At 38.5% G+C, this 72,089-nt stretch overlaps 4 protein-coding genes across 9 annotated transcripts; all 4 read right to left on the minus strand.

Moving 5' to 3' along the window:
• Positions 1-6,539: 6,539 nt before the first annotated feature.
• Positions 6,540-17,696, minus strand: LOC110918484 (homeobox protein knotted-1-like 3). 4 transcript variants are annotated; one of them, XM_022162788.2, is made up of 7 exons: positions 17,541-17,682; positions 15,789-16,064; positions 14,274-14,394; positions 13,998-14,191; positions 13,765-13,896; positions 13,232-13,368; positions 6,540-6,996 (listed from the first exon to the last, which is right to left on the minus strand). In XM_022162788.2, exons 1-7 carry the CDS (start codon positions 17,676-17,678, stop codon positions 6,984-6,986), a joined length of 1,011 nt encoding a protein of 336 aa, XP_022018480.1. In that variant the 5' UTR covers positions 17,679-17,682; the 3' UTR covers positions 6,540-6,983. The 4 variants fall into 4 exon arrangements, with proteins under 4 accessions (XP_022018480.1, XP_022018479.1, XP_022018481.1 ...); XM_022162787.2 differs by lacking the exon at positions 6,540-6,996 and adding an exon at positions 12,700-13,083 and having other exon boundaries at positions 17,541-17,696; XM_022162789.2 differs by lacking the exon at positions 6,540-6,996 and adding an exon at positions 12,700-13,072 and having other exon boundaries at positions 17,541-17,686.
• LOC110918485 lies at positions 7,783-11,450 on the minus strand. 3 transcript variants are annotated; one of them, XM_035985823.1, is made up of 4 exons: positions 9,537-11,450; positions 9,298-9,456; positions 8,692-9,183; positions 7,783-8,620 (listed from the first exon to the last, which is right to left on the minus strand). In XM_035985823.1, exons 1-4 carry the CDS (start codon positions 10,267-10,269, stop codon positions 8,535-8,537), a joined length of 1,470 nt encoding a protein of 489 aa, XP_035841716.1. In that variant the 5' UTR covers positions 10,270-11,450; the 3' UTR covers positions 7,783-8,534. The 3 variants fall into 3 exon arrangements, with proteins under 3 accessions (XP_035841716.1, XP_035841715.1, XP_035841714.1); XM_035985822.1 differs by having other exon boundaries at positions 8,692-8,946; positions 9,013-9,456; XM_035985821.1 differs by having other exon boundaries at positions 8,692-9,456.
• A 6,136-nt stretch (positions 17,697-23,832) lies between the features above and the next one.
• Positions 23,833-32,503, minus strand: LOC110915725 (trafficking protein particle complex II-specific subunit 120 homolog). The gene is made up of 10 exons (XM_022160461.2): positions 32,014-32,503; positions 30,823-31,029; positions 30,539-30,721; positions 30,189-30,298; positions 29,084-29,143; positions 28,401-28,689; positions 28,000-28,292; positions 27,046-27,923; positions 24,944-25,771; positions 23,833-24,364 (listed from the first exon to the last, which is right to left on the minus strand). Exons 1-10 carry the CDS (start codon positions 32,422-32,424, stop codon positions 24,144-24,146), a joined length of 3,480 nt encoding a protein of 1,159 aa, XP_022016153.1. The 5' UTR covers positions 32,425-32,503; the 3' UTR covers positions 23,833-24,143.
• Positions 32,504-60,512: 28,009 nt separating this feature from the next.
• Positions 60,513-62,699, minus strand: LOC110918774 (60S ribosomal protein L9-1). Its single transcript, XM_022163058.2, has 3 exons — positions 62,241-62,699; positions 60,933-61,055; positions 60,513-60,810 (listed from the first exon to the last, which is right to left on the minus strand). The coding sequence occupies exons 1-3, from the start codon at positions 62,613-62,615 to the stop codon at positions 60,724-60,726; spliced, it is 585 nt and encodes a 194-aa protein (XP_022018750.1). The 5' UTR covers positions 62,616-62,699; the 3' UTR covers positions 60,513-60,723.
• Positions 62,700-72,089: the final 9,390 nt, after the last annotated feature.

A 72,089-nucleotide genomic window follows, 5' to 3' on the forward strand; every position in this document is an offset into this window, starting at 1 on the left:
TTTATGAGGTTTAATCCTTTGATTTTAAGTGTCTCAACCTTGTTTTTAAGCTTAACCAACCATGGGATAAGTTGTAAGCATTAGGACATAGGTATGAGATGTGTTGAACACAAGTTACATAGGTTTAAACAAGTTTTTGATGAACATAAAAACAAACAGAAAGTTTATGGACGATTTCGGGGCATTTCCAGGTCTGATTTCTCCAAGGAGAAGTCTAGGAATCGAACCCCATGATTATCCAAGTAAGTAAGAAAAAGAATCAAGTGATTTCGTTAAGAAATGAGTGAGTTATGCTCATTTTCGTGAAGGGGTGTCAATCTGCTCGAACCTTTGCTTTCAGCTACGGTTTGGAGGATGTTTTGAGAGTTTTTTAGTGTTGCAAAAGTGGTAGAGAGGCTGGTTATAAGTGGTATTTATAGGGGGAAGGATTAGGGTTTCAATGAGTTGGGCTTTGGAAGTGTTTAGAAGGGGTTACACCTTGAAACTAGCCCACAAAACCCAACTATATGGGGCTGAATTTTGCTGAATTGGGGCTGCCATATTTCTTTATTTTTTTATTTTTTTAAGACATTATAATGAGTAATTTTGTTAGTTAAGTTGTGTAATAATATGCAAAAATGTTTCCCCTAACTTGTAACAAGGTGAAATATGAAATAAAACATGATTTAACTAGGTAAAAAGTGTAATGTACAAGTATGTAACATGTTTGTAAGTGACAAGTATATGTCACATATTAGATGATTAACCGTTGTATAAATAAGCATATTATTAGGGGTTTTTAGGTATCAACAATTTAATGACAAGCATGGACATGCATCGTGAATAAGTATCGTATAAGTATGAATTACAAATAAGGATTCGATGTACAATGAATTCGAACGTATGAACATGTATGAATATGTAGATGGTGAATTTAAAGAAATACGAATTTTATTTATGATCCAAGTCTCGGATTTACAATGATTACAAGGAAAGAACGATTACAAGAATACAAAGTTTCCAAAAATAGTTTTACAAACGATGGTTTCTAAATATTGAAAGTATGAAAACGCGGGGCGTTACAGTCTCCCCTCCTTTAGGAAATTTCGTCCCGAAATTTATTCAAGAGGTAGACTTGAAGAGTTCTAGTAAAAATTTGAGACTTGAAAATTTTGAAATGTTTCGAAAGGCACAAAACTTTGGGAAAATAAGTTTGTAAAATGATTTGTCGGGATAAAATGGTTTTGAGGCATAAGCAGGGGTAAACGTGGATAGGTAAAAATGATTTGAAATGGCTAAAATTAGAAAATCGGTTCTAAAGGTAATAAGGTAAGTTAGGATTCGAATGCTTGAGTGAGCTTGATTGTGACCGAGGCTCGTATGACAGGAAGGAAATAGGAGCATGGGGCGAACAATTGACACCAAAAGAACGCAAGTATATGAGTGATATGGGTATTAGATAGATGAAAGTTGCATGTTAAAGATGAAGTCTCGTCATGGATAATCGGACGTAATGCGTTTGTGAGTTGTTTAAAGCTTGTATTAGGTCCAAGAGGTCTGTAAAACACTGAATTTCTCATGGCACGTTTTACGAAAGTTTGGTAATATGGTGAAAACACTTATATATAGGAAGTACCAGCGGCGTATCCACCGTGTTTTGACCATGTTACATCCGTTTCGTCTTCGGTGTCATGTCACGTTCCGTGCATTACCTTACGCAGTAGCACACTCTATGGTTCTCATACGCCTATCACTATAATCCCGTGTGCACCCGTGATTATTTTGATCGTCGCATGATCCGCATAGCTTGTACTAGTTGTGTATGAATCAGGGTATACAAAAAAATTAGAATGTGCACGTATAAGAGTATAGTATACAAGCAAGTCCATGCTTAAGTATGTATGGGACCCACGCAAGCGAATCCCTCGGGTTGCGCTCGCGTATAGGTACGAATGTATGAATCATGAGTAAGGATGAAAGTATGAGCATAAGTTTAAGTATGAATACGCATGTATGTATGAGCATAAACATAAAACGTGTAAGTAGTATGTGTACAAGTAGAAGCGTAAAACGTATAAGTAGTATGCGTATAAGTACAAGCATAAAACGTATGAACATAGGTGTAGGTATGAAAAATAAATATTACGTATATAGTGTTTGTTGGGACGCCACGGATCTAAGTGTATAAAACATTCAAAAGGTCGAGTATGTAAATACGAACAATATAAGTGAAATTGTCGCGATGAAATGGTAAAACGTGTATGATGATATGCATGTATAGTTGTTTAAACGAAATGTTGAGTTTATTGAATCAAATTTAGATTGAGCTTGGTTTGAAAGGTAGAATATAGTTTGTAAATGTAAAGGAACATAAAGTACTCATTGGTTATGCTTAACGTATTTTGTAATGATTGAAATGCTACTTTTGTTTAAAAAAAAGGAGTTCACGTATGTTGAAAATTGTCGGTCCCCATGGAGTCTTTTAGCCCACGTGTTTTGAAATTTGGGTGACGAGTTAAGCGTTGTAGAGAGGGTTTTTTTTTTTTTTTTTTTTGAAAATAACGGGTTTGTTTCATTTGCATCAAGACATGAAATTTTGAACTTTGAAGGTTCTTGTGAAAACGTCGACCCTAAGAAAAGAAATTTAGTAAAGGACTTAGTGATTATTTAAAAAAAATAAATTTAACAAATGATTTATTGATGTTGAAAAGAGTATTTGGTAAAACGATCATATAACATCCATGAGATCTTATAAGTAATTGAGAAAGGTTAGGTTGATTTCGATTAAGAATGGAAGTCTCTAGTATGATGATATAATGTGAGCGTATTTTAGTTAATAAATCGGATATGAAGTTCATGGGCAAGAGATTCATTAGACCGATTAATTGATAGGTAGCATTTCATAAGGTTTGGAAATTCGTGAAATAAAATGTTTTAAGACATGATTAAAAATCTCGTGTATATGATTTGAGTGAAAATGGATGGTAGAATAAGAAGTACGTTTGATAAACAATGTATTTTGAAATCGGTATAAGTAGGTATTTTGAATAATGATAAATGATTTAGGTATAAAACATGATCGGGTTTGCATAATAAAATATTTTGAAAGAGGAGTTTTGGTAACGGTCACCTAAGTAAGGGAATCACCCCTAACTCGTTGGTGAGGTCGTTTTAAGGGAAGAGGGGTGGAGGCAATCGTCAAGGTAGGGAAGTCACTCCAATCTCGATGATACATCTCTACTAGTTGTTACAAGGAATATGAATGTAAATTATATGAAAATCATGCATATATAAGTGTATCGAAAAGGTTCGATATGTTGTGCGTGTGAAAAGAGAAATCAAAGGTAAACTCGAGGTTGAAAGATTGCATCGTATAAAATGAACAATAGAAACACATGTTTGACCAAAGTTTGGAGTGTTCCAAAACGGAACTTTGACTAACCAAAGTGGTCGAAAAGTCTTTTGAATTTGAGGAGCATGCTTTGGCCTAATAGGTAAAATACTCTCGCCGACAAGTCGGTTAACGGTATTTACCCTTCCGGTTACTACATGTCCCAAATCAATCGAAATTTCGAGACTTGGCGGGATTTATGAAAAAAAATGCCAAGGAGTGGAACTAGTCGACAAGGTGCGGGTTTCACCCCTAACTTGACGATTCCGTATCCTAAGTGTGGTTGGTACTCGTCGGGTCAAAATTTAATTTCGACGTGTTGACGAGGGTTCACTAGAATTTGAAATTTAAGATTTACCATTAAGATGTGGATTTCACTCCTAGATTAATGGCGATATCTCGTGTAAAAAAAAGAATAGGTAGATTGAGAGTCGTTCACCAAATTGTGGGTTTCATGCCTATTTTAGTGAATTCGTCTCATTTGTACAATATGAGTGTTGTCGGATTTAGAATAATCGAGTAAAATGCATGAGGGAAGTGTATGTCGAAGGAGATACACAAACAAGTGTAAACACATAGGAAAGCATATCAAATATGGTACTTAAATAATGAAATGATAAAACAAGTATTAACACATAGAGAAATATGTCAAGTATAACACATAAAGAATCGAACAACGAAACAAGTGTTAACACATAATAAAACAAGCATTAATGCGTAAGAATAACATGTCAAATATTACACATGAGTAACATACATGTTTAAAAGAGCATAAATAAGTAACAAATAAAGTATCATGTAGTAGCCCAAGCAAAGCATACGAATAAGGCTCTAAAACTATAGACTAGGTGAAAGCATTCCTACTTTTCCTAATTCCCTATAGTTATGGCTCTGATACCAATCTGTCACACCCCAACCAACGGCGGAAACATCAGGATGAGACGAAGTGTGAAGATTGCTCGAGACATCATAACGCTAATAATTGTGACAAGTATTTAAATAATCATTTCATTTCATTTCTAAAGAATCAAGTACAAGGTTTTGAAACAAAGTACAACAACATGAATAATAAAATAATACAATACAAATACAATTCTTTCTAAGTGGGTATCTAAGCATCCTACTAGATTCCATGCATCGTCAACATCCACCTGTAACATGTTAAAATAAAGTTCAATGCAAAAGCAAAGGCGAGTATACAAGTTTGATACGTACATAGCAAAAGATAAGTTTTGAACAATTCCTCATAGCAAGCATGTGATTCAAGATAAGCCTTTAAATATGGTATGTGTCTAACATATCAAACCAAGGAAACGCAATATGCTCATGACATAACCGAGATAAAGGGGCGGGTCGTTAATCCTATAGCGCTACATATGTCACGGTTTGGCTCGTACGAAGTTAATGATAAATTCAACACATAAGATAAATCCAAGTTTAAAGCATCAAGCCATCACGTATACAAGCATGTTATAGGAATGTTCATGTGTTTAAGCAAAATGTTCATGTGTAAGTTTGTTGATAGATAAACATGTTACACCCCAAAAGTGGTAAAAGTAAAAAGGGGGAATACGAGTATACTCACAAAGTTTGCATATGCTTTCCAATTATCCAATTATTGACGAGTTGATGAGGTTGGAAGATTGAATGTGTAGTGTTAAAGTTCAAGTATGCTTAGAGTCGAGATTCGGCATTCAAAACAACATAAAAAGTAAGATATGTGAATAGCATGTGAAAATAATCATCTTCAACACTTAACACTTGTATGACACTTGGTAACCACAAGGGTTATGATAATGTTTTCATGAGTTGAACACCTATAAGAATCACAACAAGGTTTAGGTCTTAGGTGATGTTCTACTACTTTAACATATAAACATGAGTTCAACATCAAAGGTTCGAATGAGTGTATATATATATCTAGGTTAAGTACTACATATTATTTAGTCCAATAATTCAAGTAGGAGGTAGAAGATTAGAATCTTCATTAAGCACATCGTGTTATCATAGATGTCATGTATGGGGTAGGAAGGACATGCTTCCATTTAGGAACCCCTTGAATGTTCACCACTTCACTTGGTGTAACAACAACCAAGGAGGGTCACGAACTAGGATTTGCACAATAACATAAACAACCTAACTATAGAGAAATCATCAAATCACATGAGGATTGTATGTAGGACAACCCAAGTTGTTCCCTAATCACTCATTCATCAAGACCTAAGCTTGACATGATTTGTGGGATGAAACCCTAGACAAAACACCAAGTTTATGAGGTTTAATCCTCTGATTTTAAATGTCTCAACCTTGTTTTTAAGCTTAACCAACCATGGGATAAGTTGTAAGCATTAGGACATAGGTATGAGATGTGTTGAACACAAGTTACATAGGTTTAAACAAGTTTTTGATGAACATAAAAACAAACAGAAAGTTTATGGACGATTTCGGGGCATTTCCAGGTCTGATTTCTCCAAGGAGAAGTCTAGGAATCGAACCCCATGATTATCCAAGTAAGTAGGAAAAAGAATCAAGTGATTTCGTTAAGAAATGAGTGAGTTATGCTCATTTTCGTGAAGGGGTGTCAATCTGCTCGAACCTTTGCTTTCAGCTACGGTTTGGAGGATGTTTTGAGAGTTTTTTAGTGTTGCAAAAGTGGTAGAGAGGCTGGTTATAAGTGGTATTTATAGGGGGAAGGATTAGGGTTTCAATGAGTTGGGCTTTGGAAGTGTTTAGAAGGGGTTACACCTTGAAACTAGCCCACAAAACCCAACTATATGGGGCTGAATTTTGCTGAATTGGGGCTGCCATATTTCTTTATTTTTTTATTTTTTTAAGACATTATAATGAGTAATTTTGTTAATTAAGTTGTGTAATAATATGCAAAAATGTTTCCCCTAACTTGTAACAAGGTGAAATATGAAATAAAACATGATTTAACTAGGTAAAAAGTGTAATGTACAAGTATGTAACATGTTTGTAAGTGACAAGTATATGTCACATATTAGATGATTAACCGTTGTATAAATAAGCATATTATTAGGGGTTTTTAGGTATCAACAATTTAATGACAAGCATGGACATGCATCGTGAATAAGTATCGTATAAGTATGAATTACAAATAAGGATTCGATGTACAATGAATTCGAACGTATGAACATGTATGAATATGTAGATGGTGAATTTAAAGAAATACGAATTTTATTTATGATCCAAGTCTCGGATTTACAATGATTACAAGGAAAGAACGATTATAAGAATACAAAGTTTCCAAAAATAGTTTTACAAACGATGGTTTCTAAATATTGAAAGTATGAAAACGCGGGGCGTTACAGAAACGTTGTAGACCTCCAAGGCTCGTCACAACCAAGTGAACAGCCGGGTCAGAAACACAACCAAAGCCTACAAAACGCCAAAATATAACTTCGTGCCCACATAAACACGAAAATATCGACAGCAAGGTAACTACACATTGTAATGCTCCCAAGGCTGATCACAGCTGAGCTCACACAATAACCTGCAACTCGATCACTTCGTATGTCACCTATAAGCGCACACGTTCAAACGACAGAATAAAACGTTGTAGTAACACAACACCACCTGTCAGCGCCATAATTCATTCGTGACACCTAATCAAAGTAATTAAACATGCACATATTATGACGATAACAAAATTTGCATAAAAAACAAAATATGCATCTAACAAAGAAGATCAAGTGCGTATACCCACAAAAGGTAAACAAAAATAAAAATTGTCTAAAAACAATCAACATTACAGACCCATCCAAGGTCATACACGGCACACAGGTCGGAACCCCTCGATCAAGTTTGACTAGTGCCAGCACCTCCTGCTGCATCACCATCTTCTCCCAAAGCTTTCTTCAACAAGGCAACCCCATCCGCTTTGCGAGCCAACTTCTGCGCCGCCCGGACGACAGCAAAGTCAAGAGTTGAAAACGCCTTGCGCTTAGCAGCATAAGCACCATCACAATCTTCCTTATACAATTCAAAGTGATAATCTTTTTCCTTGTTGATAGCTGCAGCCTTGCCTTCAGCGTACCCAAACTTACGACCGCTATTATAACCCGCTTGGCCCAATTAAAACATGTACGTGGCAAGTTCAGGCGAATTTAGAATACGGTCAGCAAGCTGCATAAAACAAGGCAATCAAATAAAAAATCGCAAAAACAAAAGAACACGAAAGAGCAAAAGAAATTACCAGGGGTACACCACGAGAAAGCAACCATCTGGTGTCAGCAGATGTTTCCTCAGCAAGGAGTTCTGCTGCCTGGCTTTCAGCAGTCTTTTCAGCAAGAAGGCGCTGTGCAGCCTCACACTCAGCCACTTTCTGCTGGACGAGAACCTCCAACTTATCGATCCGATCAACATACTCTTTCTCTTTTTTCTCGGATGCAACTCGCGCCTGCTGAGCCTCTTCAGCAAGTTCTGCTTTTTCACCAGATAACCGCACGATCGCATCACGCTAAGATTGCATCGCAACATTCGTGCGCGCGCACGCGGTTTCCCAATCCTTCTGTTTCTGATCATTCAACAGTTTTTGCTCTTCAAGCTTCTTTTCCGCATCAGCAACCCTCCACTGCAGGCCCTTCTTCTCCGCATTAAATTTTTCCTTCTCTTCAGCAAACAACTTCTTCGACTCCTCAAACTCAAGAGTCTCTTCCCCCATTGACCGCCACTCGCAAAGAATTTCCTGAGAAGTAGCAAAGAAATTAACTCCGGCACGAACGTGATCGTCCAACAGGGCAAAACGATTGCGGTTCTTCTGAAACATCCTCTCAGCAGGAGGAAGGGACATAGCAAAAAACTCGTGGCAATTGTTGACATCATTCATCCTGGAGCCCTGGGTAAGGTTCCAGCACGGGGCATGAGCCCCAAGAATCAGCAGGGTCATGTTCAAGATGCGGGTTGCGCACCACGCTAGAAGTAGCCCCACCTCCACCAGAAGGACGTTTGGTATAAATGGTTTGTTGTGGAGTAGTCTCACTAGACTCCATCTCCACTTCAACACCCTTACCTTTATCAGCCCCACCATCACCTCCACCATCACCCCCACCATCACCTCCAGCATCAGCACCTCCTTCAACCACTCCCTCAGTAAACCCTTCCCCACCCCTTGTGCTCACATCAACATCATCACGAGGAGGGGTCAAACCAACTGTCCTCGATGGGGAGAAGCAGGTGGCGTAATTTGAGAAATATCCACCATACGAGGTTTCTTGCCAAACTTGGCCGCTGTCATGAAACAGAAATTAAAAACAACTCGAAGAAAACGAAAAGACAACAGGCAATTAAAGGCCAATTACCAGTAGGAGGGGCAGATGCAGCATATAGCTCTTCCAAAAGATTGCCATGTCCTCCACTAAAAACCCCAAGATCAATCTCAGACTCCGAGGGTGCTGGGGGGGCCTCCTTATGGAGTTTCGCCTTTTTAGCAGCAAAATGAGCAGCAGACTGTTCATCAAGCCTGCGCTTGTGATCCTCGAGGGCCTTTTTCCTCATATGTTCAGTCAGAGTAGCACTGTCGTCAGGATCCGACTCTCGACTCCTCTCACCAGCCCCTAGGCCAGACAACGTGTCAGAAACTACCACATAATCTAGACAAGGAAGAGTAGAGAGTTGCTTACGAGAAGAACCAGCAGCTTTACCCTCAGTCTTTCCCTCTCTCCTCCCAGACTTATCAGTTCTCGCCTTCTTCCTTGACTCCAACCGAGCAGACGAGTCAACAGCCACCTCTACATCATCATCATCACCGACAACCTCATGCACGGGTTCAGCAGCATTGCCTTGCGCGGTACCTGCACGCGCGCAACGAGAGGTTAGATCTTCAAAGTTTTGGTCAGAACTTCCACTTGAAAGGACAATAACCCCCTCTCGACCCGGGTCGACAGAGTCATTCCAAACATCTTCACCTAGAACCTCGCTAGCATATCTATTCAAGCTCTCATCCGTTGGATGCAAAAAACGACCCCGAATCTGGTCTAACCACGTCGGGTTCCCTTCCGCTTGGATAGCTTCAACCATGGCACCCGCCGCCTTAGGGTCCAGGACATTCAACAAGCTGTAACCAACTGCAAAAAGGCAAGAAGATAAGAAAACACAATAAACACAATAGAGAATAATTCAGCGGTAACTTATAAAAGAAACATACATTTGCCCTGATAACTGTAGACGGGCTGACCCAATGGATTCTTGGGCACCCACAACAAACTCATCCCAGCACCAACCAGGGCCATCTCATCCAGTTGAGAAATAGCAGTCGCCTTCTGGGTTATCCTCTTGAACCAGTCCTGGGCACCATAATCCTCCATAACATCTACCTTTGGAATCCCTTGACCCACCTGCCGATAAGGCATATCTATCGGGATTACACCACGGCGGATGTAGAAAAATTTCTGCTTCCAGTCATGAAGACTCTTCAAAGGCATGGAGCACACCGGAGCAACACCCGATCGTGCTTGAAACGAATAGAAACCGCTAGCATACGTCACACTATAAAACACATTGAACATCTGAAACGTAGGCTCAATACGATAAGCCCTACAGACATACTCAAAGTGAGTAATGCGTGGAAGCCCAATAGCATTCAGTTGTGAAATATGAAGCCCATAGCCCCTCAACACAGAAGCGGTGAACTTTGTAATAGGTAATCTGAAACTACCTTCCCGGAAAAACGCAGCATATAACGTAATATGGCCCGGAGGAGCGTCCAAGGCAGTAGAACCAACAGGAGGATACTGGGCTCCCCACTCGGGACGGAAACCCATACCCCCAACCAGATTATTGAACTCCTCCTCCTTCCAACTAATGACCGCCTGGTCAGGACCGGGAGGAGCCCTCCCCTTATATTTTCTTTTCCGTTGGGTGGGATTCGTGTTAGACATGATGCAAATACAAAGAAGACGGAAAGAAGAACTTAAAGAAAGTTATCGAAACAACGAAAACTGAAGGGAGAAAGATAGAAGGGAAGAACACTTGAAATTTGAAAAAGTGAAGATGAAAGGGGAACCGCCTCCTATTTATACCCATCGCATTTAATGCGATGGGTAGTGGACCGTCAGTATGCAGAAAAAGGAGCCAATCACGGAATGACACGTCAGAAGAGAGAGAAGACGTCGGCTCTTTTTTCGGGAAACATGGGGAACAGACCGGCTGACGTGACAGAAAGTAACTGGAAAAGCAATTGTTCACCTCCGATAAGACAGGGACGTCAGATAGTCACACCAAACACTTCCCCATGCCCACCAAACTTCCATCAGAAGGAAACAACAAAGGAGCCAAAACACATGCGCCGTGCGTCCACTTAGCTCAACTTTTTACAAAGTGCCAAGACCCACGCGCCGTACGTCCATTTGGCTCAACTTTTTACAAAGTACCAAGACACATGCGCCGTGCGTCCACTTGGCTCAACTTTTTACAAAGTGCCAAGACCCACGCGCCATACGTCCATTTGGCTCAACTTTTTACAAAGTGCCAAGACCCACGCGCCGTACGTCCATTTGGCTCAACTTTTTACAAAGTACCAAGACACATGCCTCGTGCGTCCACTTGGCTCAACTTTTTACAAAGTGCCAAGACCCACGTGCCGTACGTACATTTGGCTTAACTTTTTACAAAGTATCAAGACCCATGCGCCGTGCGTCCACTTGGCTCAACTTTTTACAAAGTGCCAAGACCCATGCGCCATGCATCCACTTGGCTCATTTTTATAGAGGGCCAAAAAACTTACGCATGGCGCGTCCGTTTGATTCAAATCTTTCTTCCAAATTACCAAACTCCACGCGCCGCAAAAACCCACTACTCTCATAAGTCCAGAATCCCTCTTAGACGATCAACTCAACTAGAAGGCACACTGGACTGGGGGGACTTGAAGAGGTATGGTCCCAATTCCCTGCCTACATGGCAGGGACCACACCACTTTTGAGCATACAAGGCGTCCACATCAGCGAAGCAATCCAGAAGCTTCTAGAAACTTCTGGAAGACTTGCAGCTGGCACCAAAGATGCTCTATCCGACATAAAGGACAACACGTGTCACCACTCACAGAACGCCACATAGGCCTGCGACAAATCAGGGAGCAGGGCTGACAACGCCAGTACGAGGTATCCAGCGTGGGCAAATGTAAGAGCGCCACGTGTACCACTACACCTGCCGCGACAGAGCAGACCAAGAGGATATTCCCCTTGGTCGGACAGCTGGCACAGCTGCTCCTCCCTTCTTCACCCTCCGGCTATAAATAGGACCCTTCATCATTCAGGTTCAGGATCTTTTACTTTCCATACTCACTCTATACACACACTGTTTATTTTCCTCTCAGAACAGTACTTATTCTCACGCCGGAGCCTGGTTAAGAGGGAAAACCTCCTTCTCCCCTCTTAACGAGACTAACGGTGTTTACTGTTTTGCAGATCTCAAGCCATTGTTACGAGCAAGAAAAGAGGTTGAACCCCACAGACGAAATAACCCCATCGATAAACCCTGTGTTAATCGGTGTTTCATCAGAACCCTATTAATCGCAACCGAAAAAAAGTAGCAAGATGCTACAAGATTACAAAACTGGAAAAAATAAACAAAAAACATACAAGTAAACATACAAGTACGATAACAAAAACACTATGTAAGCCGACATACAAAAGGCTTCAGTCTATCTCACCAAATTTCCTCCGGTTATTCCAGTCTGTTATGAAATCGTCAATTGTAGTATACAATAGTTTTTTAATGAAGTTTGTAATCAGTTGAACAGTGATCTAGACAACGATATGCTCAATCTTCTTATAAATATCTACAGGATTATCATTAGAATTGTATTCAGTGACGGATTCTTTCAAACACCCTTTGGGCATCTCATCAAACACTTTGGGAGTTTGGGGTAGACTTCATTTATGTGAATTGATTAGAGCTTTATGTCATTTCAAAGCATCACACTCAAGATGTAAAACAACGTACCTTAACTTGAGATTACTTCAAGGACACATATGTAGATATTGTTGTTGGTAATCAATATTGATATGATACCATTCCTTAGGAGCAACTGGTAATTCTCGAATAAGAAGAATTAGAGTAGAAGGTATTCATCAAATCATTCGTAACTGTATTCATCAAGACCCTCGCATAAGTAGCTCAATTACACAGTTAAGCTAACGTCTTTTGTTAAGGAAGTCCAAACTAACTAGCATTCTAGTCCCTATAGTTTGAGTGTTTACTAGACCAGTCCTTTAGGTTTTAGCTACTGATTAACACTGTAACATACCTGTAGCGATTCAGATAATGTATACAATACAAGCAACGCCTATCGATTTGTATCCACAACGAGATAAGGCTAAAATAAAACTAATATATATACTTGTTCAGATATACACCCACGTAACTGCTAATCCACCTATTGTGTTCATAATGTATCAAAAGGAAGTAGTATAACTAAACCGAAAAAATAAGTCTCAATGCACATAATGGTATCCTAAATATAGTATTGATGATATATATATATAAACACAATCCTTCCATCTTCATCTTGTTCTTGATTGTTGTTTCCCATATTGGTATAAACATGACCAGGTGAATTTTGTTGCATTTGTGTGTGGCATGTTCCTAGATTACATGCACAGATGTTCGGTATATTCTTGTGAGAGAAATCATTTGTGGAGATCACTAGGGAGGTTTACATTAAACGATCATCATCACGGTCACCTGCATTGTTTCTATTTGTGATTTAAGATTGGCGGGTATCTCTAGTATAAATCGGCATGAATAGAATATTGACCCGATGCAAATTATTAGTGAGTCAATTATGATTATAAGAATAACATTTGACCCTTAGACGAATGAGGCTGCATTGATATATATTACCTTTTGCGTTTGGTCTTTAAAGCCGTAGAAGAGGAAGGATTGCTGTGCCAGTTGCGCTTCCTCTGATTGATAAACCAATTGTTTATCTGCTTCAACTGTAGCCCTGTTTCCTCAACCAATCGCGCCTTGTCTTCTTCCTGCACATTCAAAAACTTAAGAGGTGGCAAGATGGGCCGCCGGGTAACTGGTCACTTTTACTACGGGCCAAATCAGGTTGTCCCACCAACAACATTTTTGTCCATTTATTAATTTCTTCTGTCCGCAGCTAATGCATTGATTAAGATTTTAATTAAAGAATACTTTGGAATAATAGTTTCAATATATGAGGAAAACGATTTAGGCAGCTAGACACATTAAAAATACAGAGCGATTTTAAAGCATTTGACCCATTTCCTGTTCAGCTAATTCCTTTTGTTTGACCCATTTGACATAATAAACATAAAGTTCACTGACATGTACAGACTCTTTCATGTCAAAACATGTGTTCATAATTTTAAACGAAATTCAAAAGAGTTGTAGGGAGCAAAAGTTACAGTAGGATATGGCCATTTGGCATGTGATTGCCACCAAGCTTTTAGAACAGAGGTGGTATCACCAGGCAGTTTCCCCGCTCTCCTCTTGCGTAAGATCTCCTCTCTTATGTCCACAATCTTCTCTTTGTAACCCTAATCACAAAACGATGCAAGCAAATGACAATACAACTTTTAAATATAATGATAAGTGGAATTGGAAAGATACCAAAAGGATTATAACTTAAAAGTGTCACCTGTTTGAGATCATGCTTTAGTTCTTGCCTTACGCGCTCCATCAACGATCTCTCGCTCTCGGTTGGAACAAGCGGGCCGAATCCCATGCTGTCTTGTCCATCCAAACTTCCATCAAACAAATTGACATCACTGTCTACTTGATCTTCATCGTCATCAGACATTGTTGCCCCAGTCCCTTCTCCAGGTGATACTCCTGTTCACAGTTAACTTTTAAGTTTCATCTGATTACATGAGCTTTGGTCAAAGGTTGACTAACGTTGTTTTGGATACATCACCTGTTAAGCTTTGTAAGGACTGCTCGATCTCCCAGCAGGCCATTACTGCTTCCATTGCATGAACTCGGACATGTTGTTGTAATTGTTCTTTAAAAGAACAAAGCAACAGAACATAATGTGTCTGCATTGTAGTAAGGAGTATATAGTATCATTTTTACAAGAACTTAATATAGTTTGCATCGATCATTGGACCATTAAAATGAGACAAAATTGTTTATCAGAGGACACGGTCCAGGATAGGTCATGATAAACGTAGGATTAAGGTTAAGGATTTTTAGGGGAGGGTACTAATTTGTCTTAGCTATGGATTAGAGACTTAGATGTCCAAACGCTCTAGGTGGACTTCGCATATGTTTTATGACTTCATGTCTATTTGTTGTGTGCATCATGTTGTGGTCGTATCTGTTTGTACTATGTTACTATTTCACCACTACCTTTGTTATTGGTAGCTTTCTTTTTCTATATATCTAGTTTTGTTTCTTTGTTTGCATTTTGTTTAACACCGAGGGTCTCTTTAGAAGCAGCCTCTTTATCCCCAGGGATGGAGATAAGGTTTGCCTACATCCCACGCTCCCCAGACCTTACGAATAACTATGCATATTGACATAGAAAGAAGAGAAAACGCGTGAAGTAGATCAAAGCTATCGTCCAAAAACATACCCCTGAGTCTTTTCCTAAACGATAGAACTTATTCTAAATTAACTATTACTCATTCACACATCAAGTCATTTAGATACTCGCATAGACACTAATGTTAAGTTTGTTACAAAACAAAAACAGGAGGTGGGGAGCTACTAAAAGATCATAGTGAGGTGAATTACTGGATTCGTCACCAATGAACTTCATGCCTTAATTCCTTAAACTAAAAGGCACACATGTGATCCCAAGTTTATTATCTATTATACTTATTATTATATGATTCATCATTCATTTTAAGTTTGTTTGTTAGTTACTATTCTTATCTTTACTTTGAATATTAAGATATTTACTAAGATTTTATCATTATCATATCCTTTTCATTTAAATCTCTCTATATAAAGAGATCCAGTTTCTAGTTACTCAACACACAATAATATTATTCACCAACAGGAATTCCTGCTTCTATACTAGATCTTCCTACAATGCAAGATCCTGTAGTAGACCGCATCTGCGTGCATAATGATCTCCATATCCTCGCACTCCTTTCATGTATCTAACGCTGCGTATTGCCGTATAACAATAATCGTAAAACATGTATCAAATTTAATATTTTACATGATATTGTTGTAACACTTCGGTCATGTGTTATTTCACTTCATAACAATATAATAGTTAGGGTTTATTGTACAATCAAAACGATATAATTCAGTTAGCTTTATTATTCTAATTATGTTCCTACTAAATAGCTGATCAACAATCGAGTATACAACAATACTGTATCATGTTTCTACAATCTACACAGCTAATCAACCACAGCAACGTACAGATTAAGACGCACAAAGTAAAACTCACAAAAGCACTAAAACAACAACGTACCATAAACTGATCGAGCTCCTTATCATCAGGATCAAAGTTACCGAGACCTGAATACTTGGCAACGATCTGCTGCGACTGCGCGAGCTGAGCATCGATTCTCGGCAGCTGATCGACCGGCGTTGCGATGCGCAAACAAGCAACGTGAGCTGCTAACAGCTGCTCGTACAGCGGATGCGACAGTACCTCGCCTTTTTGACTCGCGAATTGCCAATTCATAACCGCTCCGCCACCGTCGCCGGCGGCAGGTACGTCAGCGTGGCCGGTGTTGTTATCCACCTGTGAGTGTGAGGGTTTCATTATTGTTGTAACCGACGGAATTGGGGTAGGATGATGATGATGATGCACAAAATGTAAAATGAATTATAGATTGATTATTTACAAAAGGATGAAAGGAACTTTTTCTGTCCTTTCATTGGAAGGAAATAATATTATTTTATTTAAGTCAAACGTTCCTAAGCTAATATTTTGAGGCCCTATTTTTATTTTTATTCATGTAATTTGTAATTTCTTTAACTAGGAGAGTATTATCTCTTGTGAGGAGATAAATATTTTAATATGTTTTTTTTTAAATTAAACTAAAATTCACATAAAAATATATGTATAAATATACATTCGTTTGAGAATAAAAACTTGACTTTAGTGAAGTATAACGTTATTTTAGATGAAAACATTTTTACACAATACGTAAAAAAACATGCAATTTCCACACCTTTTTAAGGGTGAAATGTAAATTGTTATAGAATAACATAAATATTATTACTATGTGTAAAAAAGATACTATACAATTTGGTTCCAGATCGCCATCAACAATAAATTGATTACATAGAGAAGATATTTTTAACTTATACATATACATATGCAGGAGGAGGGAGAGAGAGAGGAGGAGTCATTTTATTAAGTGAAAAATTGTGTGTGGAGCATATACGTATCCAGAACGTGACGCGTAAATTTAAGGGTGAAAGTATGTGTGTCCAAAATCACAAGTGGTTTTTATACACAATTGCAGTGGTTTGAATTAAATTATTCGATTTGTTCATGCGTAACGCATGTGCAAATTAGACAAATCTTTCCGATGATAGACACAACGTTGTAGTGCTTTGAACACGCTAATCACTAGCTTCACTCATATGTTAGACATGTGCAACTTAAACAAATTGTTGCGATGTAATACACACCGTTATAGACTTATAGTTGGATTAAATGCACAATTTTATCAAAATACATTAATAAACTTAAAAAAAAAAAAAAAAAAAAAAAATAAAAAAAAAAAACACATAGCAATACTAAGATGAAAATTAACACATAATAAAAAGCTGGATTTCATGACCAACGTTTTCAAACTATTTTTATTGTAAAATTATTAGTATTTAAAAAAATTTGTTGAAACCAAGAAAATCAACAAATGAAGACTATTTTTCTTTTTTCATTGTAGCCATTTCAACCTCTTATTAGATATTTTCGTCACCCTAACATTTATTAACCATTGAAAAAATATGATGCTTATATTATCAAAAATTTCAAAGAAAGTATACTAACCCTCTAAGACTGGGTAAGGTTGGTATTACAGGTAGCATGGAAGAAAAAAAAAGCATGGAAGAAATAGACAAATAGTCTTTGCACGTTTTCACGGGCCGACACTATTTTAAGTATTAAATATCACAAAATAATAATAAAATATAATATACGAAGACTTTTATACAAGTTATTTTTGTTGAATAAAATACATGATATTGTACAAGTGAAATATCAAACCTGACCGGCGCCGGAGACCTTTCTGTTCAAATCAGGTGAAGATATCAGTTGGAATAGGGAGTTGTTGTCGGAGAAATGCGGTTGCGGTTGGTTAGGATGAAATGCCATTGCTATAGCCGGACGGTTACGCTGTAGCATTTGCTTTCCTACCAATCAAAAGAGATTGAATGGGAATAAAACAATGTGAAAGAAACTATATATATACATGCATATAAACATATATTCTTCTCTCAATTTATTAGAAATAAATGAGTATCACTAACGGAGAGTTTCATCGGTAAAAATCATTCCCGACAAGTAGTGAAAGTTTTTAGGTAACATGGGCCCAAGTAATATATTTACCGACGAATACAACACTAAAACCGGTTTAACTAGGAACACATGACAGAGATATGTGACTAACCTAGATACGCATGATATCGTGTAACTAAACATGGGATCAATCGTGTAAGCCGGTCATAACAAGCTTGCCGGTTGTAAATGAATTGGAATAAATTTTTAAATGTGGGTTAACTAATCAATGGGTCGCAGTGGCGAAGTTTGAGATTTCCAACCGGTGGGTCGAAAACGTATTGAAGAAACACCAAACTAATCTAGTGATTAGTCTGTGGTATGTGCCTCAACAAATAAGGTTAATCTTCTTAATCTTTTCCAACCTGTGGTGATGATCTTCCTGCAAAACACTAAACACCCCGTTAAGCTCGTTAAGAGGAGAGGAATAAAGGGGTTCTCCTCTTAACCACTCTCCGGCGTGAGAATAAGTATGCGTTTTGAGGAAATAAGTGTGTGATTAATAGTGAGAGAACAAGGAACAGAATGGTTCAACCTGTAGATGAAAGCTCCTATTTATATCCGGAGTAGTGTGGAAGGAGATGGGCTGATGGGCCTTGGGCCTGGAGTCGACAACAAGGAATATCCATCTTGTCCCCTCTGCAACAACTGTTAGTGCTTCTGGGTAATGATGGAGTTGGCGCACGTTGAATGGATCCACATGTCCTGACCGTTGTCCTTATTGTCTCTCTGTCATCAGCGGCTGAGTGGAGATCGTAGAGCAGATGTCGGCACGCTGATTGGTGCCACGTATGTGTCCTTGTGTACCTTCTTGTCTCATGTACGATTGTTAATCATGGAGCACGATCAAATACAGCTTGTTGGACGCTCATTGGTCCACAGCTCTGTCACTCGTACCTTTGGTACTTTTCCTAAGATGACCTGCACTTCTGTCTTCTGCGCGTCCCCTGAGGAAAACCCATGTAGCCGGCGCAGGGTCCAGGAAGTGAGGGCTTTTATCCAGGAAGCTAAGTGTGAAATCTGGTCGTGTCTTTGCTTAGACCTTGCGCGCGACCTAGGTTTCACCTGATTGATAGGCGCGAGGTTGAGAAAATTGCCAAATTAGCATAATAGGAGTATGGTCCCGCGCGTGACCTGCTTTGTCGGCGCAAGTTTTTGAGACCATACCCCCTTCAATCCCCCCCCCCCCAGTCCAGTGTTGCTTCCATGCGTGAGGCAAGTGGTTGGAGCTCTGGACTAGAAAAAAGAAGTTAAGCTTGGTCTTGCTTGGGTCTCTTTTAAGCATCTTCTAAGCCCTGAGAGCTGGCGCGCGTGCAATGTGTTACAATTACTACGGCGCAGCTGTCAGGTTTGTTGTTGAAGAGTTATGCTACCCTGCGCTGAAAAATATTATGGTGATTCTCTTTTATGACATAGAGGGTGGCGCGCGTGTGTAAGAAAGCCGGAGCACACGGCGCGACTCTCTTAGCTTGTTGCTGAAGTAACTTGAACTTGCACGGGAAATTTCTTGAAATTTGAAATTTGACAAGTTGGTGCAATTCGTCGCTGATGGTGACGGTTGAGTTGACTACTGACATAGTGACGATCATGTTGTCACTGTGTCAGCCGTGCCTTTTCGTCTTGTGTCAGGCGAGTGAGGTTCACGCGCGCGTGGTAACCGTCACTCCGTATGTCCTGCTTTACGTGTCAACTTCTAATTGGACATGCGCGCGGCGTGTCTAGCACGGTTACTTATCGCATTAAATGCGATGGGTATAAATAGTCGGAGATGAAGAGATAAACATCACTGTTTCTTTGAATTCTCTCCTTCTTTCTCTGATTATCTCTTGAAGATCTTCAAATCTTCAAGGTATTCTTCAAATCTTCAAAGTTCTCTCCAGAATTTCTTTGGATCTTCATCAAGTTCTTAAGGTCTTCAATTATTTCAACTCCTATATCACGATGTCAGCGGAGGATGTTACAGTGGTTGAAGAAATCGGTGGTCCATTGCCGGTGTTGAAATGGGACCAAGGATTGTTTGAGCAAGTTATCTGGGGTCAGCAGTTTCCGGCCGAATGGATGAAACTGACGCCAAGACGGAGTACATACCAAGGACGGATGAGGAAATGGTTTATCCATTATCCAAAAGCTCTGATTATTGATACAAGAGGTTGGACGTGCGTGATAGTGATAGTGACCGCTCGTCCGCCCGATTCCTCTAGTTGTGTATTTACATGTTTTAATTTTTATTTGTGTAATTGTGTGTTTTAATGTTTAATTATTTTTGTATTATTTTTAATTTTAGGAATGTATTAATTTATTGTGTGCTTAAATGTTTAATTATAATTTAAGTTTTAATTTTTATCATCTACTAATTTTAATTTTAATTGTGTGTTTAAAAACTTAATTTATTTTTAAATAAAAACAAAAAAGAAAATAAGGTTTTAGGGTAGTGGTGCCACCAAATTGAGTGTTTTAGGGTAGTGGATGAGGAAAGTGATGTGATACTAAATTGAAGGGTGTGAATATCTTAGGCTGAACGGGGCGTAAGCGGTAAAGCAAATCGGGGACTGTTTTCGCCGAGCGGTAATGCACCGCCATTCATGCGGTACCCATTTCGGTGAGGCGGTTTGGGTGGTCAGTCACCGAACAAGAGAGAGAGAGATGGTGGGCCCCATGGCTGTAACAACCAATCAATATTTTTTTTTTTTTAATAAAAAAACAACTCCCCTAAGAGGGGTGCACCCCGTACGTTTTTGGACAAGAGGGGAGTTATAGAGGGGAAATGACATGGCAATATATGATTGGGTTAAAAAAAAATTTCACTCACCTAATTAGAGGTGCACCCCTTCACCCTTAGGATGGTGATGTCAACCGTTGTAGAATCGTATATTATTAGCAATGGTGTCCATAAATAATGTGTTATGCACATAGACCAATAGTGTGCACGCCCTAAATAAACACACGGAGATTGGTTTCCATAGATCAATAGTGTGCACGCACTAAATAAACATGCGGGGATTGGTTTCCACTTTGTAGGAAAAGGGGAGTTTCAAGTTCAGCCCATCTCAATGACCAACTTGATGATGGAACATCAAGCCAAAAATTGTATTGTTATGGTCAAAGTCAGACATTCATGTTGTACCAAAATGTGATTTATGAGTCGAACATACCGTACGAGTTAAGTGAAACTTGTCTTCGTTTTCCACTATAAATGAGATAATTCGGACCAAAAGTAATTCCACGAAAATGTTCCAAAGTACACATACCAAATACTTTTATATATTCTTTCTTGCATCTTCTTTAGAAAAGATTCATTGAAATCTTACAAAAATATTGGCATCTCACGCTTATTAAAGCTTGATTTAAACTTACGATGGAACATAACCTAAGCGGTCACTTAGTTGTCATTGGCATCAAGGATGTTAGGTTAAATGGATGAATTGATGGATATAAGTAAGCTTACTAAACAATGTGTTCTAGCTTCGGGCCCGTTCTAAAAGGTTTTTGACCAGTGGGACCCTTTCGGAGCGTCTTAACGTTTAAGGTAGAGGTGGAGATTAGAGAAATCGAGTGTTTTTCAAACCTCCTTTTGAGTTGTAAACCGAATCGATTTGGTCAACTTTGGTGAAAATTGGTTTGAGGAGAAACCAATTTGGGTCATAAATCAGTTTGGATGAAAAAATATTCAAACCCTGTTCAAATCGGTTTGGGTCGGGTTGAAATCATTTTGGGTCATAAACCAGTATCCAAAACAGGTATTTAAGAAAATATATTTTTTGGTTCACAATGAAACTCGTTTGGCTCAAGCCGGTTCGGATTGAAACCGGTTTGGGTGACCAGAGGGGGAACTGGTATACAAACTGGCGGTTTGGGTCGGGTTAAAACCGAGTTGGCTCAAATCGGTTTGGTAGTGCACATTGGGTCGGGTTAATTTTCAAACCGGTTTTTTTGTGTCCATCTCTTGTTTAAGGTGACTGCATACTAGGAAGTGCATACTCTTCTCAACACCATATTGAGTGGGAGTTGGAGCCTAGATGAATTTAAGACATGATGAAACTAGTGAATCTCAAATGTGTGGGGGATAAAAGCTTGCTCCTTAATGGACAATTTCGTCGCAATACGCCCTTTTCAATGTTTTGCTTAGTTATGACATATGGTATTTTTATAATGTATTCTTGGACACATATTAAGTAGTTGATTCCTCATATAGTTATTTGAGTTAATATTAGTAATCTCTCAATTTATTTGAAGAGTAATCGATTAATTAAACAAGGATAAAATTAATATGCCAAAATAAAAATAAAATCTCAAAACCCAGAAGAGTAATCGATTAATTAAACAAGGATAAAATTAATATGGCAAAAAAAAAAATTAAAAAAAAAAACTCAAAACCCATTTGAGTAAATTATTTATGATAACTTGTGAAAATTATAATTATTTATTTATTTGATTCTGAGATGTATTCTAGTGTATTTTTTTTCCTTGTTCTTTGGCCACAAAAATAGGCTTTTGTTCCTAGGACCACACTTGCACTTATGATAGTTCACATCCTTGGACCACAATACCACTTGATAACTTTCTACATTTCCCATCAAAAGAAAACAAATTATTGGGATCCACCAAACAAAGAGTGAACAAGGCTCATTAGTCATGACTAACCAAGAATCCCAATTAGTGAGTGAATCATGCAAAAGACCCCACATAAGGGGTGGGTTGGGGGATGAGGTAGAGGTATGAACCATTGTATTTGATGAGGTGGTGTTGTCTTTTATTAATGAGAGATCATGTCATTGCTCGGTTACTTGAATGACTTTGATGTGCAATCATACAAGACAAACATGATTGTAATACATTTTTCTTGATTCCATGCTTCTTATACTTGTACAATCATATGTGCATACAATACATGTATAGTTGTGTGATCACTTTGGACAGAAGTGGGTCTTGTCTAGTGAAATGTGACAAAACATCTGCCTAAATTTGGGGAATGAAAAAAGATGAGGGGATATACACTGTATTCTTTGCCATTCTTATTTAGATCAGTCAAAATGGGATTGCTTATGGACATGAACACAAAAAAAAGGAATTAGGAGATCAACAATTGAACTTATGAGAGCTGGTATGTTTCGGTTTGGGCTAGTTATATGTGGTCGTTTAGCTGTTTGAAACGTAAGACCCTGTTCGGCCTAAGAGATTTATAATGAATTTTAGTAATAGATCGTGTCTTGCCTAACAGACTCTTAAGACTAGACAACGTTCGGTCTAATACGTGCACATAAAACTTGTCTAGAAACGCACTAGACTAAAAACAGGCTTTAAAGAAAATAAAGACCAAGGACAGGACCATAGAAGGTTGGTTGAGTCAAGTTTAAGTCCAGTTCTAGTTTGAGTCACGACCTAACCCCGTAACTTTGTTGAGAGAGGAATTGACAAGTTTGAGATAAGACTGTAACCAAGACTAAGAGTCCAAGATTCATATTTATTTTTAATATATGTATGAGTAACATAAAAGAAACTGAAATGCACACAAAACAAAAAGATATAAATTATGTTTTAGCTCGTCATTAAACCCAAAAAAAAAGCAAACAGGTCTCGAAGACGCTTATATGACAGTCAACAACATTGTCAAAAACAAATGGAAGATGAAATTGTCTTATTTTTACATCGAAGACGCTTATATGACAGTCAACAACGATTATGTTTAAATCGAATCCCAACCCTTGTGGCGCTTAGGAAAAGAAATGTGAAAGCTCAAGATTAAACTCTTTTCAAGTTAAAGAAATGTGAAAGCTCAAGATTAAACTCTTTTCAATATGTGTAATCTCTTAAGACCCAACATTTTGAACCTTGTAAATTTAACCTATCAGGCATAACTAAACAATTAAAATAATAATCTTACATAAAATCCAAATAAGAATAATCTTACATAAAATCCAAATTGAAGAATTTTGATGTGAATGGGCTGATTTAACCACCTAGACTTTATCCATCAACACTGAGCAACATACTGAACCAAAACTTACAAAAATCACCAACAATAGTAACTAGCAGTCTTTTTAGGCCCATAAATAGGGTATAAAATATCATACCAGACTAACAATGTAACTCTTAAAGTATCAGTAACAGTAAAAAGTCCTCACATACACACAGGGTTTTGATTGATACGATTACGAGTGATAAAAAAAGTTCAAAATGTTACAACACATTACAAACAAATGCACATACTCAGGTGAGATACTCGCATACACATATATATATGGATGCATACGTGTTTTTATATATAAAATATATGTGGGAGAGATGTCGACCCTTTGTATGCAACATGAAGACTTAGAGAGTACCATTTACGCGAACATGATAAGGCGGCCCTCGACAAAAGATTGGCTCATCAGGTGAAGAAGACGGTGCACGAGCCCTCATAATTTCGTTAGGATCATCTATAACTGCAGCAGCCAATAATGTGTACTCACCCGGGACTAAGAAATACAAACAAAACGAATGTTTGATCTCTTCAAGAGGAGGAACATCCACCTTCATGCCACTTAAAGCACCTAACACAATTCCAAAAAAGAAAAAAGATAAATCGTTTTTAACCAAGCTAATAACAGCGGTGTTCAAGGTCCCTTTTTTTTTACAGTTTTTAGGTCAACCTGTTGGTAAGATTTTGACCTTTGTAAACCAAAACAAAACCGTTGAAAATTTAAACCAAACTAAAACGTTATTTCGTTACTAAGGGTTTGGTTTCACGGTTTGGGCTTATTAGGTTTATAATTAATACAAATTTAACATAAAAGTCGATCAAAATAAAGAAGCGATATTGTTCCAACTTAGAAGATCGATTCCATGCACTATATTGTTAAGCAAAGCCCAATCATGTGTATTACAAATCTTTAAATAATTAAAACCACAAGTAAAATATAAAAAAGTTAAATAGCCCAAAATCATAGGTCATATTTGGTGTTTTCCGACCCATTTTGAGAATAAACCATAAACCAAATAGTATGTACAGTTTGAAAATTGCTTAAACCGACCAACCAAAAAAGTTCTATAAAACCGGCCGCAAAACCAAATCGATACTGATTTCATGGTTTCACACCGAACCATAAACACCTTGTAGTTAATAATCTTACCAGACCATAGTACAGCAGAATTGGTGCCTTCAATGCAGTTTTCACCGGCTACGTCTCTGCAAGTAATGCTAAGATTCATACTAATAGAATCCTTGGTGTTATTCCGGACCAAAACCTCCATGGGTGTCATGTCATGTGCCAGCACATCACCGCCATCCTTAGAATTTACTTCTTTAACAAGCCGGAAACTAAAGGTCAAAGGATCTGGCAGTAAAACATCCATGATTGATGTCTGAAGGGCTGCTTGTGTGGCATCCTTAATATGCAACTCCCCAGAACTGTTTCGCCCCGACACCCACCTAACTTTAATCTTTGAAATCAGCTTCCTTATATAAGCGTTGAGTTCCGCTTTCTTCTTCTTCTCCGAGGTTTTACCATCCCCGTTTGACAGTGAATTGCTTGCAAGAAAAGAACCGTCAAGAACGGGTAGTTTAAAGTGCTCCAGTGGTATTAGTACTCTCGCACTGTAATCTCTGTCTATTCTTGTTTTGGGGTAATCAAATTCTGAAGAAGTTTCGTCACTCTCGAGCTGGACGGAGACACCGACCTCAAACACAACGTCTGTTGGATTAGATAACTCAAGTTCAAGAAATCTTAGGCCCCAGCTTCCTCTATAGGGATCAATTTTCACCAACCTATCAGCAGAATCATTATCCGATGAATTATTTGAAATCTCTCCCACGTGAGCAGGAATTTCCATTGATAGCAAGCGAGCTTTAACAAAAGATAAGCCCTGTAAAACACACACGTTTAAGGGAGTCACAAGGCGCCGTCCAGGTGGCACAACGCTAACACTTTCTGTCAGCTCTCCTTGGTTCTCTGCAGGACCTGACACGACAAGTAGCAGGGGTAAATACTATAAATGTCAACTACTGATCGTTCCATCTTTAACAGCTTAACTAGATGCTAAAGAAATACAGGTCAACCTGGTTTAACATGAAAAACAGGACAAAAGTCATCTTTAGTTAGATCTGAAAGCATAAATCTTCTATACTGTTTTATTTAAGACATCGGATCACTTAGTAATCACATCTGTCACTCACTATTTATTTATTAAAAATAATAATTGAACAAAATTGTTCCTAATCAACCAAACCCGAACTGCAGGGCCGTCCTTGATAATTCATGTACCATGTTCGAGCTCGAAAAAACGTGCCCTGGCCTTAAGAAATTGGGTATTGGGCTCACTAAAGGTCTAAACCTAATGCCAATGGGCTAATAACTAATCTAAACCATAAAAATAGTTTTGTAAGTGGGCCTATGTTGGTGTTGTATGGGTATATCTTATTATTTATTTATTTTTACATATATCAAAGTTTTTTGAAAAATAACGTGCCCTTCAAAATATCGGGCCCTGGCCGGTGGTCCTCCCGCCCCACCTTCAGGACCAGCCATGCCAAACTGTTTTGGCTTGTACCGGTTTGATTGACCTACTATCTAACCCGAATAGGTATAGTAGGAATCTAATGCAGACAAATTAAATTTCAAATGCTCTGACAAAAGTAGATAAATTTTAGCTATTCTATCCTTTATTTAACTTGTTACAATTTCAATGGATTTACTACTCCCTTTTTTAAGGTTGGATCACCGAAATCATGTAACTCAGCCACTATACAAGTTAACAACAAAAGTATAATCCCACTCAAGTTAACTAACAGTATATATACTAAAAGGTCAAAATAATTAAAATAAACTAACGATTAAAAGAAATTTCATCGCTTCATTTGTGAGATGTGCCAATAATCGACCACTTAGGAATAGGTCAATTTCAGTAGTTTAAAATGCCAAACGAGACATTCTCAGATAGAAAATTTAGCTAAAAAGAGAACGGACCAAATGGGCCACCTAATTTGTGTTTTTGATGTAGACAACCCCTCCAACTCATTTTACTCGTAAATTTATATTGGTATTGTAATAATATTGCTTTTGTAATCATAACTAATGCATCCATTATTTATTAAAAAAATTAATCAAGGGCAAAAAAGTGTTACCAGTCAACCCAACTCGGCCTGTTTTGACATGTTATCCAACCCATTCTCATATTGCCATTTCTATTGTTAGTCTTGTGAAGAAAACATAATACTAAAAGTAGTAATAATTACCTGCATAATGGATTAATAACATTGGGCTGCTTGCATCCTTTAGCGGCCTTGTCACGTTAACAAATGTGCTCTTACTAGCAATGGCATCATGATCCACCAAGCCAAGCTGCCAAGCTTTCAAAGTGACCGGTATGGTTACTTCAGCACCAGGCTTTAATGGAAGAGCAGATTTTAATGCATCATAGCCAATGGATATGACGGAATCTTGATTTTTCCCTGACAACGATATATGTGCCTGCTCAACCGCCACTGTGCCAGCATTGGCCACACTAATCCAAAGCTCACGAATCTCTCCTTCATACAATATAACAGCACCATCACCACCAACAATGTGTGAAACCAACAATGGCAGTGAAGATACAACTGTAATGCTTGGTACAGCTGTCGTTTTCAGCTTTCCGGACCCACAGCACCGGAAAGGATCAGAAATAACAAGCCCTTGTGCAGCTCCTAGAAGCAAATTATCAACATCCTTAAAGAAATGCTCAGTAATTACACCAAAACAATGAACAAGGCATCCGGGGATATTCACGGGGCCCACTTTAGTTGGAATTCCGGATAAACTGATCACTTTAGAGGAATTAGGGGGGAGAGTAACACTGATTGGAAAAGCATCGAAATTTCCAGAATGCACAGAAAGATATATGCTATTAACCAATAAGTCAAATCCACAAGGGTTTGCTAATTCCACCAACACTTGAACGGGTTCTCCAACGACCCAAACAAGTTCTTGCTTACTGTTGTTGGTTGAATCTCCTTTGCTGAATGGCGTATATATAAAAGGCCCAGAAGGAGCTGATCCGGCCCACCAATCCTCTCTAGCAGAATTTCTTTTTATAATGTCCATCTGTGATGGATGCAGAGGAAGTGAATGCAACCTAATAATCAAAAATGATATTTAGCAACCAATACCTATAACTGAAGAACAATGATATTCATTGAATGCAAAGTTACCTCACGAAAGGTAAAGCAGGATCAGCACAATGAGTTCCAGAAGGAAGTCGTTCAGCTGAATTATTGAGCGCACTTGCAAGCCCATTTTGACCTGAAGGTGTTATTAGAGGATAGTAAGATCTTAGTAGACGTGCCGCTGCACTCCATGCAGCAAGCGGATCTCCAGCACGAACAGCAGAGAGAAGTATCTCCTTTAGTACAACCATCTGCAAGGTGCTCCATTGCGACTCAAATAGAGAAACTACCAAGTGATGATGCATCTTTCCACCATCAGCAATTGATGACCCAACATCCTTGTATGAAAACAAGAATCAGAATATAATTACCTAATTAATATTCTTTTGGTTTTTAATTATACATCATATGAAGAGAGTATGAACAAATATGAATGAAAAACTCACATTGAAAACAGCATGTTTGGGAATGGAAGCTCTACTTTGAACACGATATGCTTTTGTAGTTAGAGCCAGCACTTGCATGGCACTAATAGCAGCCAAATTGTTTTCCTGTTGCAAATATAACTGAGCCACCTGCCTGGAGAAAAAGGCAGCTTTCCTGTGATAACCAAGAGTTCCATATAAACGGGCTATCTCAATGTATAATATCAGTCTATCACTTGCATCAATTAAAGCTTTCGCTCCATCTGCAGCAGCAGTCAAAAGGTCCACTACGTCCTTAGCCAGCTCACGTCTGAAACACAAAAAAAAGTAGGTTGATATACCAAAACGCGTAACCATAATTTAAGAAAGACAGTAGAAAAAGAAACACTAAAGTAGGTATCAAAGAGTAATGAAGCAATGAGGGGTAGATGAAGTCCGAAAAAAGAAAACCAACAAAGAAACAAGAAAAAAAAAAAAAAAAAGATAAACAATAACTTTGAAATGACACAGTTTGCAAAATGAATAAATCTGCCTCTTAATGAAGAAAACCTCGTATACCCTATGTCAAATATGATAAATTTACACTATCATGCCAAACTGAGTTGGATGTCCCCACATAAATGAAAACAATAAGCATATCACAGCAGTCACGAAACAAAACCTACAGCAGGCATGATAACAAACAAGAAGTTTTGAAAATATACCTGCAAAGAAATCTTGCTAACTTCAGAGTAGCTTCCAATTCAAAGCTGAGGGGTGAGACCCTGCATACATTCATGAAAAGCTTCATCAGGATGTGCTAACAAGATCCTGAAATCATAGAACTGTAACAAACTCCCCATCTGAATTTAAACATCTTACTAACATAAAGTTTCTTAAAACACTACAAACTTTCAGGACAAAGGCGAAGCCATAGGTTACTCCAGCTCAACTAATTCAAATATATATATATATATATATATATACATATATATAGGGGTTAGTCAACGTACAATTGACCTTAACGTACGATGCGTACGCGATGAGAATTCCGCACGTTATAAACCTCAAAAACGAAATCCGCATGTTGAAACCCATACATCCCGCATGTTGAAAACATAAAACAAGCATGTCGCACAAACTCGGAAGGATCCCTAACCCGGAAGGATCACAAACTCGGAGGATCACAAACTGGAAGCACTTGGAACATGCGGGTTTATGTTTTTATTAAATGCGGGTTTATAATTTATAACATGCGGGTTTATGTTTTTATTAGTGGATGATAACATGCGGAACTCAAAATCGTGTACACATCGTACGTTAAGGCCAATTGTACAGTACACTTTCTCTCTATATATAGGGGTTAGTTAACGTACAATTGGCCTTAACGTACGATGCGTACGCGATGAGAATTCCGCATGTTCTAAACCTCAAAAACGAAATCCACATGTTGAAAACATAAAACACGCATGTCGCACGAACTCGGAAGGATCACAAACTCGGAGGATCACAAACTGGAAGCATTTGGAATATGCGGGTTTATGTTTTTATAACATGCGGGTTTATAATTTATAACATTCGGGTTTTCGTTTGGTGGATTATAACATGCGGAACTCAAAATTGCGTACGCATCGTACGTTAAGGCCAATTGTACAGTACACTATATATATATATAGAGAGAGAGTGTGTGTGTGTGTGTGTATATATAGAGTATATGGAAGTATAGAACAATCCAAATTGGTGTTAAATTTACTTGTGTTATCAAGGGAGTTTTATTTCATGTGCATATGTTAAAGATGTTACCAGTGTGTATAATTTGTAAGGGTCTACCTCTGAGCATTGTCTTGTATAAATGACTTCCTGTAATGCACAATGACGCTATTGTAACGATACTTGACCTCCTCCTCTATAACTGGGTCCTTATGAACTGCTTTATCCATCTTATAGCGCACATAAATACAACAAACAAAATGTTACTCAACATCAGGATAGATGAATATCATATAATAAATCAATTTAAGTTCTTAAATTCAAAAAAGAAAACCATATATTTGAAACATTATACACAAATGTAAAGTAAATCTACAGTAACAGCATGAATAATAAAGAGATCTGAATACCAAAAGCTAACACATTATTTATGATATATCTTTAATAAGTAAATCCTTTCATATGCTTACCAACAAGGCACAAACGCCACCTTCCATTGCGCCAGCAAACCAAAAATAGTCCCCAGTCAACCTGGCAAGTTCTAAAGCGGTAGAATAATGATTATTGGCATCAACAGGTGATCCAGCTAGTAAACAATAATCTCCAATTGTTTTCTGTGCTCTGCCAAGTCTCCTCTTTTTTGCTTTAATCACCTGAAACAATTGATCAAGTTGGTAAAGTTATAATTCTCAAAGCATGCACTCGAAACTAAGAATTTAGCAATTATTTATAACAGGACACCTAAGACATAAACCTCCTCTGAGCTGAGACTGGCTTGAGAATCTAAAGGTGTCTTTAAAATAGTCCCACCAGATTCTGCTTGAAGAACCCACTTTTCAAATTCCATTAGAAGTGAAGCAGCAATGTCTTGCATCATTGTTTGCAAGTGAATTTCTTGAGTCCGCTGGTCAGCAGGAGGAAACAAAGCTAACTTATTTCCTCTGTCCTTCCCATCCGCTAGCTGCAATATAAGATAACATGAACACTTGTAAGCCATGTAACTAGGATTCTAGGAATATTTTTAAGGGAAAATATACCAGCATTTTACGCTAACTTATTGATCACAAATCAATAAAAACCTTTGAACCAAATTGAAACAAGATCAAATTTATATAAACCTTAGCAATCAGCGTTTCAAGCTACAACTTCTACCATTTGCAGACATTGGGTTATGGCACAAAGAAAGATTTTCTCTAGGTTTTGTGTTACAGAAGGTCTGGAGCAAGAAAAGAAAAATGAAGTGTTGATTAAATTCTATGTTAACGTTCTGCAATTTGATGCACATGGAGTAAAGAAAATTCACAACAATGCAAATAAAAATCACAACATATATGCGACTATGTGTATGCAAATAAACAGATACACATTTCACTCTTCACACCAATCAATCCTACAGGAAGTTGCATGTAACCAACCAATGCCACATGCCTTCTGCTCTTCAGTTGTAGACTTGTAGCATCATATAGAATATGATACAAAGTTGCACAACCGAAGAAAATCTGAAAATGAGTCTCCTGACACTTACTTGTACAATAAATTATGAAACATGATCACTAACCTAGCTCCAGATGTTACTTCACTAATCTTTTCAACTTTATTTTCTTTCCATTTCTCAAATACACAAACGAAGATCAATAAACATTCAAAAGCAATTTTTTAAAAACCGGTTCAAACCGACCGGTTGTACCAGTTGAACCATCCGGTAAAACCAGTTAAACCGCCCGGTACACCCGGTTGAACGAACCGCCTGATACACCCGGTTAAACCGTTTTTGAGCCAAATCCGGTACGGTATAAAAACCGGATTTTAAAACAATGTTCAAAAGTCAGCAACTCCTCCACATTAAAAAGAGTCGCAACTTGTGTGGCTTTCAACAACACTATCTAATCGCATAAACAAAGCTAACAAGTAAACCCTAAACATTGAGGAAAATCAGAAACACAACCTGTGAATCTGCAGGAGAGAAAGCGAAACAGCGTTGAACAACAGAAGAAGAGTATCCTTTACAAGCAACAGCAAACTGCTCAACAACAGTATCAAGATCAGGAGCAGAAGGACAATGACAGATGCCGATAACCGCATGAATTTTCCGATTGGATTGGAAATCCTCCCAGGGACTGGGCGGAGATCCTCCTACAATAAACTTGAAGCGGAGGCTGCCGGAATCCCAGGGCTGATTAGTGAAGGGAGATTTCTGGTGTTCGGTGTAGAAGGAAGTGATAGTAGAGAGTTCGATGTTGTGGTGGCGAGCGAGCATTCCGGCGTATTTGCGGAAGAGGTGGAGGTGGATTTCTCCGACTGGGATGACCGCGATCCGGATCATGGAACTGGTGTCGATGCTGACGTCAGGCTCCATTGTGGTTTGGGATTTCAGTTTGGGACTAGATCGGTTGCGGAGTTGGGGGTGTTTGTTTCTTTGGGAGTACTTATCAGCCGGAGAATTTGTTTACAAGAAATATTATACGTATGACAATTTTTTTTATTATTATTAATTTTTTTTATCTTTTTAAACATGTTATGTTATCTAGCTAGTATTATTGGAGCTCGCGCTTCACGAAGCGGTGCTGGAGATGATGTATTTGTTAAATGACATATCAATAGGTTATTCTGGACCATGCAAACTTTAATTTAAACGACTGTAAAAAACAATCAACATGGTTAAATAAACATGTCTAAAGTTGAAAGTTAGCTTTAACTATAATAAAGTAAAATATAATATATTAAATTTGTTACCTGGTATATTGATGAATTAATATAGATTATATATGTTTTAATCTAAATGACGGTAAAAATAAGCAAGCAACCAAATTAAGTAAACATATCTAAACTTAAAAGTTAGCTTTAATTATAATAAAGTAAATAAATAATAGTTAAAATAAAAGAAGAATTAAACTTATAAAAAACTAAAATATTTGTTAAAAAAGAAAATATAAAGATTAAATATTTGTTAAAAAGAGAAAATAATTAATTTTATGAACTAACGTTCACAATTGATATTTCACCAAAAATACTTATTTTCGACACGTGTCATTATTTATGATTATATAACTTTCAACATATGAAGTTGCTGATGTGCATAGCGCGGTTCGGTTTTGAGCCCCCATAGAATAGATATCAAGGTTTCGATTATCATTATTTATTATTAACAAAAAGCAGTGGAAACCTCGTTGTGGGAGGGGAGAATGAGTATAAAAGGTCTTTATTGACTTGGGATAAGTTAATTAGGCAAGATTTGCAAGAGATGATTGTAAAACAAGATCTCCAAGGCTGAGTACTTCCCGAGTAGTTGATACAACGTAGGTTGCCGAGACGACTTTCTTCAACTACATCTAATTACTCAGAATCGATCAAACACAGTCAATCTCGGCCAAAATCGGATCTAATAGGTCAACTCGAACCGAGTTTTACTTCAAAGAAAATAAAACATAACTTCTATGCCAATCATATTAAAGAATAATAAATATCATTTTCACGTATTTTGTTATAAATATTAATTAACTTTATGTTATTTGACATATATTTAAGAGTAAATTTCACTTTTGTTCTTTATGTATTATCTGAATTTTGAAACGTGCCCTTTAAAAGTTTTAATTCCATTTTATGTCCAAAAAAAGACATGTTTTATATCACTTTAAGTCTTTTACACCAAACTGAGTTAAATTACTCAATTAGGTTTATTTAAGGTAAGGGAAAAAATGGTATTTCATAAATAAATGCATCAGATCCCCTTTCTCTCTCTAATTGTGCTTCACCCCCACCCACCAAGCCTCGTCTTATCTACCCCCAAAATCTATGCATTTCAATCTTCCAAAACCCCTATGATCACTCCCCCTGTCCAATCACCATGAAATCCATTGTTGTCCTACTATCATCTCCTCATATTCTTCTTCATCCTCTTCTCCCATGTTTCTTCATGGAAAAAAGAAGAATTCAGAAATTGTAACCAAACCCCTTTCCGCAAAAGAGCTAGATCCAGAAAACACCAACACTGCAACCTCATCGCCATCGATGTAACAATCAACGACGAAGATTTTGTTGCAAAACTCATAACCCCCAACAGATTTGAACAACACCCAAATCTAAATTCAACAGGTTTCCAATCAAACCCACTCATTCTTTCGTTATCCGTCTATCAAGATGGGATCTTGCGGTTCAAGATTGACGAATATCCAGTTTATAACCCACCCAAGAAATGGTTTCAAGTGCCAAATGTTGTTGTGTCTGAGTTTGAAAGCAAGAAACTGTGATTACAGAGGTACACTAAAGGGGTAATTGATGGTGATTCTGGTGAGTGGGAAGAAGGTTTAGAAGTCACACAGACTCTCGAACTTTCGGCCCGCAATCGATTAGTTTTGATGTGTCATTTTACGGTGTTGATTTCGTTTATGGGATCCCTGAACATGCCACTAGTCTTGTTTTGAAACCAACTAAGGGGCCTGGGGTTGAAGAATCAGATCATCGTCAGATCTGAAATAGAAATTGAAATCAGATCTGGTATCACCATTATCACCATCTTCTGAACCGGGGATTTAAGGAGATGGGGTGGTTGTGATGGTGGTTGTTAATTCTTTGAAATATGGGAAGAAACATGTAGGATCGTATTCGGCCCTGTTTGAGTCGATCAGAAGAATTCCTATCCAAATCAAGAGGCGGAAACTAATGATTTGGTGCGATTTCAGCCGGATTCACTTATAATTGCTGTTGTATTGATCTTTATAGCGTTTACAGACTCTGACAGCACTTCGGCAGCACTTCATGGCTTGCCGAAAGAATACACCTCTGACTATATGTCTAGGTTCGCTTGAAAATACCCCTTATATAGGCCAACAAGTTTCGCTTATACGTTCATGTCCGTATAAGCGAACCTATATCACTTGACATATAAGCGGACCTATGACCAATGAACACATAAGCGAACCTAGATGATGACACAAAAGCGAACCTATACAATCTCATGTTTCTAGGATTTCGTGCCATATCTAACCTATACAAATCTAAGACCCGATGTAAGACATAGTCGACAGACGTAGTGCACCAACAAACTCCCCCTCGGATGTTGACGGAGTCTTCGATTGTCAACCTACAGTCTTTATCAGTCTTCAATCTTCCTCTGAAGTATTTGTCATTTCAAGAATCCGCAAACTCTATTTTCATCATCAACAAACTTCTCTCTCTCAGATGTTGACACGGTGTCTTCAGACTCCCCCTCTCAATCTGCTGAGATCGTAGTCTGGAATTCACAGCTTCAAGATTCATACCAAGATCGTTACTTGGCTCTATTTCAGCACAAGATCATCACCTGGCACACATTTACCTGCACAATCTCTTCCCACACATAAGTTTCTTCAAAGATTAAATCTTTTCAACAATTTAGAAACTATGTAGGTAAACTACAGTAATAATTTTGCATTCAGGATCTTTTCCTAGCTCTTATCATTTTCACATGCACTCACCCAAATCTGTTCTTCAAGTTTAGCACTTAGAATTTCGAAAATCAGCTTCTCAACACCAGTTGTCGAAAATCTTTTTGAATTTTTTGAAAGAAAGTAACTAACACCACTTGCAAAAATACGAAACAATGCAGAAATGAAATATTTACAAACAATATTTTTGTGAGTTTGTGCAAGAGGATCATATCAGTTTTAGAGACATATCACCAACACCGTTATGCTAGATTGCATTTTAAGCTCTAAACAATTTACCTAGATTGTCAGTATGTTTGTCCTCTTAAATTTTCACACAGATTTCAACTGTTTCGAGATACGCAATTAGTATCTTAGATACCTAAACTTATCCGTGTGTCCCACTACTTGAATATACTCCCGTATCCAGATCCCAATATTCAGTCTTACAGGTGAGTATACCACAGATGATATCTGTAAAGGGGTTATGTGCGAGGGCCGTGAGAGCTCAGGTCGATACTTCTGTATACCCAGAGAGATGACGGCTTCGACTTTTGGTGTGTCCCCTTTAGAGGATCTTTTAATTATAACAGCAGTGACTATCATTTTTATTGTTTCATCAGCTTGCTGAGGGCGAGCTTATATTTCAAAACTTTTTGCAGAAAGCATTATCCGGGGACTAGGTCAGTATTTCCATACAGCAGAAGTCCCCGGATAATACCCCAGATATCACTGAGTATAAAGACCTAGTATCTCAGGGACCTTTCAAACAAGATTTCAGGGGTTACCTATATATCCAAGCAGTTTTGTTAACCCACAGAATAAGCAAGTTTGATTTTAGGTTTATATCTCGTTTCAGTTTACTAAATGTGCGAAAACCTACTGACACATCCACAGTAAGATCGTTTATCACATTTTGACTTTACATTTCTTTAGCATGTCGTAATAGTCTACTGATGTACTATCATTTCCTCTTTTATGCAACAAAAACTCATTTTTCAGTTTTATCATGTTTTTGTCTTTTTCAAATTTTCTGATGTTTTTGGATTTTCTGAAAATTTTTTACTCCCCCTAAAATTCAAAAACATTTAAAGAAATCGAAAACAAACTGTACAGAACATGACAACTGATATCGAATCGCCTTAATTCTCCATCCGTTTGACTTAAACAGTCAGAACTCCCCCTCACAACAAACTGTTTTCCCATAATGATTTCAAAACACTTAAGTTTGTTTTAATCAGAATGGTTTTTCCGGGAAATAAGTTTTGTTGATTTTACCACTTGTAGATTTGTCAATAACAAATTCGGGGATGTGGTTCATCATATTGTCTTTCAACCACTTGTAGGAAAAATTCAAGTACAAATTAATGTCCTTGATTTACCATATGCAGATATGCACAAACAACTCTTCAAACCTGTTTTTCAACCAATTCCCATCTGTTGGTTGAATTCTCAAGATGCCGATTCCTACTCCTCGCTTACAAACCTGGGAGTTCCGGCAAGTCCTGCAATAACTTCTCAAACACATTATACAAACATAATAAAGAATGATGCCGATTCATGATCCACAATTACCAACTTGGGATCTCCGGGAAGTCAGGTTTTTATTCTTTGAAAAATATATCCACCCAAGCCTGACCTTCCTTGGGTGTAACGGCATTTTCTTCATCTTTACTTTTAACGGACTTGTGAATCCCTCTTTTGGCAGCATAAAATTCTTTAACACCTTTGGCCTTACCATTGACCATTTTGCCAAAAATACGTTTCACATTTCCGTTGAAAGTCTTCTCAACATCAAATTTCTTCTTGTCAGAATAAAATTGATTTGAAATTTCTACCTTTCCAACTTTCTTCATAAAATTTTTAGCACGCAACGGTGGAAAATTTTCATCGTTCATAGTTGGAACTTTTCTTTCAACCTTTTTCTCAACACGTGGCTCCTCTGACTTTATGGAATCAGATTCATCACCAGAATTGTTACCTGAATCTTTCACAACCCATTTTTGATTTGGCACATTTTCTTTTCTTTTCAAAGCACTCTTTGAACATTCTCCTTTCTCAAAAGTTGAATTTTCAAAGCCAGTAAACTTCCGGGTTGACAGTTCAGTTTTCTCGACGACTTTCTCTTTCAGTTTACCAGAGACTTTCTGTTTTGGTTTGAATGTCTTTGGACAATTCCTAGCAACATGACCAACAGTCTTGCACTGAAAACAGGTTCTCTTTTCAATCTTCTTTGGAAAATCATTCTTCTTCAACTCTTCTTGCTTCTTGGCAAGGAAATCTTGATTTGTCTGCTTTCTGAACGATTGTTCTTTCTCAGCCTCTGACGTTTTCCCTGAAACAAACATAGTTTTTGGTTTATACATTTTTTCATTTTTATAGTTTTTCGGTGGTACAAAACCTAATCCTTTCTTTTTGAAATTACGATTATGGTTTGGTTTCTTTTGGAAACTATAACCACAATTGTAACCCATTTTCTTGTTAATTCTTTGTTGATCTCTTGAAGTGTATTGTTTAGGTTTTCCGATAAGATTTAAATCTTTTATTTCAGAAATATTAATTTCTGTGATTTTGAAAACCTTTTGAATCATTTCAAATCTGACACTTCTTATTGGAAAAGCATCATCAGAATATAATTTGTCAGAATCTTTCAAAGTATAAGCCACTTTGAATGATTCATCATTCAAATTAGATTTTGATAGCAAAAATTGTTTGTCATAAACCTGTTTGTCCTTTTTGATTGTTGGCTTTGACGCATCAAACTCAGACTTTGACTCGGGTTTGGACTCCATGTTTGACTCCTCACTGTCATCTTTATCTAACACCTGATCGACCACACTTTTTATCAACTTTGACTCATGATCAGTGTCGGATGACGTGTATGTGACATCAATATTTTATGGCAAGTTATCTGATGGCCCAGACTCCCATTCTAAGTTTATTGCTTTTTCGACTCTCTCGGAATTTGGATTTCGAGGTGAATATCCATTTTCGACCGGGGGCGGACATCTATTGTAGACCACACTTGATTTCTTACCAGAAGTTTTCACTTTTTCTTCGTCTTTAGTCACAGATTTCTTTTCTTCGGACGTCTTCTCTTCTCCAAACGTCTTCAAATTCTCCACAACCGGATAAATCCTGTCAACAACAAAAATAGAACATGAGTAACTTTGTAATAATTTTTTAACTTTCTCAGTTTCTATCTTTTGCGTTGCTAACTCCAACTCCATATCAGCACATTTCTTTATATGAAAATTGGCATCATCAAGCTATCTCAGGTACGCTATCTTCAGTGTATTCATTGCCACAGCTTGTTCACCACTCGAATCAGTATACTTGTTGATTTCTCTGTTCATTGTATCATAGGATTCTTTCAAGCTGTTTATATTATGCAGCAACTCATTGTTCTGCTTGATTAAAGAATCACAATTCATGCACTTTTCAGGAACTTTGACACGTTCTGCATCAACTTTAACTTCAAATTCAGGAACCTCTTTGACTATTCTGTTTGATCGTAAAAATTCAACTCTTCTCTTTTTCTCAGCTTCAGCTTCAGCTTTTAATCTTTCTTCCTCTTCTTCAAGCTTTCTCCGTCTTGCTTCAGCAGCTTCCATGACTTTCCTACATTTTTCAGCACATTTCAGATCGTAAGCATTTGCAATGAAAGCATTAACATTTGAAGTGTTTTTGAACATCTCTTTGGCCATGAGATCTTGATCTGGGCAAAAATCGTCCCAACAAAAACCTTCAGCCAACTTTTCATCATCTTGTTCTGCCAAACACACTTTGCTGTTTGTTGGAATATATTTATCCCATGAAAAATTTTCATATTTGCTTAGACATGCTCTTTTTGAACTATCAATCACATCTCTCCCGTGAACATTTTGTGCCTGATGCTGTGCTGGTGGTGTGACTTGATGATAAATTGCCTTTTTGTGATAATCGTTGTTTCCAAAAGGATTCTGGGCACCAGTAGCTTCTCGATTTTTGCACTCCCTCTTGAAATGCCCCTTTTCCCTGCAACGAAAACACGTAACTTTAGATTTATCAAAGCCTAAAGCTGAAATATTTGCATCACGGAAATCATCTCTTCCCGTAATTTGTTTAAACTTTTCAGCTCGTCTCATCACACTAGCCATGCACCATTTTGTGTCCATTAATTCCATCTCATCCGCATCAATTTGATCGTAATCCTCTTTCGTGAGCATTGGATTACCGATCTTTCCGGCTACAAAACAACTATAAGATTCTAAGACCATTCCCAACAAAGACATTTGATTCTTGGCAACTTCTTCAGAATAATCTTGATCACTTTCAAGATTTAATACAATGTTACATTGAAGTTTTCTTCCATTCTTTGTTGCAGAAATGTTTGGATCGAATGATGAAAATCTTGTGCTGCTTGATCCCTGGGATGATTTCTTTTCAGGAGAATCTTTAACACTGAAAGCAGTTTCGATTTTCGAAGAATGATTTGTTGATCCAGTAGCACCACTCTTGTAGTACAAGCTGATATCCTGTTCTCCATCGTAATTCTTCATCCTGGCAATCTTCCTTTGCTCCATCTCTTGAGCTTCCAGGTGTTTGATGAAATCTCCCAGTGTCATATTTTTGTAATCTTTTCTGTTGGATCTCACATCATCAGAAACATTCCCCATGTTTCATGTGGTAGCGCATCTGCAAGTTTTTCAATCAATTGGTCAGTATCTTTCTTAATTCCAAGTTTTGTCATATTTCTCACCAAGTTACAATATCTATCAATTATTTGCTTGGTGTTTTCAGATTTTAAACCACGAAACAAATCAAACTCTTTCTTCATGAGAGACATTTTGTTTTTAAGCATATCATCACTTCCAACAAATTTTGCTTCCAATTCTGTCCAAATTGAATAAGTTGTTCCATCATGTTGAAGCAATATCAAGATATCTTCCTTTATCACTTGCTGAAGCAGACTCACCATCAATTTTTCATCTCGATATTTCTTTTTATCTTCCGTACTCATTTCTCGAATTGTTAATTGCACACCATTTGTTGTGGGTCTAACATATGGTTCTCAGTGTGTTCCCACGCATCCAAATGATATGCTTCAACCCAATTTCCAAACCGTTCAGACCATGCATTATAATCATCAATATCCATGAGTTTAGGTGGCTTCTGAGACGTTCCGATTTCATTTTCAAGTAACGTATTCTGAGTGATTGTTGTTAGGCTAGCAAAGGCATTATAAAATTCGTTGTCCATTGTTCAAAGTTTACAAGTTCACAAATTTTCAAGCTTAGGCAAATTGATCCTTGGAACGAAACTCAACTTGTTCAGAAAAGTGAAACCTTCAAGTTGTTCAGATGAGCGAGACTTAAAGTGTTCACACGAGCGAATCTCCAATGTCACAATAAGCGGAACCTTTAAGTGTTCTTGGTGCGGACCCTTTTAGTGTCTTACGAGCGGAACTACAAGTTGTCAAATAAGCGGACCTTCTAAATGTCACACGAGCGGACCCTCAAGTGAATTTGGAGCGGACCTACAACAAATATGTTCCTAAAAGCGAACCTCTAGAGCGAACCTTCAACAATCAAGTCCCTATGAGCGGACCTCTCGAGCGGAACTACAACAAAAAGTGTCTTTGGAGCGGACCTGTCAGGTAATTCGGAGCGGACCTATTTGCTGATGTCACTTTTTGAACGTGCTCGAATAAGCGAAACCCCAAAAATCCTACTTTCTAGGTCGATTTTAAATCTGAAATTTTCAAGGGTTTACTAATACATGATTCCGAGTGCAATGTGTGAAATTGAGCTGGTTTTACCGTGAAAAAATTTGAAATATTGAAGAAAGTGTAGAAAAACAGATGAAATGCAGCTGAAATGGCAAGAATTCCTCCTCCTGAGCTCTGATACCACTTGTAGGATCGTATTCGGCCCTGTTTGAGTCGATCAGAAGAATTCCTATCCAAATCAAGAGGCGGAAACTAATGATTTGGTGCGATTTCAGCCCGATTCACTTATAATTGCTGTTGTATTGATCTTTATAGCGTTTACAGACTCTGACAGCACTTCGGCAGCACTTCGTGGCTTGCCGGAAGAATACACCTCTGACTATATGTCTAGGTTTGCTTGAAAATACCCCTTATATAGGCCAACAAGTTTCGCTTATACGTTCATGTCCGTATAAGCGAACCTATATCACTTGACATATAAGCGGACCTATGACCAATGAACACATAAGCGAACCTAGATGATGACACAAAAGCGAACCTATACAATCTCATGTTTCTATGATTTCGTGCCATATCTAACCTATACAACTCTAAGACTCGATGTAAGATGTAGTCGACAGACGTAGTGCACCAACAAAACAGGGCAGTTGTGATGGTGGTTTTTCAATGTTTGTGCATCAGTGATAATGGTGGGGCAAGTGTCACACCCCAACCGATGGCGGAATCATCAGGGCGCGGCACTAGGCGAATCAGATTGCTCAAGAGAATCCATAACAACTATATTGCGATAATATTCATTACATTTGTCATCCCATACTAACAAACAATACAATCACATAAGTTATCACAGATTTCTGGTCCTCTCGAACAATTCAAATCCGTCAACCTAGAATTTAGGTGAGTTTCTAGACTTCCTAGCTTGATTTGATGTAGGCTTCGACTAATCCTACAACATACGTTAAAATATTGTCAATACAAAGTATTGGCGAGTATACAGGTTTGATATGTAATAGTATAATAGATTAAAAGTGCTGCGAATTTCCATATGCATAAACGTAATACACGACATATATACTCACAAAACTGATACTACCAGCTAAGTCCTCGATACTCGACTCTTCGATGGCATAACTAGACCCCGTCGGGCGCAATAGTACTATACTAGTTTAGGTGGGACGTCACGAGTATAAGTCCTAGCATACATGCAACTAGCATCACGTATATCTATGCAAACAGTTATTCGCAAGTGATAGATTAGCAATTTGAATCATTCGTTTGATAAGTTCGATTTATAAGGAACATATGTTACACCCAAAGTTCGATAAAAAGGGTCAAGTATACTCACAGTGCGTATTCGGTTGGATTGACAGGATGGTGCCTAAGAATGTCCTGATTTCAGACTAATTACATGAGTATTGGGTTACGAGTTAAACGGTATCAAATTACATGAAATTGGACGAAGATTGGATTGAACTGGCCCATTCGGATGGACCGATCGATCGAGTGGGCCGTTCGATCGGCTGGTCCAGCCGATCGGCTGGGCCGCTCGGTCGACTGGGCCGCTCAATCGGCCAGCCTGTCCAGCTGTTTTCGGCGATTTCGCGTGTTTTTCGGTGGTTTTGGTCGAGACTTTGTTGTGACGCGTTGAACAACTGAAATCCCATCAATTCCGACCTGTTCTAACGGTCGGGAATCACCCCGTTTCATCAGAACTGGTCGTTCTTGGCGGTTTTTCCGTTTTAACCCGAAAGTGGTCGTCTTATCGTTAAGAATCAGATCTTCGACCAACACAACACTAAGAATGAGTAGAAGGTCGGTATAAGCTCTGATTCTATCGTTTTAAGTATAGATCTGATGTGAAAACCTTGATTATTCTTGCGGAAGTTCTTAGATCTGAGTTGTTCTTGGTGGAATGAGGCCAACACTTGAAGTTCATAAGAACTTCATGATGACATCACTCTAGAACATCTCAAATCTGTAACTTCTTGGTTAGAAATCATGGATTTAGACGAGATTTATGTAAAATCGTATGGAAACCATTCGGATCTGAGTTGTTCTTCATGGGATGGCATCACTCTTGAAGAACTCCATGGTGACATCACCCTAGAACACTCCAAATCCGATGATTTCACGGTTAAAAGTTGAGATTTGAAAGGTGGGAAGATGAAAGAATGCATATAGATCAAGGAAGTACAAGATTTGGGTTAAAAACTTACAAGAATTGCGAGAAATCGGAAGATTAAGGGGCTGGAACGTCTTGGTCGAGTAGCAGCAGCAACAACAAGTGTTTGGGGGTGAAGAGGGAGTATTTATAGGCAAGGAAGGAGAGAAAAGGAGGAAAGGCAGGCCGGATCGGCTGGCCCGTTCGGTCGGCCGGCCCAGCCGATCGGTTGGCCTGTCCGATTGGACGGCCCAGCCGATCGGCTGGCCCGTTCGATCGGGCGGCCCAGCCGATCGGTTGGCCCGTCCGATCGACTGGCCCATCCGTTTGGCTGGCCCGTCCGTACGGAAGCCTTTAGTCCTCTTTTTTGGTGCGTTTTCGACTATTTGGGCCATATTTTTGTATATTTATATTATTATTTGATTATTTATCATAATTACTCATAAAAAGGTCGCATATACGCATCTATATATCCAATATTCGGTGTGATGATCGAGTTACGCGTGCCTTCGAGTGCGTTCTTCGATGTGATGAGCCACAATGATTATCAGGGCACTACTTGCTCGTGTTGCCGTCATCGTCACGATGGCTGGAGACATGGTACTCACCCGATAGTCTTTGTTAGCGTTGCTTGTTTACGTTTGACACCTCACGGTTATCGAGGAGGGTAGATTAAGTCCTCACTCAACATCATCGTGAGTGTTATAATTTATTGAAAATAGGTTTGTAATAGCGATAGAATACGCATAATTATTCGATTATATTTCGATTTTGCGATATATCTGATATAGTTACATTATGATCCGAATCTCTGGTGCTAGGTGTAACGAGTGTATCGAGTAGTAACAACGCACGAAGGTGCGGGTTGTTACAGTCTCCCCTACTTTAGGAAATTTCGTCTCGAAATTAATCCATTAGTAGGGTCGTAAGAGTTGATGCGAATGAGAGTAGCGATTAAAAGCGTCTAGATGAGCGAGCGATCGCTTAAGATTCGATGAGCAAGAGCGGTGAGAAGATACGATTCGAATAACCAAAAGCGATGACACACACGAAAGCGATTCTATAACTTTTTAAACTTACCGATAATCGATTAATCTTTGAAGATATTTAGGAAAATCCCCTCATGGCGCGGTGCTAACTGCATCGATGTCCACACCAACACTATGGGGAGGGTTCTTTTTTTTTGTTATTTTGATAACAGATTTTCGAGTTATACATTTTAAAAGAATTCGGCGGCAAAATAAGTTTTAAGAAAATTTTCCTACAACGTGAGTTCGAGCTGAAACTCGATTTTCGAACCATCGTCTTCGGGAATATTTCTTTTTTTGTCATTGCAAAAGTTTTTAAGGAAAAACTGAACTTATGAAACTTCCTTTGGGCACGGAGCTAAACTGATTCGATGTTTTCTCCATGTTGTAAGGAGATTTCACTTGTCCAACGGTTTTAACAAAATTTTATAAAAATCGGTTTTCTTTAACAGTACGGAAAAATCATTTACATCGAGCCCCACGTGGCATTTTCCCACGAAATTTTGTTAATATGATTAAAACACTTATATATAGGAAGTACCAGCGGCGTATCCACCATGTTTTACCCATATTACCTCTGTTTCGTGAGGCGGTGTCACGTGCGCCGATAAGACACAGATAGAATTTCGATCCCTCGGTCCAAGCGGTAGAACGCTAGACCGAGTTTTGAATTGAAGTGACTTGGATGTAGACAAGGCATTGATAGCGGATGCGAGTAGTTCAATCGTACCAAAACATTGATATGGTACAAAGGGTTAGATGACGATGGATAAGCGATAGCGAATGACGCGATTCGATTCGACTGGGTGCGATTTCGATTGGTTCCACATAAGACCTACATGGCATGTTTCCACGAGAGTTGCTAATATAGAAAACACCGCGTTTCCCATGTTAGTTTTGTCCCGTGAAGCGATGTCATGTACCCTAATTCTACACAACTGCGATGACTTCCAAGAGATAACCGAATATCGATAGGCAATAGACCCTGATAGATGATAAGTGACAATCGTTGCGTTGTGAACGATATGCGATTCGAATGAGTTGAATACACCACAAACAGTAACCATTGCTAGCCCGCATGGCCTTTTTCCACGAAAGTCTGCTAATATGGTAAAAACACCACCATGTTTCGACCCTATTAGTTTTGTCTCGTGAAGCGAGGTCGTGCCTGATAAGATAACATAGATAACACGAGCATCGATGAGTGATAGCGACACGCGATGAGAGTATCGAGTCGAGGAAATAGGCGCGAAATGCGTTAAAGCGAGAAGCGGCGAGTGATTTTCGATTCTCGTCTAGCGATCCACAATAAGCGATCCACACCAGGCGGTAGAAGTTTACACAGTAGTCAATAACCAGCGTTAGAGGTTGCGAGGTAAACACCAGATACGATTGCGATTTCGAGCCATATATCGAGTGATTTAGATTGCGAGATGGATCCAGCAAAACTGCGATTGAGTTGCATTCTAGACTTACGACCAGTCTTGCGTTGCTCCAATTGCTCTTCGGGGTGAACTTACCTAAGTCCATCGATGTGGCAATTGTGTTGCGTACGCAGACTTACGAGAAGTCTCGCAGTGATGCGATTTTAGTTTTGTTACGCCTTGTGATTGATTTGTATCGTGTTGAAAATAACCATTATAATATAATAGGTCTAATAACGTCCAACTCCACATGGCACTTTCTTCACGAAGCTTCGGTAGTATGGTAAAGCACACCTTGCGTTACCCCCTACTACTTATGCCCCGTGCTTTGGTGTCACGCTTTGTTGACATGGCCAAAACCCTTGATCATGCTTTTAAACGTTATGGCACCATTAGAACTTTACTACGATCTCCGTGCAATGACCAAAATAATCCCGTGTGCACCCGCGATTAGTTGTTCCTTGCACGTACATCGTACCTCATTCTAAGAGTGTTGTAAGGGTAAAATACATTGTATAGTACATAGTGCTAGCGTTTAGATGGTGCTAGAGTAAAAGAGAAATAGAGTCCACATGCGATAATAGATGGAATAAGCTCCACACATAGAAGAAAACGATAGCGATAAGTCGTATTATTTTACAACAACATTAGAAGCATAATAACGTTGCTGTGAAGGACACTTGCGGAGACTGCGGCTGTTGCTGACTTCCTTCAGAGTTACGGTCCTACGCGGCAGTGCTGTGTATGATGACCATACCAGTTGCAATTTGCGCAATAGCGACAATTTGCTTCTGGCGGGTGATGATACGTGCACGTGAAACACAGGGGATGGGGCCCATTGTAAGCATGTTTCGGTTGAACTGGGACTGATTAGAGAGGTTCGGCTTGCGGCAGTCTGGTTGTTGAAGAGTCTGGGCTCACGGTCTTTCGTTTGCGGCCTGGTTGCGCTTCCTGAGATGATGTAGTGTCGTCGTCAGATTCGCTTGATGTTTTGACAGAGACATTGTCGGAGCGATCCTTAGATGAACCTTCAGGGGAGTAGTCGGATGATTCCTCGTCTGATTCGCCAGAGGAATCATCGGATGAGTTGATGATGATTGCTTGATGAGCTTGTTTGACAAGCTTCTTCGAGAAGAACCCGTCCAAGACTCGTTTGCTGTTGATCTCTGCGGCTAAACGGTAGGCTTCTTCGATGGTAGCAGGTCTTGCAGCTTCTACAAAATCACCCACACTCTCAGGTAAGCCGCGGAGGTACTTCGCGATAGCTTTCCTTGGAGTGTCAACTTGACTTGGGCAGATTGCACTAAGCTGCTTGAACCTTGCTGTATAGCCAGCATTGTCACCTTCGGTTTGCTTGATTTCCCAAAATTCGTTTTCTAGCTTCTGGACTTCATGAGGGGGACAATATTCTTCCTTCATAAGTTCCTTCAGCTCGTCCCAAGAGAGGGCGTAAGATGCGGAGATCCCACGTTTGTTGCGTTCGGCGGTCCACCAGTCGAGTGCTCGTGATTGAAATACCCCGGTAGCACAAGTAATACGGAAACTATCGGGACACCCACTTTGTCGAAGGGTGACTTCGATAGAATCGAACCACTGTAGCAGTTGGGTCACACCTCCTTCACCTGTGAATTCCATCGGGTCACAGGCTTTGAAGTGTTTGTAGAGGAAAGTAGATTGCGGCTCTTCCGTCTTAGAGTCCTTCGCAGCTCGAGCGTTGCTGAGAGAGTGCACTTGAGCGACAATTTGAGGAATGAGCTTGACCACTTCCTTGGTCACAAGCGAGGCAATCCTCTTATCGGCGCTTCGTTTGGCTCTTCCCCTAGCTATTCGTTTCGGGATAGAGTTGTTGGAAGGCATCTAGAGAGAGAGAGATTTGGAGTGAGATTCGATCATAATGATTTCGAGTTTACGATGCGATTGAGCGCGGTCGAAACTTGTAACGTGCAATATAAATAGACTTCACATAGGAGACACGAAACTTCCTAGATTTTCACACAATGTCTTGATTGTACTTAGATATAGATAGTTGTAGTTCGTACTTACACACATATATATGGTTTAGAATGCGCGAGGACGCGTTGAGAGAGGGATTGCGAGGGAAATCGGACAATTGGGCATTAGTTTTGTTGCGATCATTCGGTCTTTGTTTTGGATTGCGATGGCTGTGCGAGTTGTGCGCTTTGTAAAAACAGGGAGCGAAAATTGATAATCGCAATTAAACACATAAAACGTAACTGAGTTCATCAAATCGTAAAATCCGGCGAGTTGTAGGCTTAGTAAGATACTCGGAATGCCTCGGGTGTTTAGGCGTCGACTACCCAAGGTAACTCAATCACACCCAACAAGTTCGTGCACACGCGTTGATCTGGGGGTTTATGCTTCCACTGGGATGCAGCTCATGGCATTCATCCTCCAAGTCATCGCGAGGCTCGAGTCATTGTGATGGTCGAGTCCCTGGTGAGAGCTTTTTGAAAAATATTTTAGGGAGCGGAACGGTTCATCAAGGTACGGGTTTCACCCCTAACTTAACAGTTTCGTTCCAAATTTGTGGTTACGCTCGTCGAATGAATCCGAGAGCTTCACTAGAATTTCGAAAGGGAGGCTTTCGTCGAGGTGTGGATGTCACTCCTGACTCAACGAAAGATTCTCGTGCCAGAAAAATGCGCTGAGTGAGTAATCCTAGCGAGAGTTACTGGTTTTCACACCTGGTCTCGACTGGATCGCTCGGTTGTGAGATGCGAGTATATTCGAAAACATGTGTATTATGTCTGCCTTAGGAAAGGCTAGTAGTATTCCAGCCTTAGGAAAGGCTTCTTCGTGTGAAGTTGTAGTATGCGGGGTTCACACAAAGTCATAGTTTTTGTAATTTCGATCAGAAGCATCAGGTAGGCGCAATACAAACCCTACTGGGTTCGTACGAGGCAGCCTGTGGGTGCTTAGACTATAGACTAGGTCATTCTCTAAGACGTCGACCCGGACTAGGTCGAGTCTTGCCTAATTCCCTATAGTTATGGCTCTGATACCAATCTGTCACACCCCAACCGATGGCGGAATCATCGGGGCGCGGCACTAGGCGAATCAGATTGCTCAAGAGAATCCATAACAACTATATTGCGATAATATTCATTACATTTGTCATCCCATACTAACAAACAATACAATCACATAAGTTATCACAGATTTCTTGTCCTCTCGAACAATTCAAATCCGTCAACCTAGAATTTAGGTGAGTTTCTAGACTTCCTAGCTTGATTTGATGTAGACTTCGACTAATCCTGCAACATACGTTAAAATATTGTCAATACAAAAGTATTGGCGAGTATACAGGTTTGATATGTAATAGTAAATAGATTAAAAGTGCTGCGAATTTCCATATGCATAAACGTAATACACGACATATATACTCACAAAACTGATACTACCAGCTAAGTCCTCGATGCTCGACTCTTCGATGGCATAACTAGAACCCGTCGGGCGTAATAGTACTATACTAGTTTGGGTGGGACGTCACGAGTATAAGTCCTAGCATACATGCAACTAGCATCACGTATATCTATGCAAACAGTTATTTGCAAGTGACAGATTGACAATTTGAATCATTCGTTTGATAAGTTCGATTTATAAGGAAGGTATGTTACACCCAAAGTTCGATAAAAAGGGTCAAGTATACTCACAGTGCATATTCGGTTGGATTGACGGGATGGTGCCTAAGAATGTCCTGATTTCAGACTAATTACATGAGTATTGGGTTACGCGTTAAACGGTATCGAATTACATGAAATTGGACGAAGTTTGGATTGAACTGGCCCATTCAGATGGACCGATCGATCGAGTAGGCTGCTCGATCGAGTGGGCCGTTCGATCGGCTAGTCCAGCCGATCGACTGGGCCGCTCGATCAGCCAGCCTGTCCAGCTGTTTTCGGCGATTTCACGTGTTTTTTGGTGGTTTTGCTCGAGACGTTGTTGTGACGCGTTGAACAACTGAAATCCCATCAATTCAGACCTGTTCTAACGGTCGGGAATCACCCCGTTTCATCAGAACTGGTCGTTCTTGGTGGTTTTTCCGTGTTTAACCCGAAAGTGGTCGTCTTATCGTTAAGAATCAGATCTTTGACCAACACGACACTAAGAATGAGTAAAAGGTCGGTATAAGCTCTGATTCTATCGTTTTAAGTATAGATCTGACGTGAAAACCTTGATTATTCTTGCGGAAGTTCTTAGATCTGAGTTGTTCTTGGTGGAATGAGGCCAACACTTGAAGTTCATAAGAACTTCATGATGACATCACTCTAGAACATCTCAAATCTGTAACTTCTTGGTTAGAAATCATGGATTTAGACGAGATTTATGTAAAATCGTATGGAAACCATTCGGATCTGAGTTGTTCTTCATGGGATGACATCACTCTTGAAGAATTCCATGGTGACATCACCCTAGAACACTCCAAATCCGATGATTTCACGGTTAAAAGTTGAGATTTGAAAGGTGGGAAGATGAAAGAATGCATATAGATCAAGGAAGTACAAGATTTGGGTAAAAAACTTACAAGAATTGCGAGAAATCGGAAGATTAAGGGGCTGGAACGTCTTGGTCGAGTAGCAGCAGCAACAACAAGTGTTTGGGGGTGAATAGGGGGTATTTATAGGCAAGGAAGGAGAGAAAAGGAGGAAAGGCAGGCCGGATCGGCTGGCCCGTTCGGTCGGCCGGCCCAGCAGATCGGCTGGCCTGTCCGATCAGCCGATCGGGCGGCCCAGCCGATCGGCTGGCCCGTCCGATCGACTGGCCCAGCCGTTTGGCTGGCCGTCCGTACGGAAGCCTTTAGTCCTCGTTTTTGGCGCGTTTTCGACTGTTTGGGCCATATTTTCGTATATTTATATTATTATTTGATTATTTATCATAATTACTCACAAAAAGGTCGCATATACGCATCTATATATCCAATATTCGGTGTGATGATCGAGTTACGCGTGCCTTCGAGTGCGTTCTTCGATGTGATGAGCCACAAAGATTATCAGGGCACTACTTGTTCGTGTTGCCGTCATCGTCACGATGGCTGGAGACATGGTACTCACCCGATAGTCTTTGTTAGCGTTGCTTGTTTACGTTTGACACCTCACGGTTATCGAGGAGGGTAGATTAAGTCCTCACTCAACATCATCGTGAGTGTTATAATTTATTGAAAATAGGTTTGTAATAGCAATAGAATACGCGTAATTATTCGATTATACTTCGATTTTGCGATATATCTGATACAGTTACATTATGATCCGAATCTCTGGTGCTAGGCGTAACGAGTGTATCGAGTAGTCACAACGCACGAAGGTGCGGGTTGTTACTGCAAGTTCTGGCAACAATGGTGTGGTTATGATGATGGTTTTGATGGTGGTTGTTATTTCTTTAAAACATGGGGGAAATAGGGCAGTTGTGATGGTGGTGGTTCAATGTTTGTGCATCGGCGATGATGGTGGGGAAAGTTCCGACGAAAATGGTGATGGTGGTGGTTCAGTGTTTTTATGCGCTCGTTTTCCGGTTAGATAGAGAGAGAATGGTGGGGGTGATGCACAGTTAGAGAGAGAAAGGGGATCTGATGCATTTATTTATGAAATACCCTTTTTGCCCTTGCCTTAAATAAACCTAACTGAGTAATTTAAGTCAGTTTGGTGTAAAGGACTTAAAGTGATATAAAACATGTGTTTTTTGGACATAAAATGAAACTAAACTTTTAAAGGGCACATTTCAAAATTCAGATAATACATAAAGGACAAAAAGTTAAATTTACTGTGGGATGGTTAGATCAGTGTCGAATATAGGAAAATTGTAAAGGTGGGACAGTAGAATTGATGGGTTCGGCTGGTGATAGGTTTGTGTCGACATCATCCTAACTGGCAACAATCCGAGGCTCATTGACCACATCATTCAACGGCTCATATAAAACTTGTGATTGTATTGAATAATTGTGTGTTTACAATGAAAGATAACAAGACTATAAATAGATAATAATGTTACACATAAAACCCTCTAATATAACATAATATATAATTTTGTCTAATAAGTTATAGATTTTGGAGATTTTAAAGCATATGAATACACCATGGAACTATTTTATTTGGAAATATTATATGCTAACTTATAATTTATATATTTGACATTGTGTAACCCATGTAGCACACACTTACTTAAATTATTAATTAGACAAGAACTGCAAACTCCTACATATCAATAAAACAACAAATGTGATGTATAAAGAAATCTTTAACAACTTTTGACTTTTTCGTATTAATGTTTCGGTTTAGTGTAATTTATATTTACATAAGTAATGGAACATTTCTTTTACTTTGATGTTTATGTCAACACTGTTAAATAATATAATTTACTTTGAGTAACTCATGTAACGCACGAGTACTTAAACCAATATACAATAAAAAAAAATACATTGTATGAATGTACAATAAAAAAAAGTTGAGACACCCCTAAATTTTTTTTCTTGATCAGCTACTGAACCCAAACAATTTTGTTGTTTTTATAATGTATAAAAATGGGTGTACATGTGTACGTTCTTATCAGGAAGTATTTGAGACAGACTACTAATCTAATCGAAGATAAGAGAGATGAAACCTTGAGAAAGATTTGCAGGTTGATCGTGTGTCAACCCGCCTTTCTAGATTAAAACTTACGTTTTTAACACGAAAAAACATAGATCTTCGAGATTATATTGTTAAAGCTGGCAACTAAGGAGCCTGGGGTTGAAGAATCAGATCATCGTCAGATCTGAAATAGAAATTGAAATCAGATCTGGTATCACCATCTTCTGAACCGGGGATTTAAGGAGATAGGGTGGCTGTGATGGTGGTTGTTAATTCTTTGAAATATGGGAAGAAACAGGGCAGTTGTGATGGTGGTTTTTCAATGTTTGTGCATCGGTGATAATGGTGGGGCAAGTTCCGGCAACAATGGTGTGGTTGTGATGATGGTTTTGATGGTGGTTGTTATTTCTTTAAAACATGGGGGAAATAGGGCAGTTGTGATGGTGGTGGTTCAATGTTTGTGCGTCGGCGATGATGGTGGGGAAAGTTCCGATGAAAATGGTGATGGTGGTGGTTCAGTGTTTTTATGCGCTCGTTTTCCGGTTAGAGAGAGAGAGAGAATGGTGGGGGTGATGCACAGTTAGAGAGAGAAAGGGGATCTGATGCATTTATTTATGAAATACCATTTTTGCGCTTGCCTTAAATAAACCTAACTGAGTAATTTAACTCAGTTTGGTGTAAAGGACTTAAAGTGATATAAAACATGTGTTTTTTAGACATAAAATAAATTAAAACTTTTAAAGGGCACATTTCAAAATTCAGATAATATATAAAGGACAAAAAGTGAAATTTACTGTGGGATGGTTAGATCGATGTCGAGTATAGGTAAATTGTAAAGGTGGGACAGTAGAATTGATGGGTTCGGTTGGTGATAGGTTTGTGTCGACATCATCCTAACTGGCAACAATCCAAGGCTCATTGACCACATCATTCAACGGCTCATATAAAACTTGTGATTGTATTGAATAATTGTGTGTTTACAATGAAAGATAACAAGACTATAAATAGATAATAATGTTACACATAAAACCCTCTAATATAACATAATATATAATTTTGTCTAATAAGTTATAGATTTTGGAGATTTTAAAGCATATGAATACACCATGGAACTATTTTATTTGGAAATATTATATGCTAACTTATAATTTATATATTTGACATTATGTAATCAATGTAGCACACACTTAAATTATTATTTAGACAAGAAGTGCAAACTCCTACATATCAATAAAACAACAAATGTGATGTATAAAGAAATCTTTAACAACTTTTGACTTTTTCGTATTAATGTTTCGCTTTAGTGTAATTTATATTTACATAAGTAATGGAACATTTCTTTTATTTTGATGTTTATGTCAACACTGTTAAATAATATAATTTACTTTGAGTAACTCATGTAACGCACGAGTACTTAAACCAGTATACAATAAAAAAAAATACATTGTATGAATGTACAATAAAAAAAAGTTGAGACACCCCTAAATTTTTTTTCTTGATCAGCTACTGAACCCAAACAATTTTGTTGTTTTTATAATGTATAAAAATGGGTGTACATGTGTACGTTCTTATGAGGAAGTATTTGAGACAGACTACTAATCTAATCGAAGATAAGAGAGACGACACCTTGAGAAAGATTTGCAGGTTAATCGTGTGTCAACCCGCCTCTCTGGATTAAAACTTACGTTTTTAACACGAAAAAACATAGATCTTCGAGATTATATTGTTAAAGCTGGCAACTAAGGGGCCTGGGGTTGAAGAATCAGATCATTGTCAGATCTGAAATAGAAATTGAAATCGGATCTGGTATCACCATCTTCTGAACCGGGGATTTAAGGAGATGGGGTGGCTGTGATGGTGGTTGTTAATTCTTTGAAATATGGGAAGAAACAGGGCAGTTGTGATGGTGGTTTTTCAATGTTTGTGCATTGGTGATAATGGTGGGGCAAGTTCCGGCAACAATGGTGTGGTTGTGATGATGGTTTTGATGGTGGTTGTTATTTCTTTAAAACATGGGGGAAATAGGGCAGTTGTGATGGTGGTGGTTCAATGTTTGTGCGTCGGCGATGATGGTGGGGAAAGTTCCGACGAAAATGGTGATGGTGGTGGTTCAGTGTTTTTATGCGCTCGTTTTCCGGTTAGAGAGAGAGAGAATGGTGGGGGTGATGCACAGTTAGAGAGAGAAAGGGGATCTGATGCATTTATTTATGAATACCATTTTTGCCCTTGCCTTAAATAAACCTAACTGAGTAATTTAACTCAGTTTGGTGTAAAGGACTTAAAGTGATATAAAACATGTGTTTTTTGGACATAAAATGAAACTAAAACTTTTAAAGGGCACATTTCAAAATTCAGATAATACATAAAGGACAAAAAGTGAAATTTACTGTGGGATGGTTAGATCGGTGTCGAGTATAGGTAAATTGTAAAGGTGGGACAGTAGAATTGATGGGTTCGGTTGGTGATAGGTTTGTGTCGACATCATCCTAACTGGCAACAATCTGAGGCTCATTGACCACATCATTCAACGGCTCATGTAAAACTTGTGATTGTATTGAATAATTGTGTGTTTACAATGAAAGATAACAAGACTATAAATAGATAATAATGTTACACATAAAACCCTCTAATATAACATAATATATAATTTTGTCTAATAAGTTATAGATTTTGGAGATTTTAAAGCATATGAATACACCATGGAACAATTTAATTTGGAAATATTATATGCTAACTTATAATTTATATATTTGACATTGTGTAACCAATGTAGCACACACTTACTTAAATTATTAATTAGACAAGAAGTGCAAACTCCTACGTATCAATAAAATAATAAATGTGATGTATAAAGAAATCTTTAACAACTTGTGACTTTTTCGTATTAATGTTTCGGTTTAGTGTAATTTATATTTACATAAGTAAGGAACATTTCTTTTATTTTGATGTTTATGTCAACACTGTTAAATAATATAATTTACTTTGAGTAACTCATGTAACGCACGAGTACTTAAGCTAGTATACAATAAAAAAAAAATACATTGTATGAATGTACAATAAAAAAAAGTTGAGACACCCCTAAATTTTTTTTCTTGATCGGCTACTGAACCCAAACAATTTTGTTGTTTTTATAATGTATAAAAATAGGTGTCCATGTATACGTTCTTATCAGGAAGTATTTGAGACAGGCTACTAATCGAATCGAAGATAAGAGAGACGACACCTTGAGAAAGATTTGCAAGTTGATCGTGTGTCAACCCGCCTTTCTAGATTAAAACTTACGTTTTTAACACGAAAAAAACATAGATCTTCGAGATTATATTGTTAAAGCTGGCAACTAAGGGGCCTGGGGTTGAAGAATCAGATCATCGTCAGATCTGAAATAGAAATTGAAATCAGATCTGGTATCACCATCTTCTGAACCGGGGATTTAAGGAGATGGGGTGGCTGTGATGGTGGTTGTTAATTCTTTGAAATATGGGAAGAATCAGGGCAGTTGTGATGGTGGTTTTTCAATGTTTGTGCATCGGTGATAATGGTGGGGCAAGTTCCGGCAAAAATGGTGTGGTTGTGATGATGGTTTTGACGGTGGTTGTTATTTCTTTAAAACATGGGGGAAATAGGGCAGTTGTGATGGTGGTGGTTCAATGTTTGTGCGTCGGCGATGATGGTGGGGAAAGTTCCGACGAAAATGGTGATGGTGGTGGTTCAGTGTTTTTATGCGCTCGTTTTCCGGTTATAGAGAGAGAGAATGGTGGGGGTGATGCACAGGTAGAGAGAGAAAGAGGATCTGATGCATTTATTTATGAAATACCATTTTTGCCCTTGCCTTAAATAAACCTAACTGAGTAATTTAACTCAGTTTGGTGTAAAGGACTTAAAGTGATATAAAACATGTGTTTTTTGGACATAAAATGAAATTAAAACTTTTAAAGGGTACATTTCAAAATTCAGATAATACATAAAGGACAAAAAGTGAAATTTACTGTGGGATGGTTAGATCGGTGTCGAGTATAGGTAAATTGTAAAGGTGGGACAGTAGAATTGATGGGTTCGGTTGGTGATAGGTTTGTGTCGACATCATCCTAACTGGCAACAATCCGAGGCTCATTGACCACATCATTCAACGGCTCATATAAAACTTGTGATTGTATTGAATAATTGTGTGTTTACAATGAAAGATAACAAGACTATAAATAGATAATAATGTTACACATAAAACCCTCTAATATAACATAATATATAATTTTGTCTAATAAGTTATAGATTTTAAAGATTTTAAAGCATATGAATACACCATGGAACTATTTTATTTGGAAATATTATATGCTAACTTATAATTTATATATTTGACATTGTGTAACCAATGTAGCACACACTTACTTAAATTATTAATTAGACAAGAAGTGCAAACTCCTACATATCAATAAAACAACAAATGTGATGTATAAAGAAATCTTTAACAACTTGTGACTTTTTCGTATTAATGTTTCGGTTTAGTGTAATTTATATTTACATAAGTAAGGAACATTTCTTTTATTTTGATGTTTATGTCAACACTGTTAAATATATAATTTACTTTGAGTAACTCATGTAACGCACGAGTACTTAAACTAGTATACAATAAAAAAAATACATTGTATGAATGTTCAATAAAAAAAAGTTGAGACACCCCTAAAATTTTTTTCTTGATCGGCTACTGAACCCAAACAATTTTGTTGTTTTTATAATGTATAAAAATAGGTGTACATGTGTACGTTCTTATCAGGAAGTATTTGAGACAGACTGCTAATCTAATCGAAGATAAGAGAGACGACGCCTTGAGAAAGATTTGCAGGTTGATCGTGTGTCAACCCGCCTTTTTGGATTAAAACTTACGTTTTTAACACGAAAAAAACATAGATCTTCGAGATTATATTGTTAAAGCTGGCAACTAAGGGGCCTGGGGTTGAAGAATCAGATCATCATCAGATCTGAAATAGAAATTGAAATCAGATCTGGTATCACCATCTTCTGAACCGGGGATTTAAGGAGATGGGGTGGCTGTGATGGTGGTTGTTAATTCTTTGAAATATGGAAAGAAACAGGGCAGTTGTGATGGTGGTTTTTCAATGTTTGTGCATCAGTGATAATGGTGGGGCAAGTTCCGGCAGCAATGGTGTGGTTGTGATGATGGTTTTGATGGTGGTTGTTATTTCTTTAAAACATGGGGGAAATAGGGCAGTTGTGATGGTGGTGGTTCAATGTTTGTGCGTCGGCGATGATGGTGGGGAAAGTTCCGATGAAAATGGTGATGGTGGTGGTTCAGTGTTTTTATGCGCTCGTTTTTCGGTTATAGAGAGAGAGAATGGTGGGGGGTGATGCACAGTTAGAGAGAGAAAGAGGATCTGATGCATTTATTTATGAAATACCATTTTTGCCCTTGCCTTAAATAAACCTAACTGAGTAATTTAACTCAGTTTGGTGTAAAGGACTTAAAGTGATATAAAACATGTGTTTTTTGGACATAAAATGAAATTAAAACTTTTAAAGGGTACATTTCAAAATTCAGATAATACATAAAGGACAAAAAGTGAAATTTACTGTGGGATGGTTAGATCGGTGTCGAGTATAGGTAAATTGTAAAGGTGGGACAGTAGAATTGATGGGTTCGGTTGGTGATAGGTTTGTGTCGACATCATCCTAACTGGCAACAATCCAAGGCTCATTGACCACATCATTCAACGGCTCATATAAAACTTGTGATTGTATTGAATAATTGTGTGTTTACAATGAAAGATAACAAGACTATAAATAGATAATAATGTTACACATAAAACCCTCTAATATAGCATAATATATAATTTTGTCTAATAAGTTATAGATTTTGGAGATTTTAAAGCATATGAATACACCATGGAACTATTTTATTTGGAAATATTATATGCTAACTTATAATTTATATATTTGACATTGTGTAACCAATGTAGCACACGCTTACTTAAATTATTAATTAGACAAGAAGTGCAAACTCCTACATATCAATAAAACAACAAATGTGATGTATAAAGAAATCTTTAACAACTTGTGACTTTTTCGTATTAATGTTTCGGTTTAGTGTAATTTATATTTACATAAGTAAGGAACATTTCTTTTATTTTGATGTTTATGTCAACACTGTTAAATAATATAATTTACTTTGAGTAACTCATGTAACGCACGAGTACTTAAACTAGTATACAATAAAAAAAAAATACATTGTATGAATGTTCAATAAAAAAAAGTTGAGACACCCCTAAAATTTTTTTCTTGATCGGCTACTGAACCCAAACAATTTTGTTGTTTTTATAATGTATAAAAATAGGTGTACATGTGTACGTTCTTATCAGGAAGTATTTGAGACAGACTACTAATCTAATCGAAGATAAGAGAGACGACACCTTGAGAAAGATTTGCAGGTTGATCGTGTGTCAACCCGCCTTTTTGGATTAAAACTTACGTTTTTAACACGAAAAAAACATAGATCTTCGAGATTATATTGTTAAAGCTGGCAACTAAGGGGCCTGGGGTTGAAGAATCAGATCATCGTCAGATCTGAAATAGAAATTGAAATCAGATCTGGTATCACCATCTTCTGAACCGGGGATTTAAGGAGATGGGGTGGCTGTGATGGTGGTTGTTAATTCTTTGAAATATGGAAAGAAACAGGGCAGTTGTGATGGTGGTTTTTCAATGTTTGTGCATCAGTGATAATGGTGGGGCAAGTTCCGGCAGCAATGGTGTGGTTGTGATTATGGTTTTGATGGTGGTTGTTATTTCTTTAAAACATGGGGGAAATAGGGCAGTTGTGATGGTGGTGGTTCAATGTTTGTGCGTCGGCGATGATGGTCGGGAAAGTTCCGACGAAAATGGTGATGGTGGTGGTTCAGTGTTTTTATGCGCTCGTTTTCCGGTTAGAGAGAGAGAGAATGGTGGGGGTGATGCACAGTTAGAGAGAGAAAGAGGATCTGATGCATTTATTTATGAAATACCATTTTTGCCCTTGCCTTAAATAAACCTAACTGAGTAATTTAACTCAGTTTGGTGTAAAGGACTTAAAGTGATATAAAACATGTGTTTTTTGGACATAAAATGAAATTAAAACTTTTAAAGGGTACATTTCAAAATTTAGATAATACATAAAGGACAAAAAGTGAAATTTACTGTGGGATGGTTAGATCGGTGTCGAGTATAGGTAAATTGTAAAGGTGGGACAGTAGAATTGATGGGTTCGGTTGGTGATAGGTTTGTGTCGACATCATCCTAACTGGCAACAATCCAAGGCTCATTGACCACATCATTCAACGGCTCATATAAAACTTGTGATTGTATTGAATAATTGTGTGTTTACAATGAAAGATAACAAGACTATAAATAGATAATAATGTTACACATAAAACCCTCTAATATAACATAATATATAATTTTGTCTAATAAGTTATAGATTTTGGAGATTTTAAAGCATATGAATACACCATGGAACTATCTTATTTGGAAATATTATATGCTAACTTATAATTTATATATCTGACATTGTGTAACCAATGTAGCACACACTTACTTAAATTATTAATTAGACAAGAAGTGCAAACTCCTACATATCAATAAAACAACAAATGTGATGTATAAAGAAATCTTTAACAACTTGTGACTTTTTCGTATTAATGTTTCGGTTTAGTGTAATTTATATTTACATAAGTAAGGAACATTTCTTTTATTTTGATGTTTATGTCAACACTGTTAAATAGTATAATTTACTTTGAGTAACTCATGTAACGCACGAGTACTTAAACTAGTATACAATAAAAAAATACATTGTATGAATGTACAATAAAAAAAAGTTGAGACACCCCTAAATTTTTTTTCTTGATCGGCTACTGAACCCAAACAATTTTGTTGTTTTTATAATGTATAAAAATAGGTGTACATGTGTACGTTCTTACCAGGAAGTATTTGAGACAGACTACTAATCTAATCGAAGATAAGAGAGACGACACCTTGAGAAAGATTTGCAGGTTGATCGTGTGTCAACCCGCCTTTCTGGATTAAAACTTACGTTTTTAACACGAAAAAAACATAGATCTTCGATATTATATTGTTAAAGCTGGCAACCTGAAAACGCCAATCCAACACATTTTATTTAGCTGCTTGCAATGTAATTAAAAAACTGAGAATTTTGAAATCTTTTGCTACCAAAAATAATGATGACATTATATCAAAGGCATGGTCCAAACTAAACTCAACAAACTTAAAAGTTGAATAAAACAACCTAAAATCATCCTTAAAATCAAACACTTGTGTTGAAATGAAGAAAATGGTGTAGCAGACTTAAGCTTCCTCTTCTATTTTCGCCTTGTCACTCACATAGATACCATCAAGAAACTTTCGGATATCCTTGTTCTTCACATGACATTTCTGCATGATGCATATACAGTCAATCGATCATACTTTAAAAATGTACACAAAAATTGTACAACTTTTTATCTTATGTTAAAGTTAGTTAAAACAGATTCGGAATATCATGTTAAAATAAGTACCTGGTTAATTAAAGCACAAGAGCGGGAAACAAGCTCAATATCATTTCCATCCAATACAAGTTCATCCTTAACCTTCTCCGATCTGACTACAGTGACTCCGTTAAGCATATCAACTTTCCTCACCTGTTCGTCAAATAAGTATCAAATCAGGGGCAGGAAGACAAAGACTATAACTTTGATAGGAAGAACAATCATCAAAAGACTACACTCAATCACTGAATCAAAACCTTGAAACCCTAACGATTACACAATATAACAAAAACAAAATGACAACATTCTAAGATCAATAGAGCGTTTCACCTAGCAGTTGATGAATTGAATCAAGTATCACAATCACAGTCAAAACACAAATAAAATAGCCTATAAAGTGACAAGATATCACAAAAATTAAGTCTAACCCTCTACCCATTACATGATAAGCACTAACAAAATGCCAACATATAAGATCAATATAACATTTCACCTCACAACCCATGAAATAAAACAAGCTTCACAGTCACAGTCAAATCCCAAACAAAATAGTCAAAAGTGACAAGATATAACCTATGAACTGACAGAAAACTAAAATGAATCAACTATAAGTAGCAAATCTATATACTTAGGTTAAAAACTTATGTAACACATGTAAAAAATCAAAATACCTAAAAGTAAACATAAAAAATAAAGGGGACTTGAATGTCAAGAGTATAAGAATACAATATAACCATTGAGCTTTCTTCATGAATAATAATACAAACTAAAATATGATAACTATAGAACATCATCAGATTAAACAGTTCTTACAATGCAATCCCTTATCAAAATCAAACAGTCGATACATACACAGAATAGAATTCACTCATTCGGTATGACGAGCAGTTAAAGTTTCAGCTTATACACACAAAATATCACCTATACACTAACACAAACCCGAGAAATTTAAACATATGGCAAATCTATATGCTTACATCAAACAACAACAAAAAATTGTAAACATCAAATTACCCAATTTAAAAATAAAAAAAACATAAGTGTCACTTTAATTTTTGAAATTATATGAATACAATAATCAATGACCAATCTTCAAAATGTTGTATAATCTAACAAATATGAAAAACTCAAATTAAAAATAAGATGAAAAATAGTTCTTACATTACAATCCCTTATCTAAATCAAACTAATGACATAAATATAACCATATTATTATGTACACACGTATAGTGACCATAAAAGTTTCTCCTAACTCATACAGACAAAGCATTTGAATGTGTAATAACTGAAAAACAAACAAGTAACGAATAGTTTAATAAAAAAAGAATAAGAGTGAACCTTCTTCTCGCCAAGAAAGTTACGGATCTCAATGGCGGTATTATCATTAGTAATACTGGCATTGATCGGAAAATGGGCATAAACAAAGCGCATCTTGTAGCGGAAGCCTTGAGTGACACCAATGATCAAATTATTAACATGACTGAGTGCAGTACGGATAGCAGCAGTGGTTTTGCGGGATCCGAACCACGCGTCAACCTTGAGCTTCTGTTTACCGGTCTCTGCGTCGGTGATGAGCTGGAAATCGAGGTTGAGATGCTTGAAGTTGCGAGTAAGGGTTCCTCTGGGTCCTGTCACCTCGATGACCTTGGCCTTGATCTTGATTTCGATTCCCTCCGGGATGTCCATGGTCTCCGACGACAAGATTGTCTTCATCTTGTTGCTGCTGCGTCTGCTGTGAAGTGGAGGGTTTGTTTGGAGGCAGGAAACCCTAGAAATGGAGGTGCTGTATATATCTATCGATCAACGTGTGTCTTTTTTTAGGGTTCTTTTAATGGGCTCATTGTTGCTTTGTGGGCCTTTAACATCTAGAATGGGCTTCGGTTTTTTTCTTTGGTAATTAGGCCACACATCCACATAAAGACAGTATTAGAGTAGCTAATCTAATTATAGGTTTGACTAAAAATATTAAAAATATTAAGGTGGTGTTTGTTTTTATAAAAAAAAAATCTATGCATGCTCCTTTGTCTGTACAGTGCAGACATTGTCATCTGCAGATTGTTCGTTTTTCTGAATATGTTTCATTAAAAAAACGTTTGCACGAACTCTTCTTGGTACAGACTTGGCTCAGCCACTTGTAAGATCTTCAAAGGTCTGCGAAGGGTTAAACACCACCACCCACCACCACCGTCCGTACACCACCACTAGTTTATTTTAGAAGTCTACATACGTTAAAAAAACAAACAACCTTCTTCTTGCAAACTATAGATGTTTGGTCCACCTCTTCTACAAATGTTTGTAGATGTGGTTCGCAGACTGCAGACATTTTACCTCTTAAAAAACAAACAGCACCTAAATGTGTAGGGCCTCTGAGATGGACGTTGAAGATTAGTTGTGTAAAAACGTAGAGGGGTGAATATGTTGTTAGTTTTACCCAGTGGTAAGTGTGTTTTAGAAAACTCTGAACATGGTCAGCAGCAACAACATGATCACCCTCTAATAGTGGAGCATCAACCGGGTGATCATCAATGGGTGGGTCAGCAATCACAGGATCAACAACGGGTATACCAGCATGAACAGGGTCATGCTCAAACACTGGGTCGAGAGCGGCTATCGGCTCGGGGGCCATGGCAGGCTCGGGGTCATCAAATGCCATCTCAAAATCAAACTCAGGGACAATGGGATCAACTGGGCCAACTGGGTCAATCGGGTCCTCCATAGGCTGATCCAGTGGTATAAACTCTATCTCCTGATCTGGGTCGAATCCAGGGGGAAAGACGGGATCGGAATCCTCCTCAATATCGTGCTCGAAAGCAAAGCTCGGGGCAAGGGCAACAGAGGACGCCCTATCAGGATCTGAACCGTGAGAAAAGTGTTGCCACTCTGAGAGTGTGACGGTGCGGAGGCCACAGACTCGAAGGAGTCTGGGACCGGTGAGTGTGCAGGTGACTCCCCAACTGGAGCATCTGCGAGTAACAAAAGATCACCAGCAGCTAGAAGGGCCTCGCCCTGAACATCATCCTCTAGGGGCTCATCATCAAACAGATCGACGTCGCCATCAGCGTCGGCGTCATCATAAGCAGGATAAACGGCCAAAGGTATGGGAGCAGGGATCTCTACGAGCGGTAGGTCCCCGGCCAAAGGGCCATCAGCGAGCTCATCAGCACCATCAGGTAACGCAAAGGGCTGAAAGTCATCCTCGTCTGTGCTAGTAACGTCGGATGTGTGAACCTCGCGCTCTGAAGACTCTAGGTCGTCTGATACTATAGGTCTAGGGCCCGTGGTGTCTGAATCACCAGTGCCGGACGAGTCCATGTGTCTGTAACATAAACACAAATATGCACAAATAATCAGTCATACAATCAGGTAAACACATTAGTCACCAATTAAGCAATCAAATAATTCTCCTAGTCCCACTAGCCTCCCAGCCTCCCAGACTGATATTCCTAGTCCCACTAGCCAATTCTCTCAGCCTCTCAGACTGCTCTTCCTAGTCCCACTAGCCAATTTTTTCCCAGCCTCTCAGACTGCTCTTCCTAGTCCCACTAGCCAAATTTTTCCCAGCCTCTCAGACTGCTCTTCCTAGTCCCACTAGCCAAATTTTTCCCAGCCTCTCACACTAACTCCCTAGTCCCACTAGACAACTACCTCGGTCTCTTAGACCGAGCCTCGGCCTCCCAGACTGAGCCTATAAATAATAAATAAAATGTGCTCAACATTTGTTTATAAAAGCGTTTTGGATCTGAACTTAAGTGGTATGTAGTAAAAATGTTTTCGTGAGAGCCCTAGTGATCATAGTCTAGACTCGAGAAGGAATCCTAGTTCGCTATGATCAGAGCTCTGATACCAAGCTGTCACACCCTGGCTTTGCGGAAGCGTGGTTAATTTTGGTGTGACTTCTTAATACCATAGCTTAACCATAACAAGCTATATGAAATAAAAACCATGCAAGATCATCCATTAAATTAAGTTTTAAAAACCAAATACAACAACATTGTCTTAGGACGTTGACTCATGCAACTGAAACTACAACCTGATAACATATATCATTGTTCAGAAAACACAAACATCAACATGAAACAAACACAGTTTAAGGACTGTGACTCGTCCAGGAAAAAGTCACATCCCCTAAACCCGGATGACCTCGTAACACCTTGCAGCGGGAAAACATATCATACCGCGCCAGATCTTTAATTTCCTGAAATACATGTAAGTTGAAAAATCAACAATAATGTTGAGCGAGTTCATGTGTAAGTGAGTAAATAAACCTTTGTATGTATAAAATCCTGGTATGTAGCAAACAAGGAAAAGAGATCACCAGTGGTTTGCAAGGCCATTGATTTGTGTGAAGTGCAAGTAGGAAGACTCAAACCTAGCGGATTTATGCGTTGGGCACAAAGTCACCCCGAGGTCCGTTATGCTGGGCCTGGGGCTGGGCTCGCTACACCCAGATAGATCTACCGCTCATGTCCCTCGGTCCTACCCTGAGGATTAATGGCCTCAAGTTTCCGCCTACCCACTCACATGATCTAAGTAGTAAACCTCCTTACGCTAACCATACCATGTATAAAGTTCTCATAAATATAGTAACATGTATTTCACCCCCGCAGTTTAGAAAACTGAAAACAGTTAAGAGAAATGGGGGACATGAACTCACAGTGGTGCGTCTCTACCAAGTATATCTCCTGATCAAGCAGCTGTGCGACGACCTACGCGTACTAACTCTATTAGACGGACGGTCGTGCCTTAGCTTCATGGTTTAAGTTTTTGGGGAAATAGTTAGACAACTATTTCGTGTTTACATTTTGTAAATACTTGGTAATTCTTTTCCTTCCCAATGATGGGGGATTTAATACATGTGCGTTCGTATAACTTCGGAATATATTATTAAGTCTCACTTAATATATATTTTACTTCTTACTCCAAAATATAAATATTCTTCCCAAAAATATTATATTTTAATACATATGATTTTCCCAAAATAATACCTTGACAAAAATACGCGTTCATAAATATTTCCTTAAAATGCGTAAGTTACGCTTTAAAGATCGAGCGGTAATAATAATTACCGGTGTAACTTAAATAATTATTGCGAAGGCGTTCGTATTATTTTGGAGTCGTTAACACGGTAATATTATTTTTACCCTAAAAATAATATTTGTATATTTCACAAAATAATCATAAACACATAACAAGTGACGTTATGAAAAATATATATACTAAATATATATTTACCAAGTTTTATTTTGTGAAATCCCACCTCCGATATTTTGTAAATAAAGTCGTGGCGAAATCTATAATTTGAAAACAAGTCTAAAATGTATTTCTAACACTTGTAGTGAAAGTAATTCTAAGTGTTAGGTTTTTGAAAAAATTTCGCCAGAGTTTCCCCTGTAACTGGAGGTGGCCACGCTTTCAAGCGTATCATTTTCTTTTATAAATCAAACCAACAATTTTCTCATTCAATCAAAACAATATCCAAAGCATCAAACTAGTCAAAATACATATAAATCGCATAAATTACATGAACTTGTGGTTTGTCCGGAATATGAAGTAAAACCCATTATTTTTAGTGGATCTTTACATAAATCAATCCGGTTTCGTAAAAACCTCGCTTTTAAAGAAATTCCATCTTTACAACTTCTTGTAAAATTTGGCAAAACTAGTTCTTTGTCGAAACTTAGTGTTACACAAGTGTTTACACACTTGTGTGTTTTTAAAAATCATTCTTGTTAGTGTAAGATCCGGTTTTAGAAAATAAGATTTCTTTGACACTTGGTCCTTTGAAAATACCGCTTGTAGATCCGTAGATCTACTAGTTTTAAACACTATTTCACAAGTAGAATTGTTTTTACACAAGTTCAAGTTTCGTGTGTGGTAGAGTTTCATCACCTAACCCTTGTTAGACTAAAACAAACTCTATGTCATGATCCATGATCATGACCAATCCGGGTTAGACGATGATCCGAGCTACCACAACATAGATCGGCCTCAAATAACTACACAAAACAAATCTCACAAGATTTACACAACCCTTGTGCTATTAACCAACATATTCATCATTTTAATAGACTTTTAACACTTCATCTTGTATGTTCGCGAGTTTTAACCGTCATATTTCATTTTAACCACATTAAAATAGATCGAGAGTGTGTTTCAAGCAACTTACTACTAGCTCGAGGCTAGGGAAGATTCTAGTCGAAGAATGGGTGGATAAAAGAAATGAGATGAGGTCCTTTGCTTTCCGAATGCACCAAGCCTCCTCGTATGTGATCCTTGTCACTTGTAGTCACTTGGAATTGCAAGATCAAGATCGAATGATGGATGGATGATATAGGGGATGTTCGGCCTAGAGCTTATAGAGAGGGAGAGAGTGTGTGTGTTGGTGAGTTGGGTGATGGAAAGAATGATGTGTTTAGGCTTGAACTTATAGGCAAATTACTACACACTTAACCAATGGATCATATGTTTTCTTGATATGGGACCAAGATAATTAAATTAATCAACAAGTATAAGGGGTGTCCCCCTTAGGGACGGTTTGGTTAGGGGGGGGGGGTAACTTAGTTCAAATCCAACCAAACATTAAGTATTAGTTAGTTAAGTGTGGAGGTTAACTCGGTTACTGGTGTGTTATGCGTTATAGCGGGTCTTAGGGTATTCAGGGACCCTAACTGGCTCAGAAAAAGATAAACAATGTAAATGGCAATATTTTTATGTTCCGGGTAAAGTCCGGTTGTTCGGTTGGATAGTGATCCGTTAAAGCGCTTAACAAAGCTTTAAAGTGTCGTTAATACTATTTTTAGTGACACAACTTTTTCCCGACACTTTGGAAAGTGTCTAGTAATATTTTTCTCATGTTTTGGCACTTTATTAGTTAACCAAAAGCTGAATTTTTAGTTAAAGTGCTGAATTTTGTACTTAGAGTACGTTTTAGGCACATCCGGTCACTATAACTTATTCCTAGTGACGCAGTTCTACAACCCTTATATCCCTACACTCTCTACTAGTGTAGCAAAATATCTCTGGCTCATACAGGCCTTAGAGGCATTGTCTGCCTGATGCTGGCTATATCAGCATGTTTTGATAGGTTATCCGTTCATAGTGCTACTGTGCTTTTGTGCATCATGTTTGTCACTAAAGTTCAGCATGTAAATAATGTAGTGACAGTAAATAAAGTATGATGCAGGTATGTACACGTATCAGTAATTCAAGTAGCAGTTTATCCACAATTTCAGGTAAGCACAGTAATTAAGCAGTAATTAATTATTAATTAAGTCGTACGGATACATGATTTAGTGCGGGTTGTCACATTCTCCCCCTGTTTGAAAAATTTCGTCCCGAAATTTTAAGTTCTGCTTCTAGTAGCAGGGTTCTTAGGAAATAATTGGGGGTATTTCTCTTTCATCCGGTCCTCACGCTCCCAGGTGTATTCAGGACCATGTCTGGCATTCCAACGAACTTTGACGATCTTGACACTGCTCCGGCGGGTTTTGTTCACTTTCCAATCCGTAACCTCAACAGGTTCTTCGACAAAATGGAGCGTGTCGTCAACATGAATCTCGTCGGTGGGGATGACTACGGTATCTTGAGTTGGACTTTTCTTCAAATTGGATACATGAAATGTATCCTGAACTCCATTCAGTTCAGCAGGTAAGTCTAGCTTGTATGCTACTAGCCCAATTCTCTCCAAAATTCTGAACGGACCAATATACCGCGGGTTCAACTTTCCACGCTTCCCGAAGCGTGCCACACCCTTCCAGGGTGATACCTTCAACAAAACCATATCACCTACCTCAAACTCTAGAGGTTTCCTTCTTCGGTCCGCATAACATTTCTGACGATCACGAGTCGCCTTGATGCGATCTCGGATCTGTGCAATCTTATCTGTGGTTTCCTGGACCATATCAGGACCAACCAATTGCCTATCACCTGCATCAGACCAACAAAGCGGTGATCTGCACTTGCGGCCATAAAGAGCTTCAAATGGCGCGGCACCAATACTGGTGTGGTAGCTGTTGTTGTATGAAAATTCGACCAATGGCAAATGCTTATCCCAGCTACCGCCCAAATCCATAACACATGCTCTCAGCATATCTTCCAATGTCTGTATCGTTCGCTCGCTTTGCCCGTCGGTCTGTGGGTGAAATGCAGTGCTCAAATTCAATTGTGAGCCAAAAGCTTCTTGGAAGGATTGCCAAATCCTTGATACGAACCTTCCGTCTCTATCATAGATGATTGAGAGAGGTACTCCATGGCGCGTAACGATTTCTCTCATGTAAATTTCAGCCAACTTGCTCGTATTATCCTTCTCTCTGATAGGTAAGAAGTGTGTTGACTTCGTTAATCGGTCCACTATTACCCAAATAGTGTCATGGCCTCTTGGCGTTCTTGGCAACTTTGTAATAAAATCCATGGAAATTTGTTCCCATTTCCACTTGGGAATTTCTGGTTGTTGCAGAAGTCCTGAGGGCTTCTGGTATTCCGCTTTCACTTTAGCGCACGTTAAACACTTGCTTACATAAACAGCAACATCGCCTTTCATCCTAGGCCACCAGTAGTAATCTTTAAGATCTTGGTACATCTTATCCGCTCCTGGATGGATAGAGTACCGCGATTTGTGAGCTTCATCGAAAATAACCTTCCTTAAACCACCATACAGAGGAACCCAAATCCTTTTCTCAAAACATAACGTTCCTTCCTCGTTTGGCACCAATAGCTTCTCCATCCCACGGAGATATTCTTCTTCAAGGTTTCTTTCCTTAAGAGCTTCTTTCTGCGCGGCACAAATGCGCAAGGAAAGATTGGTTTGAATAATCATCTCCAAAGCCCTAACCCTTATGGGCTTGATCCTTTCTTTTCGACTTAGGGCGTCGGCGACCACATTCGCCTTCCCTGGATGATACTTTATCTCGCAGTCGTAATCGTTCAACAACTCAACCCATCGTCTCTGCCTCATATTCAACTCCTTCTGGTTGAATATGTGATGTAGGCTCTTATGATCTGTGAAGATCGTACACTTCGTACCATATAGGTAGTGTCTCCAGATCTTTAAAGCAAATACCACTGCGCCTAGTTCCAAATCATGTGTGGTATAGTTCTTTTCGTGTACTTTCAGCTGGCATGACACGTAAGCAATAACCTTCTGGCGTTGCATCAACACGCAACCTAATCCTTGACGTGATGCGTCGCAATATACCACAAAATCGTCTGTACCTTCCGATAGTGCTAAGATTGGCGCATTGCAAAGCTTATTCTTCAATATCTGGAACGCTTCTTCCTGTTTGATTCCCCAATCAAACTTCTTATCTTTCTGCGTGAGGAGCGTCAATGGTTGAGCGATTTTTGAGAAATCCTCAATGAACCTTCGATAGTAGCCAGCCAAACCCAAGAATTGTCGAATCTCGGTTGGCGTCTTTGGCGTTTCCCAATTCTTGATCGCTTCGATCTTGGCCACGTGGATTCCATTTCCATTCACCACGTGTCCGAGAAATTGGACTTCACGTAGCCAAAACTCGCACTTAGAGAATTTGGCATACAGTTGTTCCTTCTTCAGCAGCTCCAGAATAGCTCTTAAATGTTGTTCGTGCTCAGCCTTTGTCCTTGAATAAATCAAGATATCGTCGATAAACATCACGAACTTGTCGAGATATGGCTTGCAAACTCTATTCATCAAATCCATAAACACTGCAGGTGCGTTTATCAACCCAAACGACATAACTAAGAACTCGTAGTGTCCATAACGAGTTCTGAAGGCTGTCTTTGGGATACTTTCCTCTTGTATCCTTAACTGATGGTATCCAGATCGAAGATCGATCTTTGAATAAAAGCTTGAACCTTGCAGTTGGTCGAATAGATCATCGATCCTTGGCAGAGGGTATCTATTCTTGATCGTCAGCTTATTCAACTCCCGGTAGTCAATACACATTCGAAAACTACCGTCCTTCTTCTTGACAAACAAAACTGGAGCTCCCCAAGGCGAGAAGCTTGGTCGGATAAATTCCTTGTCTAACAACTCTTGAAGTTGTGTCGACAGTTCTTGCATCTCAGACGGGGCAAGTCTATAAGGTGCCTTAGCCACAGGTGCGGCGCCTGGAACTAAATCGATGTGAAACTCCACTTGCCGCTGAGGTGGTAGTCCAGGCAAGTCCTCTGGGAAGACTTCTGGATATTCCCTCACGACAGGGATGTCTTCGATCTTTGGTTCTGCAGCTTTCTTATCTATAATGTGTGCCAGAAAGGCAGCACATCCCTTCTGCAACCACTTTCGCGCTTTCAGGCAGCTGATAATTCTTAACGGCGTATCTCGCTTCTCTCCATGGACCACAATTGTTTCACCATCTTCGGTTGGGATACGAACAACCTTTTCGTGACAAACTATCTCAGCCTTGTTGCCTGATAACCAATCCATTCCTACTACCACGTCGAAGCTTCCTAACTGGACTGGTAGTAGATCCAGAGCAAACTCACGCTCTCCCAACTCGATCACACAGCCTCTGACAACTTCATTGGCTTCTACTAACTTTCCATTAGCCAATTCGATTGAGTACGGAATATCTAACTTACTAGCGGCTAATCCAAGCATATTCTTAAACTCTAATGATACGAAGCTATAATCGGCTCCAGTATCAAATAAAACGGATGCATAGCGTTGGTTTACAGGGAACGTACCAGTAACGACATTGAGATCCTGGCGCGCTTCCCTTGCTTCGATATTGAACACTCTTCCCCGGGCTTGGTTCAATTCTGGGCAGTTCCTCTTGTAGTGCCCAATATCACCACAGTTAAAACATCCAGGTCTTTGCCCGTTTCCACCACCATTTCTAGCTTGATTATTCCTTTGGTTACGATTCACAGTGCCCGCTTGATTCGCATTGTTGCCTCGATTTCCATTACCTCCATGGTTTCCTTGTGGGCGATTTCCATTCCCACCCCGGTTATTGTTTCTGTTTCCAAATCCTCCTTGGCCTCCCTGGCCAACAGTGGCCCAACAAGAATCCTTCAAGTGGCCAGGTTTCCCACATGTTTCACACACTTTCAAACCACACCGGCCAGAATGGTGACGCTGGCAGGTGTTGCACTTGGGTTGGGTGCCCATATATCCTTTTCCTTTCTTTCCACTACCAGCTGTAACCTGAGCTGGCGTGCTTGCCTCTCCTTTCTTGACAACTCCACTGTGCCTTGCTTGAAGTT

This window comes from Helianthus annuus, chromosome 16, assembly GCF_002127325.2.
Source record: "Helianthus annuus cultivar XRQ/B chromosome 16, HanXRQr2.0-SUNRISE, whole genome shotgun sequence".
NCBI classification, from domain to species: Eukaryota; Viridiplantae; Streptophyta; class Magnoliopsida; order Asterales; family Asteraceae; genus Helianthus; species Helianthus annuus.

What these genes read in the sequence shown, in the direction of transcription:
- LOC110918485 (XM_035985821.1), bottom strand. Translation starts at nt 10,269, where the DNA reads ATGTCTAACACGAATCCCACCCAACGGAAAAGAAAATATAAGGGGAGG. An exon ending in CTACAGTTATCAGGGCAAAT is followed by an intron (nt 9,457 to 9,536) that starts GTATGTTTCTTT and finishes GCCTTTTTGCAG; the next exon opens with TTGGTTACAGCTTGTTGAAT. An exon ending in TGCATCTGCCCCTCCTACTG is followed by an intron (nt 8,621 to 8,691) that starts GTAATTGGCCTT and finishes GTTTCATGACAG; the next exon opens with CGGCCAAGTTTGGCAAGAAA.
- LOC110918484 (XM_022162787.2), bottom strand. Translation starts at nt 17,678, where the DNA reads ATGCTACAGCGTAACCGTCCGGCTATAGCAATGGCATTTCATCCTAAC. An exon ending in AGGTCTCCGGCGCCGGTCAG is followed by an intron (nt 16,065 to 17,540) that starts GTTTGATATTTC and finishes TCACACTCACAG; the next exon opens with GTGGATAACAACACCGGCCA. An exon ending in CCAAATGGCCATATCCTACT is followed by an intron (nt 13,369 to 13,764) that starts GTAACTTTTGCT and finishes TTGAATGTGCAG; the next exon opens with GAAGAAGACAAGGCGCGATT.
- LOC110915725 (XM_022160461.2), bottom strand. Translation starts at nt 32,424, where the DNA reads ATGGAGCCTGACGTCAGCATCGACACCAGTTCCATGATCCGGATCGCG. An exon ending in ATACAAGACAATGCTCAGAG is followed by an intron (nt 29,144 to 30,188) that starts GTAGACCCTTAC and finishes GAATGTATGCAG; the next exon opens with GGTCTCACCCCTCAGCTTTG. An exon ending in TTCTGCTGTACTATGGTCTG is followed by an intron (nt 24,365 to 24,943) that starts GTAAGATTATTA and finishes GAATTGTGTTAG; the next exon opens with GTGCTTTAAGTGGCATGAAG.
- LOC110918774 (XM_022163058.2), bottom strand. Translation starts at nt 62,615, where the DNA reads ATGAAGACAATCTTGTCGTCGGAGACCATGGACATCCCGGAGGGAATC. An exon ending in ACTTTCTTGGCGAGAAGAAG is followed by an intron (nt 61,056 to 62,240) that starts GTTCACTCTTAT and finishes TTTGACGAACAG; the next exon opens with GTGAGGAAAGTTGATATGCT. An exon ending in CTTGTGCTTTAATTAACCAG is followed by an intron (nt 60,811 to 60,932) that starts GTACTTATTTTA and finishes TGCATCATGCAG; the next exon opens with AAATGTCATGTGAAGAACAA.